We start from the raw sequence: 72089 nt of genomic DNA, 5'->3' as shown, positions 1-72089 counted from the left end.
GTTTGTCTCTGCCACTGACCCACAAGTCCTTGGTATTGGCGTATGGCTCCTGAGACTTGCAAGTGGGCCCCTCTTCCAGGCTGTGCACCCCGGGTCCTCTGTTGAGGGATGACTGTGCTATGTCACAGGTGAGTGCCATCCCCCCAGGGCAGTTCTGGGCTGCTGGGCTGTGTAGGGAGGCTCCCAGTCTGCTGAAATGATGGCTGAATGGGGCTCTGTTAATTCACACTGCTCCACCTTCCCAACTCTGGGACAATCAGCTGAGGTTGCAGGGAAGGCTAATGTCCACGCCCAGTTTTGTGGTGTGTGCCTGTTATTTGAAGCACTTCCGTCACACTGGGTTGTCTGGGGCAGCTCTGGGCTATGGGGCTGGCGATGGGCAGGAGTGTTTCCTGTCCACCAGGATGATGGCTGTGAGCGGACACCCCCCTTTTCTTGGGAAGTTGTGGTGTTTAGTGAATTTTCTCAGCCACTGGATTATTGCCTTTTGTCTCAGAGCTCTCTTAGTTCTGCTCTTGACTTGACCTGCCCAAATTGCAAGTCTTTGAAGCTTTCTGTATTGGGCTTCTTAGAGTAATTGTTTTAGAAAAAGAAAAAAGGATTAAAAAAAAAAAAAAAACAAAAAAACGGGCCCTCCTCAGAGATCTAATGGGTTATTGAAATGCTAAGAGACAAAGCAACCAGGGCCATTAAGGAAAGGTCCACAGGGCAGAGTGATCAGCTTTTCTTCGGGATTTGCATATGCGCCTCAGGGCCTGAGCTCTGCCCTTCCCCTTTCTATGTTCACCAGAACTCCAAAAATCCTCCGCTTTTATTTTGGAGTTTTTCATGTTGTTTTTTTTTCTATGCCTGTCTCCTCTCTGCTGGGCTGGCTGCTCTCAGATTCTCTGGTGTCTGGTCTCAGTCTATCTATGGTTGGAGTTTGGATCAGTAGAATGAGTTTCCGATAAGAGCTGCCACTGCAGTTCTCCCTTCTCCTTCCCGGAGCTGACAGCCCCTCCTCACACGGGACTGAGCCTGGCAGGGAGGGGCGCGGGTCCCCTGGCCGCAAAAACTTACAGATTTCGCTGATCTCAGCAGTTCCACGTTTTCATGAGTGTTGTATGAAGTATGCCCAAAGTCAGATTGCTCTGTGGTGTCCAGTCCACGCAGTTCCTGGCTTTCTACCTACTTTCCTGTAGGAGTAACCTCATTTCTTCTGGTGCTTAACAGGCTCCAGCAACGTCTCCACCCGCAATTCATTTTATAAGCCTGGCTTAACTCTGATATGAACAAGGACAAGGACAGCACAAGCAAAGAAAGAAACAGCTAATCTCACATAGGAACATAGATATAAGAATCAATCAATCAATCAGCAAATTTATTCTAGATTATTCTCAAAGAATAATATATCGTGACCTATTAAAATTTATCTTAGAATGCAAGAATGGTCTAAATTAAAAAAACAAAATGTAACTAATTTCCTAAATTAACCAATTTGTTTAACAAATGTTTATTGAGCTCCTATTTCATACCAGGCTCTGTTGTGAACCATGGGCATGCAACAGTAAATAGAAACAATTTTTTTTTTTAATTTAAATCAAAGTTGTTTACAAAATGCTATCATAAGAATCATAATTCTGTAACTCTTCCATTGGATAAAACTATAATTATTTAAGTAGGAGCAATTTAAATGAAAGACAATTGAAATGAGACAATTTAAAATTACTTTTGAAGAGAGACAAAAAGTTTCTAGTTCAGTGGCAGATTTGATTCAATGCTGAACCAACCCTGAAGAGAACCTGCTATTTCAGTATGCAGGGATGGTGGAGTGAAATACTTCATGAGAGAGGAAAAGGAGGCAACATTTTGTGGATAGATATTTCTCATTGCTCCTGGAGGATGTGGCAGGCCAGGGGAAAATCCACACATTCTCTCTGGAGGAGGGGGAGGTGGGGGGGGGTCAGGAAAAGGAGGTCCCCTTGGACCCACCAGCAACAAAGGGCCATGAATTGGAGAAAGATGTTGAACAATAAAGTCTGGATACAAAGGGGAGAATCTGAAAAGATCTCCTTTTCAGATGAAGAATGACCCTTTGTTAAGGACTGTAACAGGAACACTCTGCCAGTGAAAATACCCTAGCAATTTCATGGATTTTGATTTATGTGCTAGTGTCTTTATCTTTCTTGCAATGTCAGCAATCAGTTTATCTAGATTTGTCTTCTTTCAGTTCTTTCTCTATAAAATCTGCTTCAACACAGCATATAGAATTTGCTTTTCATCAGTTGCCTTTAGACTTGTTCCTAAAAAGCTGACATCTTTTAAGGATGACTCTAGGCCATCTTAGTTTCTCTATATCTTTTAAATAATAATAATAATAACAAACTTTATTTTTAGGGCAGTTTTAGGTTTACAGAAAAACTGTACAGAGTTTCCATATCACCCATAGTCTCCCCTATTATTAACATGTTGCATCAGTGTGGTACATTTGTTACAACTGATGAACGAACATTAATACATGATAAGTTTTTAGTAAGCTAAAGTAGCCAGATGGGTAGATGGACTCATGTCTTCAGGCAACACTGTGAGCTTCTCTGGGAGAAGCCTGAAACTCAGCTGAATTCAAGGCAGTCTGCAGCCCTTTCATTGGAGCCACTGGTGGCGCTGCCCCCCGAAACCATGATGGAGCTCCCAGAACACACCTCAGCACCCAGCATGTAATCCAACCTGCACTGGCACCTACCTCTACTATTAAAGTTCATCTTGTTAGTTTTAGTCCCACAGCAGCCATGGTGGAAAATAGTTTGGCTTTTCCTCAGAAAGTTAAGTATAAAATTACCATATGAACTGGCAATTCCACCCCAAAGTATTGAAAGCAAGGATTCAAACAGATATTTGTACACTGATGCTCATAGCAGTGTTCACAACAGCCAAAAGTTGGAAGCAACCCATATGTCCATCAACAGATGAATGGATAAACAAAACTTGGAATATCCATACAATGGAATATTTTTCAGTAGTAAAAAGGAATGAAGTTCTGATACATGCAACAACATGGATGAACCTTCAAGACATCGTGTTGAGTGAAATAAGCCAGATACAAGAGAACAGATATTGTATGATTCCACTTATATGAAATAAAATTCAAACAGCATTCTGATGATGAGTTTCAGATTGCGTTCACACAATATGCAACTCCTACTTGGGGCCAGATACCAAGATGTTTGCCTGCCAGGGCACTAAGCAGGGCAGAGACGCAGGGCATAAATGATCTGTGGGGCTAGGGAATGAGCAGCACAATGCTCATGATATGTATTTCAAGTGAAAAAACAAAGTTGCATGGTAATGTATACAATATGCTTTCTTTGTAAAGCACTTATTTCACAAGCACATATTTCAGATACATGTTTATATAATTATATATAATTATCACAAGCACATATTTCAGATACACGTTTATATAATTATAAAAATTCTGTGAGAATACATAGCACACTATCAACCTCAGTATTCTTGTCAGAAAACAGACAAGAGGGGATACTTTTATTTCTAACTTTTTACAGTGTAATATTATATAAATTTGTTACAAGAAGTGTATATTTCTTTGGTGATTAAAAAGTAAACTATATTTTCCACAAGAAGAAAACATTATGACATCCAGGGTGAAGGTCGGAAACCCCCAAAAGGGATATTAAACAGTTAATTCACTGATGTTAATTACTTTTTTTAACATCAAAGTCAAAGAGCAGATTTTATATGTTGCAGTGTTGGTTAGGTTTTCTGTTGCAAGGATCAGAAATCAAATCAAGATGGCTCAAGAAATAAAAGGGGAGTTAAGAAAACAAGGGACCCAAGGATGGCAAGAAATAAAAATTGGCTCTTTTGGTTTGCCTCTTAGCAACTTGTTTCTTTCCTTATTTTTTTTTCAGCAAATATGCTTTCCCTGCTCTTTTGGGTACACAATTAGAAAAATATGGCTGTCCGCAGATTTTAAGTTCCATGTATTTCAGATTTAGCCACTGACTCAGCTTTCTGTAGGTTCAGATTCCAAAATCCCAGGAGAAAGAATCTGATTGGCCCAGTTTGGCTCAGATACCCACCTCTGGTCCAACTGGCTATCATCAGTCAGGTAGGACTATGCAATGCAGTATCAGCACCGAGATGGACTCTTTTGAAGGGGATGAAGAGATGCTGTTAGATCAAGGGTGGGACATATATTCCCAAACTACCTAATGCAGTTGTAAAGAGGGCAGAGAACAATATAAATTGATAAGGTAAAAAATCACTTTTGAATTGAACCATAGCTGAAAAATTAAAAAAGATATTTCTGAGCCATGGAAAGGCAATGATAAAACACTGATATAAAATAAAGTGATAGAAGGAAAAATCAGAGAACATATAATCAGAATACTAAAGTATAAATAGAGAACTATTTAAAAGGCTACAAATAACCAGGTATAACAAATAGTCACTGGCTTGTAAAAACACTAATAATATCTTATATTTGTAGTACATTTTATAGGTCTCAAAGGATTTACACATCCATTTTATAATTCAACCAAGAAAACCCTGTAAAAACAATTGAGGCTCAGAGAGGTCAAGTAATTTTCCCAAAGTCACACAGGAACTGATGACTCAACTCGAGCCTCATGCTTTGACTCCAGGCATAGTGGTCTACCTAATAGAAGCCACCTTGCCTTTTTTAAAAGGTGGTTCAAACACTTTTTTTTTTCAGCAATAGAATGTAAAAGAATAAATAATTTTTAAAGTGCTTAGTTTTTAGGGAAAACATGGATTACATAAAGATATTCTCTCACCCAATTCAAAAGCAAATAGAATTGAAACCCACTATAGGAACAATTTCTTTAAAAAAATAAAAAAAAGCAAATAACTAGAACCATAATGATCACTTTTCAGGCATTGGCAGTTGAAATACCCTTGCTTCACTGTGAAGTTTAATGTGAACTGACTGAGTTCTATTAATAGACTTTAAGCAAAGTTAAAAAAAGAAAACCAATATCCAACATTTGCTTGCCTAAAGAGACACCCAAAAAACTAAACTGTACAAGTAGATACAACACAAGCAGGTGTTGTAAGACTGGTTGCAATGATTGCTGTATGTCTGGGAGCTTGGGGTATAATGACTAAGCCTGGGAAAGTGAGGGACAAAGGTAATAGTTTCCTGGTGTCCAGTGAGATAAGAGAATCTTTATGGCTGCTGAAAGGATGTGGACTCAGCTGCAGTCTTTCTGGCACCAAAGGAAAAGGCATGTGATAAACTAAATAGGCCCTAGTAGGTCCCATGGGGCAAAAGCTTCTGTATTAACGGTGTAATGTATGTTTCACCCACATAAGTCCCAAGTGTTCTGTGCAGGTGTGCACACCTGTGGAGGAGGAAGTGGAACAAGCTTAAACTGACTTCAGTTTTTGTTTCTTCAAGGACTTTTATTCTTAGTATGCAGTGCTCCAATCACAGTAGGGAGACTGGGGCAGTTGAAGAACTCCCAGGGCCAGATTTGCCAAGAAGAATAAGCAAGTAAGATTACCAAAGATAAATATTTTTTCCAGAAAAAGGCAACCATGGGAGACTCTTCCTTTAAGAATAAAAATCTTATTGTAAAGTAGTGATTTTCAAAATTATATTGAATTAAAAACAGGTACATTGGTTAGTGAAATAGAAGGAGATGGAAAAAATGTAAAGAAATAAGTATAGACAAACCAACAGCAACACATCTATAAAAAAGCATATTGCTATTTTATAAAAGTGACTGAAATTATATGTCTGGAAAAGAATTAGTATAACTCCCCCCAAGTACCATAATAAACTCCAAGTGGGTCAAATTAAGTCTATTGTGGATGTTTTCTTTTGCTTTTATTTCTTTCTCAGCATCAACTTCCCTGTCCCTGATACCCTTCTCCCTCCACACCAACACCCACACCCTAATTTCCTAATGTGAAAATTCTTCTCCCTAAAGTAACGTCTAGTTTATTCACCTTGACTCAGATATCTGAGGTAGGGGTGCGGGCTTCTTCTCCCTGAACGTGTGTAGCGTTGGTGGGAAGGTCAAGTTCTGTGACCACCTTTCACTTAGAAGCTGAAGGATCTTCACCCTTCCTCTCCCTACCCAGTAGAGCCTAAGGATGGGCACTTGACCAGCCAACCCAGTGTTTTCTCCCCAAACTTTGATTTCTGAGTACATAATGCAGGAACTAGTGATAACAGAGTCAGTGGCATCCAAGCAGTCTGTTCCAACTACAAAACAACCACTGTCCTTCCACCTTCTTGGTTCTCAAGAGCTTCTTGGTTATTCCCAACTCTCAAGCATGTCCCTCCAGACCCATAGCAACAATTTGCTTATATTTGCCACAGTGGGATTCTTTCTATATCCAGATGAAGATTGCAAACCCAGGGAAATAACTGAGAAGGAAGGGGGTATATGAGATGCTTGGAGTGTCACAGAACATCTTGGGAGTATCTTCACCACAAGGAAAACACCCTGGCGGATGGTCTGATGGTGTGCATTTCTTCCTCTTGCCTCACCCCGTGGAGAGGGTAAATTTCCTTATCCCTCTGATGGCGGGCTTGGCTGTGTGGCTCGATCTGGCAATAGAACGTAAGTGGACATGATGGGCACCACGTTGGAGCTTTAAATATGATTTGCTAGTTTTGCTTCCAAAATATCTTTTTTTTTTTCTTTATCTACTCTACTCCATCCTTACCAATACAATCCAAAACCCTGTCCTATCGCCCCTCACACGTACTTCAATAGCCTCCTACCTCATCTCCTGGTTTGTAGTTGTGCATTTCTGAAAGCCATCCTTCACACAACTGTCGGTGATGTCAACCCTAACCCTATAAGGCCACAGATCAAAACCCTTCAATGATTCCCAGCCCCCCACATGGCGTTCGAGAGCCATCATGAGTTGGCCCCTCCCTGCCCCTTCAGCCTCATCCCTGTGCAATCCCAGAGCCTCCCACTTCATGTTCAGCAACACCAAACTGCCTGAAGCATCTTGAATACTCCTCCAGCCCATTGCCCATTCTGTTCCCTCAGCCTGCCATCCCCTCCCTCCTAATTTTTGTCCAGATAACTTCTGCTCATCTCCCAAGGTTCTGCTCACCCTCGTGCTTCCAGGAAGTCTTCCCCAGTTCTTCCTAGGCATGCCCTTCTCCTGTGTTTCCTTGGTCCCTGCACACACCTCTGGCACTTCTCACACTGAACTCAAATGATTTGTTCTGTAGCTATCTCTTCCAGTAGATTGCAGTCTCCTGAAGGGCAGCATTTTTATCCCCAGAATCTAGCATGATGCCCAGCACACAGTAGGCATTCAATACATGTTTGAGGAGTTGAAATAAATCAACTAATTAAACATTAATATAAGAAAACTTTGAGTTGTCTTAAAGAACTTGAAAACTTTGAGTTGCCCCCCAAAAAAGCAGCTGCAGTATAATGACGGCATTATAAATTGGTTCTTCTGGAAAGCAATATAGCAACATGTAACAAAAACTATGAAAATATTCATTCTCCTTAGCCTGGTATTTTCCCTCTTGTGATTATTCCCCAAAGAAATAATCCAGAAGGGGAACATGTACCCAGATGTTCTCAGTAACTCTAGTTATAATAGTGAAAAAAACTGGAAGCAATCCAAGTGTCTAATAGGGAAATGACTAAGCAAACAATGGGATTATTACAAAGCTGTTAAAAGTGACAGAGCAGGGACTATGTCAACCTGAAGAAGTGCGTATCTGCAGGAACGTTAAGTGGAAAAAAGAATGGAGACTAGCGTTTAAACACTAGTGTTTAAGGATGTGTGTGTACATTTACGAAGATCAGAGGCCAATTTGGAGAACTGAAAATGGTTCAAGTTCAGTGTTCACAGGGCTCTTTTTTTTTTTCTGTGCAGTTCCATGACTTTATGACAATAATAGCTGAGGTTTCATGCAACATTGACATCCTAAAAGTCCTCTGCAGAATAAGTGCTCTAAGGTATCTAGCAAGCTGTATATTGCAAGAGATGATTCAATGCTAAATTTTCATAAAATAATTATGAAAATAATGACATTTCTTCATGCTAACAAAAGACTTTAGTTTAATTCAACAAACAACTATGAAAGCTCACTATGTGCTAAAGCACTTACACTCTGGTGACATTTCCAAAAAATATGGCTGGGCAAAAATCCTCAGATGGATATGCATTATATTTACTTTTTTTTGTTCGGGTGAATGTGCGTATGAGGATCCTTTACAAAGGAAGGTCAGGAAGTCCTTGGGCATAAATCTCACATTCACAAATTATCTCAATTTCATACTTTTAACATTGTCTCCAAAAGAGGTTCTCTATATAAGTAGCTATATAGATAAAGATGCACTGATGAGGATGAAAAGGGGATGTGCGTACCATTACCAGTGAATTAATATTTTTGTTATTTCTGGGATTATCTTGTGAAGAGCAAAATATTGACATTACAAGATAGACTACATTGCAATTAAAATGAATAAACCATATTTAAAAAATACCCTGTTTTAAAATTTCTTTGTTTTTAATTCACTGATAACTACCCCCACCCCCACCCCACACCCCACCCCCCAAAATGTGGGTGGCCCAGGCCTCTCTAGATCTCTGGGAGGCCCTGAGCATAATTACTGATTTATCTTTAAAACATGATAGTTTCAAGTAGGGCCTGAGACTAATGGGTTGTTAATAACTGAAGTGTATAAGCACCTAACTAATAAATTACTGTCTACCACTACTACTGTTTCTTCAGCAGGCAGAAAATTAGGAGCAGTGGTTCATAGCTCTGGCTGCAGGTCTCAACTACCTGCATTTGCCCAGACCCCACTCCAGATATCCTAAATTAGACTCTCCAGGGTTGGGGTGTGCAGATTCTTTTGTTAAAAGGGGCCTCTTCCTCTCCTGTTTCCTGCATTGTATTTACATATGCTACTAGGATTCAAAATTTGAGCTTCTGTTGGTGCTATAGTTTATTCACATCGGGGGAGTTTGTACCCCGAAGGCTGGTCTGAGGACCAGCCACCATTGGCAATGCAGCTTTACTGGGGTGAGGTGTTTACAAGTGCCCAAGCAACAATTTAGAAAGGAAATTTGAGGGGAACTGCCCATATAGAACTTTTGATCAAAATACCTTCAATTTTTCTTCAAATTTCTTTTTGTGCTTTAATACTTAAAAGTAAACAAATGCTGAGTTGAAAGTGTTAAGTTCAAGGGTCAGTTTTTGTAAATAATGTGGCATTAGCAGGCTTTTATAGGCAGTAAAACTTCACTTAGCGCAAATGTCAACCGACTGGAATTTTTCCTCCGTAAAAAAAGGCGATTATGAAGAAAATGGGTTTAAAACGCAGAAAAACAAAACAAAACAAAACACAATCTAGGATATGGGCTGAGGTGAGTAAACATGTTATCCCCTCTCTTTTACTTTCCACTTCTTCATAGTTCTGTGCTATGGCTACTGATGCTCTGGGGATGGCCCTGAATCCCAGCAAAATTCTTCTTCCATGAAATATTTACTTATGTTCCTCTTAACCTGAATTTAACACAAAAATATCCAGGGAAGTTAGAGGAGCATACAGGAAATGGAAAATCAGGATACGGTCCCTCCTTAACTTCCCCCTATTCACCCTGGCTTACATCTCATTTGGAATGACTATGTCTATGAGGACAGAGAAGATATTCTCCCACTGCTTCAAAAGTGCATGTTGAGAGACAGTACCTTAAAACTTCTAGAAGATAATGTAGGGAAACATTTTCAAGACCTTGTACTAGGAGGTCACTTCCTAGACCTTACACCCAAAAGCACAAGCAACGAAAGAAAAAATAGATAAATGGGAACTCCTCAAACTTAAGATCTTCTGTACCTCAAAGCAATTTGTCAAAAAGGTGAAGAGCCAACTCAATGGGAAAAAATATTTGGAAACCAAGTATCTGACAAAAGACTGATATCTTGCATATATAAAGAAATCCTACAACTCAATGACAATGGTACAGACAGCCCAATTATAAAATGGGCAAGAGATATGAAAAGACAGTTCTCTAAAGAGGAAATATAAATGGCCAAAAAACACATGAAAAAAATGTTCAGCTTTACTAGCTATTACGGAGATGCAAATTAAGACCATAGTGAGATATTATCTCACACCAATTAGATTGGCTGCCATTAAACAAACAGGAAACTACAAATGCTGGAGAAGATGTGGAGAAATTGGAACTCTTATTCATTCTTGGTGGGACTGTATAATGGTTCAGCCACTCTGGAAGACAGTCTGGCAGTTCCGTAGAAAACTAGATATAGAGCTACCCTTCGATTCAGCAATTACACCTCTCGGTATATACCTGGAAGATCTGAAAGCAGTGACATGAACAGATAGCTGCATGCCAATGTTCATAGCAGCATTATTCACAATTGCCAAGAGATGGAAACAACCCAAATGTCCTTCAACAGATGAGTGGATAAACAAAATGTGGTATATACACACGATGGAATACTACGCGGCAGTAAGAAGGAACGATCTCGTGAAACATATGACAACATGGATGAACCTTGAAGACATAATGCTGAGCGAAATAAACCAGGCACAAAAGAAAAATATTATAGTTACTTCTAATGTGAACACTGTGAAAAATGTAAATTAAATGGTTTATATTATAGAATGTAGGGGACCTAGTGATAGACAGCAAATAGTGAAGGGAGAATGATAATCTAATAAGAACAGGTAAGTTATGGAGGGTAAACTTAATGTTCTGGGAATGCTCAAGAACAACTATGGTTTGTTAATTTCTGGGGGTGGTGGTGTATGGTAGGAACAAGTTCGCAGAAATGTAGTCATTTTAGATTATTTGTTTTTCTTATTCCTTTGTTGGGTTAGTCTATTTTCTTGGGTTAGGGTAGGAACATGTTGGAAGCAATGTAGTTATTTGGTTATTTGTTTTTTCTTATTCCTTTGTTTTGGTTTTGTTTGAAATGTTTTCTTTTATTCTTTGTTTTTTAATTTTTTGATGAAGTTAAAAAAAACAATGAATGAGTGTGAAAAAAAGTAAACGAACAATGGGGGAGAGAAGGGGAATGGAATGTTTTGGATGTTCTTTTTTATTCTAATTTTTATTTTATTTTTTTGAGTAATGAAAATGTTCAAAGATTGATTGTGGTGATCAATGCACAACTATGAACAACTGTGCACACTTTGAAGGACTGTACGTTATATGAACATATCTCAATAAAATTGCATTTACAAAAAGTGCAAGTAGATACTGAAGGAATCTTGAATAAAGTTATATTTCTCCTTTGAGGAGCTGTAGGAAGAATATTTAGGAACAGACTGAATTCAGAATAATCAAGGTCAAAAGCAACATGGTTGTGAATAGTGGCAAATGGTGTTGTGTTATGTCTTGGTTTTCTTGAGCTGTTATGATAAATACTGCACAATGGGGTGGCTTAAACAATGGGAATTTATTGCTTCATGGTTTTGAAACTAGAAGAAGTTCAAAAGTGAGGCATTTTCAAGGTGATGCTTTCTTCCTAAAATCTGTATCATTCTGGGACTGGTTGCCTGGGAATTTTTGGGTTCCTTGACTTGAATCCCTGTCTTGTGTCACATGGTGATGTCCTCTCTTTTTATCTTCCTGGCTCTTGGTGACTTCCTGATTCCAGCTCCTCCTGATGGCTTTCTTTGATGATGTCTGAATTTCTTCTGCTTATAAAAGACTCCAGTAATCTGGATTAATTAATTAATTAATCCTCATTCAGATCAGCCACACTGTAACTAAAATAACATCTTTAAGACATCCTATTTAGAATAGGTTCACACCCACAAGAATGTGGATTAAGATTAGGAACATGTTTAAATTGGGATATATAATTCAATCTACTACACGTCAATAAATATGAAATACAGTTATAAAGGTGGGGGATTCAACTGTCTTCCAGAAAGATATGGCTGTGAAGACTTTTCAGATGAATCAGTGAATTGAGATAATAATCAAATTGATTTAAATGAAAAACCAACTTGGCAGTTCTTTATCTGAATGTGAGAGTGTATTTGGGGCTCTATGGTAGGACTGAGTATTTTCCAGATGGAGCTCCAACCACCTGACTATCCTCTACTCAAGAGATATCTATCCTCCATGACCTGGACTGTGGCAAGTCCACACTCATCTATTTTCTCCTCCTGAATTATCACTCTTTGGTCCATGCTTCACTACTGTGCCCTGGAATCTATTCATTTCACTATCACTTGGGCTACAATTGCTACTTCAAATGAAAACCTGGGAAGCTGAATCCTCGCTGTTGAAAGTATATATTTAGCTCCTTCTGCAACATGACCCCAATGATTTTTCTGACGCATTTGACCTGCAGTTTGCCCTTTCTGAGACCTCCAATATCTTCTCCACAGCTGGAGATGCCCCAAACTGCACGCAGCCCTTCCTGTAGGAGTGGCCTTGCATTTTTAAGACCAGATGGTATGGGCTACATGAATGGATCACATGTTTCAACGACTCACAAATTCACTATGCTTCTGAAAATACAGGAGTGGATCATGAGTGGCTAATATCAGATACAAGAGGATTTTTTTTCCCTCTCCTTTTTCTTTTTAAAAATGATTTTATAATGGTGGCCTCTTAAGAAACACTATAATTGGTCAGCCTGGGGTGCGTTTGATGTGCTCCCAGATAACGTCACTAGCTATTCACAGGAGAGGAAAGGCAGGGTATCCCCTCTGGGAGAATGACAACACTTGTTTCAACTTGGGGAAGAGCCTGTGGTTCTTTTCCTGAGTTAGGGGGAAAGCGAACACACAATGTTCATTTCCTAAATACGGGATGTGCTGTGTGGCTAGCAGGTTATTTTCCACCATGTCACATCCTTCTGGATGAGGGCAGCAGAGACCAGGACAGGAAATGGCAAATTCTCAGAATGAGACAAAACTTTCCCAGGGCAGCTATTGGTTCTCTGGAACTATAAAACATGCGCATCCAGAAACGGCCTCAGATTTTTTCTTTTCTGGAGGCAGCCAAGTCAATGGTAAGTGTGGAGCCTTGAGGGATATGTCTGAACAATATCCATTGGGCTCTTGTAATTCTGGGGTTATATCCTTGCTCCATTATATATTTGGAGTGACTTCTCATTTTGCTAAGAGGTGTCTTCACCTGGAAACTTATCTCTGGTGGGTTGGATTATAGAGGCGTGAGAGTGAAATTAGGACATGAAGAGGGAAGACCTGGGTTCTAGGCTGAGCTGTAAAGAATCAGCTGCACCTAGTATGTGTCTTTATTGCTGTTTCTGCATCTGTTATCTCACAGGGTTATTAAAAGAATCAAAAGAGAAAATATTTGTGAAAATGCCTTTGGGATGCATCAAGCATTGTTTTATACATAAGACATTCGTATTGAAATGTTCTACTTCTACGGCTTTGTTGCAACTTTTAAGGTTTTCCTAATAATTGGGAGGACGGTGAATATGAAGGTGAAAATCTTTGGCAAGTAGGAAGAATGTCCTCTTACCCCAGGATGGACAGTTCTTTCTTTGTCAGTTATCTTCAGTTGGCTTCAGTTCAACTTGGTACAAGGCAGACTCGGCAAATTGTTGAACAAAATTTTTGGCCACTTTATTTAAGTCAACTGTCACCACCTTTAAAAATTATTATTAGGATGCTTTAGTAACAAAGCATTATTAAGAAGCTTTAGTAATTACTAAAATTATTTAGTAATTTTAATTAAGTGCCCATGAAAGAGTGAGATTTCTGAAGAGCTGATGAGTGCCAGTTATCTATTAAAGGAATAAATGAGGCAAACCACGTCTTAGGCTTAATTTTAAAATAAAGCCTGGAGAATAACAAGCAGAAGAATTATTTCTGGCAAGCATCTAACTTAGAAAGATGAATTTCTTACATTTGTAAACAACATGATTTTTGTGGTTGTATTGACATCTTTTCCACTTACAGTGAGTCACAGAGAGAGTGCAAAGAAAAATTGTTGCAAAACTTCATATAATAAAAGAACTTTGTAAACTGAACATCCACTTATAAAGTGTTATCTTTTAAATACAGCAAAGGCCTCAGTATTGGAGGAACCTTCCAACACCACCACCCTCTCCTCACTGAGTCTGTATCTAATTTAAGCGAGTTAACAAGTCCATCTTGAGCATTCCCTGGGAGAAAAGCAGAAGGTAGCATTATTCCTATTTGCATACGCGGATATACGGTCCTGAGAATTTGTGTGACTTGTCCAAGGTTACAGCACTGGTCTTTGAGAATTTGACACATGACCCACTGGAAACTGATCCGTTTTCCCCTGATTAACAGGGCTGTTATTTTTTAACTTTTGGGGGCTCCCCTCTTGAGAATGGGAAGCGCGAACAGGAGAAGCCCGCAGGCTCGGAGACACTCCGGCTAAATGTGTGTCTTGTCCCCGCAGGACATGGAGAGGCCGGCGGCCCGGGAGCCGCAGGGTGCAGACGCGCTGCGCCGCTTCCAGGGGCTGCTGCTGGACCGCCGCGGCCGGCTGCACGGCCACATGCTGCGCCTGCGCGAGGTTGCCCGGAGGCTCGAGCGGCTCCGCAGGCGCTCCCTGGTGGCCAATGTGGCCGGCAGCTCGCTGAGTGCTGCGGGCGCCGTCGCCGCCATCGTGGGGCTCTCGCTCAGTCCCGTCACCCTGGGGGCGTCGCTTCTGGCGTCGGCCGTGGGGCTCGGGGTGGCCACCGCCGGAGGGGCCATCACCATCACGTCCGACCTTTCCCTGGTCTTCTGCAACTCCCGGGAGCTGAGGAGGGTGCAGGAGATCGCGGCCTCCTGCCAGGACCAGATGCGCGAGATGCTGAGCTGCCTCGAGTCCTTCTGCAGCTGGCAGGGCCGCGGGGACCGCCAGCTGCTGCAGTGCGGGAGGAACGCCTCCATGGCCCTGTACAACTCTGTCTACTTCATCGTCTTCTTCGGTTCACGTGGCTTCCTCATCCCCAGACGGGCTGAGGGGGCCACCAAGGTTAGCCAGGCGGTGCTGAAGGCCAAGATACAGAAACTGGCCGAGAGCCTGGAGTCCTGCACGGGCGCTCTGGACGAACTCAGTGAGCAGCTGGAGTTCAGAGTACAGCTCTGCGCGAAGTCCAGCCGTGGCCACGACCTCAGGATTTCTGCTGACCAGCCTGGAGGGCTGTTTTTCTGAGAACATTCTTTCCTTCTATTGACTACAGGCCAGAAACCATCCCAATGGGATGCTCCAGATTTGTAGCACCCTCAGGGAAACACCAAGTTGGGCTGGGAACTGAGTGCAAAGGATGAGAAAAACTGTTCTGTAAGTGGGTCAGTCCTCAGGGCCATATTTTCCCATCACTGTGACATCCTGCCTGGAATTGAGTGCTAGGGACTTTTGGCTTTCCTGATCCTAGTGGGGTATGTGAGTTGAAAACTTTTTTCCTTTGTCAGACCGTTTGGTTTTCACAAAGCTAAGCCAAGGTTGCTGGGTACTCCTGCTTCAAGTTGTTGAAGGGGTCCCTGGCCCAGCCCTTCTGGTTTGAGTTGAGGCTGGAGAGAGTCTAGAAACACAGCCACCCTCTGGGTCCTCTCCAAGCCTTACTGGACCGTTCATATTCTCAAGATGCCTGTGAGAGATTAGCTCTAAAATACCTCTTCCAGAATTTCTGAGTACAAAGAACCCCAGAATCCAGAGCAAACCAGACCCCCCTGTGAACTTTGCAGGAGGATTCGGACTCAGAGAGGGCCCTTGAGCTGACAAGTCCTCCTCTCCCCTCTCCCCACTCACTGATCCAGCCTGGGCATGGAGTGGACTTTTTGTGGGTGGCTGTGACTGGACTTTCAAATCCAGACTTGTAGGTATTCTGATAGGGAAAAAACACTCACCTAAGTCCTGCCCACTTGCATGAAGATACCGAGGCCAAGAAAGATGAAGTGACTAACAGTGTCATATACTGACATCATAGTGTAAAGAAAAGAGCAGTGGCTTTTGAGTTATACTGTCCTAGGATTATAACAGGCTGTGCTACCTACTATGTGACTTTGGCCACTTAATCTCACTGAGACTTGATTGATAAAACCTTGCCCTGTTGTGAGGTATTGAATGAGATCAAGTGCCCATCAGTGTCTGGCACACTGAGTGTGGTTCCTGTACTGGCAACACTAGCATCACCCGGGAACTTGTTAGAAAGGCAATTTCTTGGACCCAGCCCACTCCTGATGGAATTAGAAACTCTGGGAGGGGGCCCAACAACCTGTGTTTAAACCACCCCTCCAGGTGATTCTGATGTACCCTAAGGTTTGGGAACCACTGCAACAAATGTTCGTTTCTTCTCCCCTTAAAGAGCCTTTCCAAAATCACATGGTCTCTCCAGGGGTCTCTGGTCTTCAGAGTCATTCACAGAAGGTAAAGGACAGACTATATCAGAAGCAAAAGAAAAACTGTATGTGTGTGCATGTGTGGTGTGTATTGCTTGCTGGTGAGTGCATCCTGAGGGCCATTTCAACACCATGAGAACTGAGGGATGTAACATGTTAAGCCCTTTAGAGGGCAGTGTTGCCCACTTGTGGAAACTGGTACAGAAAGGAATGTGAATTTACCCGAAATTGACCTTTCTCTGTTATCTTCTCAGAAAATTGTCAGACCACGTATTTTCTAATTTATTTTAAGTTTGTTATTTAATTGTTTATTATTTGCATTTAATTTTATTAAAGCACCACATTTATAAAATAATAGGAACAGCAAATTTCTGAATAGAAGACTACTGTAGCTCTCTCCAAAACCTGAGGGTGAATGTCGTTCCCCTTCAGAGGGGAAATTTTTTTCAGTGTTTTAAATGACCCTTTAAAGTAAGTGGGGAAGTTCTGAATAGAGACTCCGTAAGCCAAGCTTAAGTTTGTAAATTGTATTGAATTGTGGGATATGTAAATGATGCAAACATATTTATCCTGAAGGTACTTTGCCAGCAGAGAACACTTGATCTGGAAAGAGAACCCATTTAGTAACGAAACAGAAACAAAAACAAAAAAAACTAGAAGCGTGTGAAAGAAGCCTGGTGAGCTATGAAGTTATGTTCTGTGGGTGACAGACAAAATAACTTGTGTTTTTGTAGTGATATGCTGTATTTTCACTTTGAGATCTGTAAGAGATCTGTAAGCTATCTCTAAGAATATACTTATATTGTCTTTGATTTCCATTCCTACAACTGTAATATTGAAAAATATGTTGAAAAATCTTTGGGACCACACACACAAAAAACTTGGCTGTATTATTTAATTATTTAATATACATAAGTTTATCCAGTCTACCCCACACTTCCCAATGATGGCACTGTGTCTGAAGAAGTATAATTTCAATGCTAGGGGGAAGGGAATTGGTATTTCTGTATTTTAATATTTCCTATAAATTGCAATTGATCTGTACCCTGATTTATTTTGAAGTTGATATTAGTCTCTTTTTAAACTGGTGTCATTTTTTAGACTACCTTGCACAGATACTCGAATTTTAGATCACCAGAATGTACTTCATATTGTCATTTGTGTTTTTATGTCATACAGTTACAATAACTCTCCAATTCCTTCTTTTATTAAGGTTTAAGTTTGACTTCTGTTCTTCCAGTGCCTAAGCTATTCCTTAGAAATAAACTGGGAACTTTTGGAAGTATAGCAAGCTTTTCCTATCATTAGAGCATTTTGAGTGTGTCCAGGTCCTAACTTCTGAAATTCTAATTTCAGCAGCCCAATTTGCATCTAAGGAAGATTGTCTCTTTTGAAACAATACTTTGCACATAATAGGAGCTTTATGAATGCATTTGAATTATTTAATTGAATGCTTAGTTATGTTAACAGGAATTTGTTGCTAATGAAAGATCCTATGTGTCTCTGAGCTTGGTGCCTCCACCAGGATTTGTCAAATTCGGTTAAATTTATCCTAGAGACCAATATTTATTTCTTTGTGGGAATGTGAGCGAAGCTTTCCCTCAAGGGTTTCATTCTACAAACTAACAGGTTGAAAATGGTATGTTGTAATAGGGAGAAGGGAAAGGGGTATTTAGATTACAAGCATACTTCAGAAAAATGTTGGAGTTTGAAAAATAAATGTTTGTACCAAGTGTTCAAGTGCCTCTCAGTTTCTTGGGTTTGAAATCATTTGGATTGTTTTCTTTCACAATAAAGGAGACTCATTTGGCTCCACATTTCAAGGATTCAGTAAAGCTCTGTACTGCTCCATTAGAAACTAATTGTTAGCAAATATTCTCACCTAAATGCTTTGATACTCTTGCCCATAGGCATCTGTCATTTCCAATATACTAAATGTGAAATTCAAAAGTGTTTACCAGGAATGTCCTTGTTCATAGGAAAGTACACAGAAGTACTATGTGTTTAAGGAGTGTGACGTAGTTAACCTGCCATCAAATATTCAGGAATTAGATGGATAAATACATGATGGGTGGGTGGGTGGGTGGATGGAAGGATGGATGGATGGATGGATGGATGGATGGAGTGATACGGCAAAGGAAGCGGAATGTTGAAATTCGTGGATGTGGGTATCTGGGGGCTGGAGGTTTGGAGTTTGCTGGAGTTCTCTGCATGGGACTTTGTATTGTTTTTGTAATGTCTTATAAATTTGAAATTATTTCAAAATAAAAAGTTTAAAAAGTAAAAAAAAAAAAAAAAGTGTTTACCAGGAGAAAAAAGAGAAAGAGGAGTGGTCTAGAAGCCACTCTAGATTAGGCATGTCAAATAAGTCAACTTGATATATTTCTCATTGAATACCTTGGTGTGAAATTGAAGTAGAGGGAATTGAGACATTGAGATCAAAACACCATGCACTGGGGATATGGTTAAATGTAGCAATTTTTGAACTCCATATTTCACAAACAGGTTTTTCTCCCACTGTAGCAAAATTAGTCCTTCCTATTATTGAAATAAATTGCCCATACCCCAAACTTGTTTAAAATCTATTTTTATTAGAGAAGATGCAGGTTTATAGAAAAAATCGTGCAGAAAATAGAGTTCCCATATAACCCTATTATTAACATCTTGCATTAGAGTGGTACATTTGTTAAGATTGGTAAAAGAATATTATTGTAATTCTATGATTAACTATAGTCTATGGTTTACAATAGGGCTCACTGTGTTATACAGTCCTGTGGTTTAAAATATTTTTTTTTTATTTTAGCAACATATAACAACCTATTATTTCCCCTTTTAATCACATTCAAATATATATGATTTGTTGGTGTGAACTACATTCACAATGTTGTGTTACCATTGCTACTATCCATTACAAAAACATTTCCATCATCCTAAACAGAAATTCTGTACTAATTAAGCATTAACTCCTCATTCCCTACCACCCTTGCCCCTATTAACCTATGTTGTAGTTTCTGACTCTGAATTTGCTCATTCTGATTATTTCATATCAGTGAAATCACACAATATTTATCCTCTGTGCCTGGCTTATTTCACTCAACATGATGTCTTCAAGGTTCATCCATGTTGTCACATGTATCAGAACTTCATTCCTTTTTACGGCTTAAAAATATTCCACCATGTTTATGTACCACTTTTTGTTTCTCCCTTCATCAATTGAGGGATGCTTGCGTTGCTTCCAACTTGTGGCAAATGTGAATAATGCTGCCATAAACATTGGTGTGCAAATATCAGTTTGAGTCCCTGATTTCAATTCTTTTGGATATATACCTAGAAATGGATTTGCTGGATCATATGGTAATTCTATACTTAACTTTCTGAGGAACCACCAAACTGTCTTCCACAGAAGCTGTGCCATTTTACATCCACATCAACAATAAAGGAATGTTCCTATTTCTCCACATCCTCTTCAAAATCCTGTTGTTTTTTAAAATAAAAATGTGTTTTTATTAGAGAATTTGTGGGTTTAGAAAACAATCATGCATAAAATTCAGGATTCCCATCCACCATCCACCACCAATACCTTGCATTGGTGTGGAACATTTGTTACAATTGATGACAGTACTTTTTTGTAATTGTACTATTTTTTTTAACGGTAGTTACTTTTGTTACAATTGATGAAAGATTGTTAAAATCATACTGATATCCATCATCCATAATTTACATTAGGTGTGTTTTTCTCCCATATATTACCCTATTATTAACATCTTGTATTAGTGTCATACATTATAATTCATGAAAGAACCTTTTTATACTTGTGTTATTAACTATAGTCCATCGCACACAATAGGGTTCAGTGTGTTGTACAGTTCTATGTTTTAACTTTTAATTTTTAGTCTAGTAATATATACATCACAGAGTTTTCCCTTTTAACCACATTCACCTCTGCAGTTCAGTGCTGTTGATTACACATGCAATAATGTTCTACCATCACCATAATCCATTTCTAAACCCTTACCATCAACCTAAATAGAAATTCTGTACAAGTTAAGCATCAACTTCCCATTCTCTAACCCCAGTCTATCTCCTAGTAACCTATATTCTAGACTCTAACTCCATGAGTCTGCTTATTGTAGTTCATATCACTGAGATCATACAATATTTATCCTTCTGTTTCTGGCTTATTTCATTCAACATAATGTCCTCAACGTTTATTCATGTTGCTGCATGTAACAGGACTTCATTCCCTTTTGTAACTGAATAATATTCCATTGTATGTATATAACACATTTTGTTTATTCAGTCATTGGTTGATGGACACTTTTGTTGCTCCCATCTTTTGGCAATTGGGCATAATGCTGTTATGAACATCGATATGCAAATACCTCTTTGAGTTCCCATTTTCAGTTCTGTATATGTCTGTTAGTTCCTTTCCCATATTATTCAAGTTCTCTATTTCCTTACTGATCCTCTGTCTACATGTTCTATCTATTGATAAGAGTAGTGTATTGAAGTCTCCAACTATTATCATAGAGGCATCTATTTCTCCCTTCAGTTTTGCCAGTGTTTGCCTCATGTATTTTGGAGTGCCATGGTTAGTTGCTTGGATATTTATGATTGTTTTTCTTTTTGGTGGATTGCCCCTTAATATATAGTGTCCTTCTTTATCTCCTTATCTCTTATAACAGCTTGGCTTTTAAAGTCTATTTTGCCTGATATTAGTATAGCTACCCCAGCTCTTTTTTTTTTTTTTTTTGGCTACTATTTGCATGGAGTATCTTTTCCAAGCTTTCACTTTCAATTTATTTGTGTCTTTGGGTCTAAGGTGAGTCTCTTATAAACAAGAGGTCTAGATCATGCTTTCTTTTAAAATCCATTCTACCAATCTCTTTCTTTTGATTGGGGAGTTTAATCCATTAACATTCAGTGTTATTATTATAAAGGCATTACTTAATGCAGCCACTTTATCCTTTGGTTTTTATGTCATATCTTTTTTCGTTTGTCCCTCTTTTTTTTTTTTTTTTTTTTCTTTTTACCCTTTTAGTTAACCTTACTGATAAACTTCATTTATTCACACAACTTCAAGCCTCTCTCTCCTGCCTTTTACTTTCAACCTGCAGAACTCCCTTTAGTGTTTCTTGTAGGGTAGCTCTTTTGACAAACTCTCTCAGTTTCTGTTTATCTGTAAATATTTTAAACTCTCCCTCATTTTGAAGGACAGTTTTGCTGGATAAAGAATTTGGGCTGGCATTTTTTCTCTTTCAGTACCTTAAGTGTATTGTACCACTGCCTTCTCACCTCATGGTTTGAGAGGAGAAATTGGCACTTAGTCTTACTGAGGATCCCTTGTATGTGATAAATCACTTTTTCTTGCTGCTTTCAGAATTCTCTCTTTAGCTTTGGCATTTGGCATTCTGATTAGTATGTGTCTCTGGGGAGATCTATTAGGATTTATTCTGTTTGGAGTATTGTGCTTCTAGGACATGTATATTTGTCTTTCATAAGAGTTGGGAAATTTTTGGCCACTATTTCCTCAAATATTCTTTCTGCCCTTTTTCCCTTCTCATCTCCTTCTTGGACACCCATGATGCGTATATTTGTGCGCTTTGTGCTGTCACTCAGATCCCTGAGGTACTACTCAATTTTTTCTATTCTTTTCTCTGTCTGTAAGATTTTGATTGTCCAGTCTTCTAGCTTGCCAATTATTTCTTCTGCCTGTTCAAATCTGCTGTTGTATACCTCTAGTGTATTTTAAGTCTCTTCTATTGTGCATTTCATCATCTTAATTTCTGTTATTTTTGTATTTATACTTCCAAATTCTTCTTTAGGTTCACAAAATATCTTCTTAATACCCTTTATCTCTTTAGCCATATTTTCCTTCATCACCTTGAATTGATTTAGGAGATTTGTTTGAACTTCTTTGATAAGGTGTTCCAAATTCTATGTCTCATATGAAGTTTTAATTTGTTCCCTTGACTGGTTGACTGGGCCATATCTTCCTGTTTCTTAGTATGGCTTGTAATTTTTTGCTGTTGTCTAGGCATATGATTATCTCATGAATTTATTCTGAAGGTCAGTTTCTCTCTCTTGCCTAGGCTTTTATTTTTGATTGGCTTTGTGTTAAGGCTCTTCTTGATGCCAAATCTGCCTTATTCTAGACCTTTAGATAGCCTGTGTTTAACTGATCAGAGTTTTTCAGCTGTTCTTCATTTGATTCTTGCCTTGTATGTGGTACAATTTTTGAGTTTGCATTTTTTGTGCAATTGTTTCACCCCCAAGGGAAAACTTCCTTTCCTCTGTTCCTTCTCCAGGAATCTTGATCTGTTCTGTTTGTTTTTGTGCAGAATGTTCTCCTGGCTCCTATGATTTGTTTAAATTCTCTTCCTCAGTCAGTGCCCCATTTTCCTTGCACTTCTCAGTTCTGGGAACCTCCTGTCTTATGGCAGTTCAGTTTCACCCCTCCCTTTTTTTTCTTTCCCTGAGGGTTTTCTGCCTCTGGTTTCTTCCCTGTTAGGATATCCCACACCAGAGAGCCTGATGGGGTCAATCCAGAAAGGTGGGCCACACCAGAAAAAGTCTGTTTTGCATTTAGGTGGTCCAGCCAACAGAAATTGGATTGAGTGAGTGCATCACTTTCCACCCGCAGCTCCTCCCTGTTCCCTGCCCTGGGGGCCCTTATGCATGTGGCACTCCCAAGCAGCTTGTATTCCACCCTGGGTCTCTGCAGACTTGGGCCCTGGTGCTTGGATATGTGTGGGTTTCTAGGATTCTTCTGCAAGTGGCTCTAAAGTCTGTGACTGTGCTGGGAGGGAGGGATTCCAGTCTCTTTGTCTCAGAGGGACTCTCAACCTGGGCAGGATCAAATGAGGGGAGGGAGTGAGACTGGTCTTATGGAATGACAATTTCCTACCTGGTATACTTCTTTTTCTTTGCTTCAGCATTTGTGGAGTCCTTCTCCAGTCTCTACTGTCCTCCATAGTTTTAAGCAAGTGGGATTTGTCCTTTTATTTGCTGCATCTCTGGGGAGGTTTTTTCAGGGAATGTCTAACATTTCTATGTTGATTTTGTCATCTCCATCCTGTTTTTTTTTAATAGTAGCCATTCTAGTTAGTGTGAAATGTATCTCATTGTAGTTTTCGTTTGCATTTCCCTATTGGCTAATGGTGTTGGGCAACTTTTTAAGTACAAATTGGCCATTAGTATATCTTCTTTGGAGAAATGTCTACTCAAGTCTTTTGTCAAATTTTAAAACTGGAATGTTTGTCTTTTTTTGTTGCTGTTGAATATTAAACCCTTATTGGATATGTGGTTTCCAAATATTTTCTCCCATTTTGTAATTTTTTTTTTTTTTTACATTCATGACGAAGTCTTTGATGCACAGAAGTTTTTTAATTTTGATGAAGTCCCATTTATCTGTTTTTTGTTTGTTTATGCTTTTGGTGCAAAGTTTAAGAAGCCATTGCCTAACACAAGGTACTGAAGAGGCTTCCATACGTTTCTTCTAGGAGTTTAGGTTCTCATATTTAGGTCTTTGATCTATTTTGAGTTCATTTTTGTATATGGATTGAGGTAGTGGTCCACCTTCATTCTTTTGCATATGGATATTCAATTTCCCCAAACGTTTTGATCTTTTGGTATTTAATTACCTAATCCCATATTTGCCTGTGTTTATTTTAGTAAGTCTGAAGAAAAGGCAAATATTTAATAATTTTCATTTAGAATATTCAGTACCAAACTATATGAATCAATTTTTAAAAAGTAATAAACTCATGTATGGGAATTCCTTTATTTTCTAGACTTCAGACTTCCAGGAGTCTCAATGCCTTTGAACATAATTACAACCTTCGAAGTCACTGAAAGGAAACTTCAAATCAGCCAAATTAGCTCTCACAAAATTCCAATACTAGAGAGGTAGAAAGGAGGGTGAGGGGCAGCATCTATATCAGGAAGGCAAAGCTTTCCCAGAAATTCCAAGGGACTTCATCTTGCAAGTTGCTGATCTTCACCATGGAAGGCAGTCTGAAGAAAGGTAGAATTTTTAGCTAAGAATATTGCTGCCCCAATATACCTAAGCATGTGTCTGTAAGGAAGAAAGGGAGGGTGGACATTGGGTAGGGGGTCCAACCATCCAAACAAAAAGCCTGTTGTGGTTGCTGCCCTCAGTCTGGAACCACTACCCTGTAGGTTTTGCCATCTGAGTGGCAGCCTCTGAGTCTCTATCTTGGAAACTTTCCTGAGTCCGGATGTTGCGGTGTTAGTGACTGTGCAGCAAAGGCAAAAAAAAGGCTGTGTTTTCGGGACCCTGACTGTTTGCAAAGGCCAACCACAAGCTGGAATTTTATCTTTGCTGAAGCATATGGCATGCTTGCTGTAACAAGTGTCCTTTTGGTCAATTGCAATAAATCTCTCCCTGTTGAATTGACATGAGGTTGGGGTGCTACTTTTTGCCCCTGGCAAGCTCGTAAGAGGGAAAGCAAACCCTGCAGAGGTCTGGAATAGAACAAATAGTGAATCCTAAAATCTGGAAACAATCCCTTAGCAACTAGGGACTTATTAGGAGAGGAGAAATCATGCTGATGCAGCAAGACCCTTTCAGGGGCCAGGAGTGAACATAAAGGTCCCTCAGCACCTGGATCCTGACTGGAATTAACACTGGGTTGTACAGAGAGGGACTTTCAAATGCTGCTTTGCCTGCACAGGTAAAGCTTGTTTATATGAAGCCACATCTGCAGAAAATGATGTTTAATCCAGTTTTGTATTTTAAATGTAACCTTAGGGGTGGGAGTCAGGCAGGTCTGTAACCTGATTTGCCCCAGAGCATTGCCAATGAGTCACAGCCAAGGCCTTGGCCTCCCCAACACACAGGGGCAGCCATACCATGGCTCATTCCAGCATCTCTGCACATGTGGCTGCCAAATTTACCAAAATAGTTGCAATTGGGAGTTTTTTCCTTCAGGCCAAAGATTTCTCTTTCTGGACTCTCTCGTTAACATGAGGACATTTGCTTCTGCCCTCACTTTGTCATTAAAACTGCACCCTCAAAATGCCCTTAAAGACAAAATCCAAAACTTTTCTTGGGGCTTAAATAAAATGGCATGTAGATATTAAAAACAGAAAATAAATGTGGAATTTTTAATAATAACAATAATAGCTAACATTTACTGAGAACTTACTAGTTACAGTTCTAAGTATTTGACTTATATGATCTCATTTACCTTGTAAAAGACTTACACTATAATTTCCCCTGTATTATTGGATAAAGAAAGTAATTGAGAGGTTGCACAGCTAGCAAGAGGTGCCTGGGATTTGCAACATGGCAACCTGGCTCTAGAATAAAGTTTTAGTTACTCTGTTGGTTAGTGTATTACTGACATAAAATAATGGCTTATGATAGTGATTACATTAATAATAACAAACTGATGGATATATTCATTCATCCATCCAGAAAACATGTATTAAGTACTAACCTTGTACCATGTACTGATTTGTGAGCAAGACAAACAGGGTCTCTCAGGGACTAACTAGTTAGGATAACCTTGTGCCAGTAGGTTAATAAAAAAGAAATTAAAATGTAGTTTTGCAAGTGGCTAGTATTTGTGAAAAACAATGTGAATGTGATTTGAAAGTTATCAAGCTTCAATTTTGATCATAAAAGCTCATGCACAGATTGTTTTGTGATGCTGCCCCAGATATCCCAAACATGGCAAGATTCTTGTGAGCAAGACACCTAGAATGGAAGACCATAATTAATAAGAAGACTTTGTTAACTTCTGATGTGCTGGGACAAAAAGTGTCATCAGAGAGAGCAGACATGAATAGTAGCTTAGCAGGCCTTTCCAGATCCTGTACAAAAACCTCTAAAATAAAACTTCTAAGGCTCATTGCATTGAAACTATCACTGAACCTATTTGGGAATTTTCTTCCAGTCAGGTGTGTGTGCTCCAATACTTAGTGGCTATGGACTAATAATGCTGAGGCTTATGGAAGTAGGTAGGTGTGAATAGCAGTAAGACTTTTGGTATCATAAAATAATAATGCCTTGTCTGTTGATTTGTTTTTAACATTGTTCCCTGAGATTTTTGGCATAGAAAACACGATTGTTTGATGTTCATTGTTTCTAATTTCTCTATAGCATTTGACATTGCTGGCTATCCAAACCCTGAAGCACTCTTCTCTCTTTAATTCTGTGACACCAGCCTTTCCTTTTTTTTTTTTATTAATTCATTTTATTGAGATATATTCACATACCACGCAGTCATACAAAACAAATCGTACATTCGATTGTTCACAGTACCATTACATAGTTGTACATTCATCACCAAAATCAATCCCTGACACCTTCATTACCACACACACAAAAATAACAAGAATAATAATTAAAGTGAAAAAGAGCAATTAAAGTAAAAAAGAACACTGGGCGCCTTTGCTGTTTGTTTGTTTGTTTCCTTCCCCTGTTTTTCTACTCATCCATCCATAAACCAGACAAAGGGGAGTGTGGTCCATATGGCTTTCCCAATCCCATTGTCACCCCTCATAAGCTACATTTTTATACAATCGTCTTCAAGATTCATGGGTTCTGGGTTGTAGTTTGAGAGTTTCAGGTATCCACCACCAGCTACCCCAATTCATTAGAACCTAAAAAGGGTTGTCTAAATTGTGCGTAAGAGTGCCCACCAGAGTGACCTCTCAGCTCCTTTTGGAATCTCTCTGCCACTGAAGCTTATTTCATTTCCTTTCACATCCCCCTTTTGGTCAAGAAGATGTTCTCTGTCCCACGATGCCAGGTCTACATTCCTCCCCGGGAGTCATATTCCACGTTGCCAGGGAGATTCACTCCCCTGGGTGTCTGATCCCACGTAGGGGCAGGAGTGATTTCCCCTGCCAAGTTGGCTTAGCTAGAGAGAGACAGCCTTTCTTTATAAATGTCAGGTGTTTCCTGAGCCTGAGACCTAGGCTTCTATGTTCCCTCCCACCATGTGTAGTCCTTCACTGAGCACGTCTATTCTGTGTTTCACCTATCCTGGATTGGATGCTCGTATGTATGAAACCAGCTCCAAAGGACTTTCTTGGGTCAATTTGAATATGGTGGGTATTTGGTGAAATGAAAAGATAAAAAAAAAAAAAAAAAAGGTGGAGATCGATGACCTAACAAAGCAGGTTTCAGGAAGAATGTAGAGAAGGAAGTTCTAACTGAGTTCCTTCCATCCATTCGCCTTGTTGAAGTGCTATGCCTTGACTTCTAAGGGCAATCTGTTTGTGTCTCTGAGACAGGCTTAACACATAGTACTTTTTATTAAAGATATTTGTGCTTACCCCAAGGTTCTTAAGGACCCCATATGTCAGAAACAATTCTCTGTCTCCTGCCACATGAGATTCTCCATAAGCATTTGTTGAATGAATGATCATATGAACAAGCACTGCTTATCATTGTGAATATATTGTTATTACTTCTCAGCACATCTAAAACTAAACTCATCCTCCTTCTCCTTTGCAAAACTGGCTCAGTTTCACAACTCTTCTACCTCTTTCAAAGAAAATATATCAGTATTGTGGTTGCCTATGTTGAAACCTCACAGTCATCTCCAATTCTTTCCCTTACTTATTTCTCTGATATACCTTTGCCAAGGTATTTGTTTTTCACTTGCTGCTTTCAGTATTCTCTCTTTATCTTTGGCATTGGAAAATCTGATTAGTATGTGTCTTGGAGAAGGTCTATTAGGATTTATTCTGTTTGGAGTACATTATGCTTCTCAGACATATATATTTATATTTTTCATAAGAGCTGGGAAGTTTTTGGCCATTGTTTCCTCAAATGCGATACATCTAAGAGGAAAGGACAAGGAGGTAGTTGAATGTAGGAGTCTAGAGCTCGGTTGGGGAAAGAGTTAAAAGGGAGCTATAATTTTGAGAGTCCTTAGTAAAGAGATGGTATTTAAGGTCATGAAACTGGTTAAGACTTCGGGAATGAGTGGAAATAGAGACTATGGAGAAGAGGGTCAAGGACTCAACCCATTTAGAGTGGGAGTGGGTGGCAATGAGAAGGAACTAGCTAGGAAAACTGAGAAGGATTGGACAGCAAAGTACAAATCCCCGGAGTCTGTGGTGTCCTGTAAGCCAAGTGAAAAGACTTTTTCAAGGAGGAGGGAGCCAAATGTTGCTGAAGGATCAAGTCAGATGAAGAATGAGAATTGACCATCATTGGGTTTAGCAACCTAGAGGTCACTCGGATCTTAACAAGGGAAGTTTCAGTGGAAATGGGGGAAGGGGCAAAAGCCTAATTGACATGGGTTCAAGAGACAGGAATTGGAGGTAGCATGTATAGATGACTCTTGACTTTTTCTGTAAAAAGGAACAGAGAAATGGAATAATAGCTGGAGGGGGATATGGGATCCTAAGATACAGGTTTGAAGATGGTGAGAAATAATGACATGATTGTATGTTTGGGAATGACCCAGTAGAAAGGGAAAAATTGCTGGTGCAGGAGAGAAAATGATGATTTAGAGAAGTATGCTTCAGTGAGAGGGGGTGGATTTAGTTCAAGTGCACAAGTGAAGGGGTTGGCCTTGCCTTTAGTAGAAGCATTGACAGCACATCATCAAGAACAAGAGGGGGAAGGTGGTTAGGTGATAGGATTGGTGATGGAAACTTGTGAAAGTTCCCTGCATTTTTCAATAGGAAGCAAGGTCATCTGCTAAGAGTGATGAGGAAAGGGTGGGGGGGGTTGGGATGTTTGAGAGGAGTTGTTTAGGAGAATGGGAGAGCAAATGGTGTAGGGAAATGCACTAGGATCACCAGGCTGCACAAAGGACCACACAGAGACGTATTTCCTTTTGCTGTGAAGTAAGGGGCAGTTGTTAAATGTTTTTTAATTAAATCATATATAATGTAGGAAACCTAGTTTCTTTTCCTTAGCAGCTCTATTAGTTAATGATTTTTTGATGCAAACAACAGTACGGATTCCAGCTAGTTAAGTGGGAACATTTATTAAAGTTTATTTGGAAGCTCGCAGGATCTCCAAGAAGGTGAAGTTAGGCTTGGACTACACCCAATTCATGCTGTGAGATCAGCACTTCAGCAGAAACTCCCCTGCTGCCCGTCAGTAGGGGCCCATGTCATTTACTGTTTGTCCAACCCAGAACCTTTGTCACTGCTGCCCCTTAGAGCTGGACACATCTCCCAACTCCAGGGTCCACTTTCTCTAGTTGCTTTCTTCTGAGCTAATCTCTTACATATTTGTGTTTATTTGGTAGAGCTCAAGTCACATGTCTGCACCCTAGATGCAAGGGAGGGTGGGAGAGTGAGCTTTTGGTTTCTGCTATAGGGAGATGGACTTGTAAGGAGGGAAGTTTGCCAGTCATCAGAAAGCTGTTCAAAAGATGTTGGTCTATCACCAAGGATGAGAAATGCTCAGGACAGCAGTTAATAATGTGTATGTTATGTAGTAGGTATTTATGTATTACAAACTTTTAAACATCAACCTCATTATACTTAAATTCACATGCTTCTATTTTAAAATGTGACTGAAAGCTGTTTTATATTACACGTATTATTTCATCGTGACATCGCTATCTGGATTGCCAAAGAATTTAATAAACACCTCCATTTCTAATAATATGTTTTTAAAAAAATTGTGTTTGCATTTAAATACACTTGTATGAAGGGAACATGAAACAACCAGGAAAACAGGAAATGAGTCAAAGCTGCCTTTTCCTTTATTACCACCCCATAGTATGAACTGGCCTTGAAACTCTAGCCTTTGTGGTTTTCTACGTAAGGATTACAACATAACATTCGAATTTCCTGCTTGTTGTTGACTTTAGGTTAAACCCATTCCTTACATTTACACATTAGAATATTATTTGTCCTATTCATTGTAATTCTCTGTTGGAGGTACCTGATTTTTGGGGGTACTGGACAAAAAAAAAAACTCTTGTCCTAAAGTCCCAGGATCATTGTGGACCAAGGAGTTCTGGTTCACATTCTGGTAATGTTCAAGGTGCCAAATGGCAGATTTGGTGAAGTTATTCTTCCTGCCACACTCCCACCCCATGCTGAGCTGCTTTTACCGTGGCCTAAAGGGTGGTGCCCACCACAGGAGAGGCCCTTGCTAACTTACTACACTCCAAGTCTGGTTTCTCCTTTTTTTTTTTCTTCAGGCTCAGAAACTCCCTGTGATCAGTACAATTAGTAAACAAACTCTGGGGGAGTTTGTTTACTAATTATGCAAAGCACACTCATAGAAGATTAAACTACAAACCAGTCTCATTCATTCATTGGACAACTATTTACTGAATGAGATTATCTGCATTCAGGATTGCAGTGGAAAGACATAGAGCTTGGTGGGAAAACAAATAATATTATAGTTCATTTTGGACTATAGTGGTAGTGAGAGAAAGCAAAGAGAAGTAGAGGGATTCAAGATAAAATATGGCAGCAGAGTCTAGAGGACTTTCTGGTGGATTATATGTAGAGGCTGGAGGAAATGAAGTGAGATGAAGAAGTGTGTGTGGGGGGTATTGAGAAATCCAGATATTAATGTTTTAATGTTCATTGGGAGACTTCAAACCAATTATCCACAGAAGAGACAACCTTTGCAGTAGGTAGTTACTCAGGAGACAAAATAAATTGACTTAAGCTAATTGAATATTTTTAAAGCATGTTACTGATGATTCCATTTCCCTTTACCATATTAGGGATAGCATAGTGGCAAAATAGTGTGCTAAGAGTGAGGGCTCTGGAGCCCGATTGCCTGGATTTTCATTAATAGCAATTACCTTCTGAATGGGATCTTACCCTCCATCCCCAGGCTTGCCCCTATCTGAGTGTTTTCTAGCTATATAAATGGTTCTACTACCTTTCCACTTGTTCAAGCCATAAATCTAGGGGTCATTGACACCTCCCTGACCTTCATCCTCCATGTTGAACCAATCACGAGGATTTATCTAACTTTTACATATCTCTTCATGGTGTCCGTTTCTCTCCAACTCCACTGCCACTACTTTGGTCCAAAAAACCATCATCTTTTGCTTGAAAGGCTGCTAACTGATCTCCCTATATTCCACTCTTCCACCCAATCCTTTCTCCAGGCAGCAGAGTGATCTCTTCAAATACAAATCTGGTCTTGCTAACCTCTGCAGAAATCTCATTAATGGCTTCCTATTGCTCTTACAATAAAATCTCACACCCCCATGGCTTTAGCGTGGCCAGTAAGGCCCCAGACAGTCTGTTCTCTACCTACACCTCCAGCTCCATCATAAATCATGATTTTTATAACCTCTATAAGCTTCAGTTGATTTTTTCCTACTGCAGGGCCTAAGCTGGAAGTTTCTTTCTGTGTGTAAACCATTTTCCACTCCCCACACACCTAATAAGTGCTACTCAACTTTCAGGTCTCAGCTTAAAAGCCACTTCCACTGGGAAAATGTCCATGATTCATAGGGAAGTTTAGTTCATCCCATGATTCATTGCTCTAGCACCTTGCTTTTCTCCTTTGTAGCATCCATCTCACTTTTTATGTCAGTCCTGCTTGATTGTGAGGAAGATTTATGTACATATATAGTATGTTTGTATGTATGTATGTTTGTATGCATTTATTTATTATTTTTTATAGGCTCCCTCTCCCACTAGGATTTTGGTTTCATGAAGACAGGGCCTATTTTTGTCTAGCTCATGGATGGATTCCTAATGTCTGGCCAGACTTGACACAGTGTTTGCGAATATTTGTTGAATAAACAAAGAAGTAAAAACAGATTTGCTGTATTAAAAAAAAAACAAAAACAACTTCTCAAATTAAAAAAAAAAAGAAAAGAAAAGAAATCAACAGATCATCAGGACTAGCTTTTTTCCCTAGTGTAAATTGGTTAGATATCTAAATATTTTGTGCTTCACTCTCTTTTTTTCTAGATTCCATATAGATCTTTCTGTTCTCTCTCTGTCCTAATCATTGCATCAGCTATGTCCTTTCTTCAGTTGAACATATATATTCATAATAGGTTACAACTCATAAGTCTAAAGATAATTTCCCCACTGATTAAATTTTGCATTAGTTTCTTCTTAATGAGTAAAGAGCACTTTGTTGTAAGTGAGCTTTCTCCAAATTAGACCACAGGTATGCTACTTCTGGAAGGATGCCATGCAGAAACAGATATATAACTGATTCTTACTGGAATCCTCCACAGACTCTCATTCCTGGATTTGAGGGCTCATTTCACTTTTGGCCAGGAGCCACTAGCATCCCACCCACCATGCTCCCACCCTCCAGCAGCCCAGGGTTAGTGACCTGCTGAAGGCTTCACCCATATTCCCCCTTCCTTTCCCTTCCCCATGAGACACGGTAGACACAGTGCTTCATGCCCAGGAGACTTTTACAGGCCCCATAAAAAGGTTTTAATTTCTTTTAAAATCAAAAGAAAAAATTGAACTTTCAAATCAAATGAAATGTTTCGATAGATAATACTAATATATTTGTCTTTATACCAACACAGTCATAAAATAAAATATATATATATGTATGTATATATATATATATGTATATATATACATATATATATATATGTGTGTATATATATATATATATATGTGTATATATATATATACTTTTATGGAGGAGAGGGCCCACAAAAGCCAAAGTTTGCCTCAGGCCCATGAAAACCTTTCAGGATAAGATGGCTCCAGTTATTTATACCCTCCCTCTGGAGCTAGCAAATTATTTCAGGTTTGCTTTCCTCCCCTCATCATTTTGCGTGTTTATTTGGATTTCCTTTTCAACCTTCCTTATTGTTCTGAAAGTACAGGATATGGCATGGCTTGGTCACTAGAATGGACCCCTATTATTTCTACCACCAGAAAATAAATATCCAAACTGCTCCAAACCTGGCAGGAGTCATCAAAAACAGTCAACCCTCTCAGTTACTGCAGGCTTTCCTCTTTAGAGCCCAGCTGCGGTCACTTTGTTGGTCTGACCTGAATCCTGTCATCACGGTGGGTGCCGGCTGAAGACCCCGACCTTGCGGGCATGTCTGGGCCAAGGGCGTCACCGGAAACCACATCCTCTTTGCGTCCACTGATGCCTTGGGGACACTGGCACCAGAGGAAGTTTTAAAAATAGCCAATGTCTGAACTATATCAAGAACAAACAGAAATGACTTTTGTGTGGCTAAAATGGACAAGAGTTCTATATTAAAATAGCACTTTGGTGGTTTAAATCAGTTTTCCCAAATCTGTTTCCTTTGAAAGCAGCATCAGAGATTTTATCTCATTGGAATTAAAATATTTCCCCCTAGAAAGCTTATGTATGCACGTTTTAAATCTGTAGTATGCATTAACAAAAACTTGGGGTAACTTTAGACCCTATATTATATAAGATTGTATAGTTTTTCCAGTTGTTTGTACCTGGGTTCCCCTTTCAAGATGGTCATCTCCACTGCTCCCCACTCCCCAGTCATGTTTCTCACCATCGCTCAGCACCTTTCCCTTCCCACTCCACTCTCCTGAATGAAATCAAGGAATGAGTCAAAGCAAAGTGTTTTAGTTTCCCGGCTGCTATACTATACGGTGGGAATTTATTGACTCAAAGTTTTGAGGCTAGGAGAGGTCTAAAATCGAGGCATCAGTAAGATACTGTTTTCCCCCTGCAGACTGTGGTGTTCTGCCAGTGATCCTTGGTCCTTGGCTTTTCTCTCCCATGGCAGTGCACATGGTGATGTCCTTGCTTTTTCCTCTAGTTCCATCTACTTTTGGTTTCTTGCTCTTCCCGTGGCTTCTCTCTCTGTTGTGTTCTCCATAAGGCCTCCAGTAATAGGATTAAGAGCCATCCTGATTCAGTTGGGTCACACCTTAGCTGACGTAACCTCATCCAAAAGCCCTGTTTACAACAGGATCACACCCAGAAGAATGGGTTAAGATTAAGAACATGTTTTTCTGGGTACATAACTCCAAGCCATCATAAGAAGCAAACACTTCAGCTGCTTCTCCCTTTGTTTTCACAGAAATATCTGTGTGGCAGAGGACTTTGGAGTGTGATTGTGCAGAAGAAAACTGCTTGTTATATAAAATGATGTTCTCCTCAGTAAAAGCACTGGTCTGGGCCTTGAGAGGCTTGGGTTCCAGTCTTGTCTCTTGTTACCTTGCTAGTGTGACCTTGGACATGTCTCTTTACCCTCTGGGACTCAAGTTCCTCATTTACCACACAAGGAGGATAGAACACACGTTCCCCAACAGGTCTAAAGGACAGAAGACAGGAAGAGGAAAAGCCAGAGTTAATTTGGTAGACTGTCTTTGGGATCAATCAACTTCCCCTTATCCCCAGTGTATTATTCATTTTGGAAATGATCGAGAGTGGCCTAATTCCCCATTCCAGGAAAATGGAAAGGGTAACCGTGAGGGAGAGCTAAACAGAGAGCTGGAGTGCCTTAGAGTGCCTTAGCACAAGCGTGTGCCTCTGAGTACCTGGTAGAACCAATTTCAGGGGGACCTATTTTATACAGTGTGTGTCTTCTTTCTTTTCTTTTAACTCCTTTATATCAGTGAAAAAAGACCTGTTGCAGGGGTGTAATTCAAAGATAGAAAAATTTCACTCCCTAAAGAAACAACCAGTAAAGTCCTTTCTGGTCTGCCAGTGTTCCTGAAATCCCAACACTTTGCTGAGTTTTAATTCATCCAGTCGGCATTAATTGAGCATTTATTCTGTTCAGACACTGTGCTAAGAACTGGGGACATGAATATCGTCTCTCACTTCCTCCATGGTCTCCCTTTACCACTCTTTCCTCTCTACAATCCATCTCCATATAGCATGATCTTTTAAATATGTAGATCATAATACTTCATGCTCAAAACCCTGCAGTGACTTCCTTTTGTATTTATGATAACAGCCAAACCTCATAAGGTGAATTTCAGGCCCTGCAGGGCTTGACTTGAGTCTGCTTCTCTGACCTCACCCTACCCTTCTCATTGTTGAAGACATCAAAATGATTCCTAAATCAGGACCTTATTCTTGTCACATTGGTGGGGAGGACCTTAGGCACACTGAGTTGAATTCATCATATTTCTCAGAACAAGTCTCCTTGTTATCATCACAAGTCTCCTTGTTTGCTTTGTTTATTTATTCCTCTCTCCCATTCTTCTCCCTCCACAGACAAACATTCTAAATGCTTAATGTGTATCTTTCTATTTGTATGTGTTTTTGCAGAATGTCATCTCGTGGGCACATGATATAAATGTACATGATACATTTAATTCTATTGTATACTTTTTTTTTCACTCAGTCCTAGCTTTTGAAATCTAACCATATTGCTATGGGCATGTTTGTACACACTATATACACATTTTACCTCCTGTTTTCCTGGTGATTGAGACTGGATAGCCTCCAATTCCCCACTTCAGGCACAAAGCTGCAATGAACAGCCTGTACAACCTGTGAGAACCTGTATGCTGTGCCGCAGGAGTGCACTTGCTGGGCACAGAGCATGCAATATTCTTAATTTGCAGAGGTAGTGGCAGACTGCTTTGCAGAACAGCTTCACTGGCTGTACTCCTTCAGGTTATTTATACTTGTATCCTTTCAGTCTGGAACAATTGTTCCCAGGGCTCTTGAAGGGGCTTTCTCCAGTTTATCAGTGAGGTCTTAGCCCAGTTATGACTGCCCTGAAAGGCCTTCCCCAATCTCATAGTTATCCCCACAGCCCACCCTTCCCAGGTTACTCTCCATCATTTTTATTTCTGTTTGTTACATGATAGCACTTTTCACAATTTGAAATGATCTGTGATTACTTTATATTATCTGTCTCATCCACGAGGGTGGGACACATTGTCCTGTTCACTAGGCATCTAGCATAGCCCTAGAATATGGTAGACTCGCACAAGTATTATTAAATAAATGAATGAAACAATAATTTTAATAAATAGTATTGTGATAGTAATCCATTCAAAAGTCTACGGTTAAAAAAGAGAGGAACACAACGGCTGAGAGAGGGAGGGAAGGCGTTTTGAAAGGGACCTAAAGGGCGCTGGTCAACAACAAGAGCCCACCTGCACTCAATTCCACAAGCCACTCGCTTATATCCATCCCTAACTATTTTCACTACATTTCCGCAAGGCCCCTCCAGCCACACCTGCCAGTGCGAACTCCAGTAAACCTGCAGGCGGCGCGCGAACATGCCGGAACCAAAACTACATTTCCCAGCACCTCGCGCGCCGCCGACCCACTTCCGGAGCCTGCGGACAAGATGGCAGCGTCCGAGGAGCACGATTCTCCGACGGAAGCTCTCCAGCCGGTGGTGGAGGAGGAGGAAACTAAAACATTCAAAGATTTGGTGAGAATGGATGATGACGGCTTGCTTTTGTACAACTGGCGCCAGGCTCAGTCAGGGCCCGGTTGTCTTAGATCCCGGCAGTGGTGTAGAAAAGCAGCTGGTGGCCTAGCTTAGGTTTTCCCCAGAATTTCAGAGGCTCGGATTGCGGACGCCTTCCTTCAGAGCGGGAAGTAGAAGAGCGGCCGGACCCTGAGAGCCCCCTTTTGCCCTTTTCTGCATTTTAGTGTGGTGATGTTTGTGTTTTCTCCAGGAAGTTATATTTGTGGCGAATCGGCCTTTTTGTAGCTTGGGTTTTGGAGTCAGATTAACTAGCTTTGAATTCTGATACAGCCACGTTACAAGTAACGTTACGTCTCTGCCTTGATTTCCGCCTCTGTAAATTGGGTATAAGTGTTTAACTTACATAATTTTTGTGAAAACTAAATGAAATAATACATATAAAGCCCTTGGCTTTGTCCCTGGTAAGCAGAAAGTGATTGGTAAGTCTTGAGCCGCTGTGTCATAGTATTCTACTCATAGTTAAATAGCATGCTTTGAGGAGGCGCACAATAAATACCTTTTGAATCAATGTGAAAAGGATGTACATGTCATCACCAAGGTAGCCCTAACAAAGTCATTTAAATAGGAAGGAGGGAGTGTGTTGTTTCTTGCTAAGATGTATTTTTTTTTCCTAAGGGTGTGACAGATGTGTTGTGTGAGGCCTGTGATCAGTTGGGATGGACAAAACCCACGAAGATCCAGATTGAAGCTATTCCCTTGGCCTTACAAGGTAGGTTGATATTAACTATGTGGCCTAGTACAGAATCAGTGGGAAGTTATGCTCAATTAAATACTTAATACCTCTGAGAGCTATTGCTTGCATAGTTCTAATGAAATAAAAATATGGTCACTAAAGATACAAACTGTGTGGCTGATTGGCTTTTGTAAAAGTCGGTCATACTCCAGTTTCACTCAGTTTGCTTACTTTCTATCTGAAGGGATCTGTCTGCCACTTATGTCCATTTTAAGGAAGCACAGGGTTTAAATGTACTAACAAGAAACTTGTTAGAAATTATGAGTGCACGTTTACATAAGGGTACGTGGAACATATATTAGTGTCTAGAGGAGTTGAGAGTTTTCTGTTTGCAGCATGTTTATCAAGTTTGCAGGATAGTTAAAGTGCTGATTGATGAATAGTGGTACTAAAACTTAACAAAATGAGCTTTAATAGTAGAGATAAAGTCCTGGTCTTAGACTCCCAAACTGTCAACTTTACTGTATTAGTGTGGGTAGTAAAAGAGAAGACTCAGCAGTGTTTGTTAACTGAAATTCCTTAAGATCCTTGGAGACAGTGAATGTAATCTTAGCTTCAGTATTCTCTAAGAGGAAGGTGATATTTTGGGGGCCCTTATCATTTTGAGAATCAAATGAAAGTAAAAGATTCCCTAGGAAAAAATCCACAAATATGTCTACACATAAAGTTTTGCATATAATTTCGGAGTTGCCAACTGCCCCTGAATTCCTCTCTGAGTCCCAGGTTAAGAACTCCAGGGCTAGCTCTTCAGAGAGAATAGTGCTTTGCATTGGTTAGGATACACCTAGAATACAATGCTTAGGTCTGGGGACCACAGTTTTCAGGAACCAACTGAGGGCCAATGGATGTGGTATAGGATCAAGAATAGTCACTAATAGTTAAAGGAACTGAGTGCATTAGGTTTGGAGAAGAGAGAGTGAGAGGGTAGATTATGATAATTGACTTTAATGACTGGTTGTGTGGAAAAGTAATTAGATTTGTTCTGGGTAATTGTTTGCTTCTTCCATAAATAGTTACTGGGTATTTAATGTAAACATAAGGTATTGGGGGTTAAGGTCTGCCCTCTCTAAGAACTTACAGTCTCATAAGGAGATCATTATAAATTTATTATAAGGTGAAAAGGGATGTAAGAAAATTACAGTCAAAGTGCTGAGAGAGTAGGAGAGATTACTTCTAATTGGAGTAGACTGGAGAAGATTTACTTCATTTTATTTTTTTTGGCCAGGAATGTTGGGAAGACATTTGAGCTGAATCTTGAAGACTGAATAGGATTTAGACATTCAAGTATGATGGAAGGGGAGATCCTACTAGGGATAGGGAACAGCATGAAAAAAAGCCAAGGAATATGGAAAACATGGAGCATTTATGGAGACCTGCAAGTACTTAACATAGAATGTTGAAAAAGTTTATTAAGATGAGGGACTTAGGCTGAGTAAAGGAATTTTGTTTCTGCCATAGGCAGAAACAAAATTGGAATATTTTTTAGCAGAGGAATGAAGTCTTTAGAGTTGTACTCTTGGAAGATTAGTCTGATAGCTGTGTAAGATCATTTAGAGATGAAAAACTGGAGACAGGGAGGCCAATTTAAGAGGTCATTGCCATTTATTTTGGTAATGAGTAATGGGAAGGGTGGTGGTGGTCACAATGAAAAAGGGAAAAGAATAGAAAAAGAGTCAACATGATTTTGCAACCAGTTAGGTAAATGGAAAGCTAAAGGTGAGGAAATCTAAGATTAGTGCAAGTTTTCTAGCTTTTGTGTTTAGGATGTATTACTGGTGCACCACTGATATAAAAAGGGAACACAGGAGGAAAAGTAATTTCAAGAAGATGAGTATAATTGAATATAGTTGATTTCAGCTATCAGTGGGATTGAGTTGGAATCTAGGGATTGGAACTTGATTGAGAGGTCAGAACTGGACATAGAAATACAGACACCATATCCAAAGATTGAGTATAGCTGAAGGTGTGGAAATGGGTAAAGTTACCAAATGAGGGAAGAGGCCAAGAGCTGACAGAGAAGAGAAACAGGAGGCCCATTGGAGGGTTGGAAATCGTGTGAGTACCTGGGAAGGAAGAGGTAATGAACACTTTCAGAAGTTTAGGAGGTTAAGGACCATATGAAGGCCATTGGAGGGAAAGAAGTATCAGCTGTGCCAGAGTTGCTTTCAGATAGCAAATGAAGAATTGGTGCCTTTTGACTTTTCTCTGTTTGCCCTACAGAAGTGGCGAAAGGAATCAAAATTAGGTTGTGGTAGTAATTCTAAAATTAGTCCAGTGTTTTTAGTCAAAAGTGTATTTGGTGCAGAGAAAAATAGGAGTCAATGAAGATTACTGGCAACTGAGTAACATGATTGAAATGATCACCAAGAAAAATGTCTTTTATTTTGGAGCGGGGGGCACGTTGGCTCATTCAAGAATGGTTTACCAATGCTTCACTTGAGCCTATAGATTCTAGAGCTAAGCACATAATTCAGATAACTGTTTTTTTTTGTTTTCTTCTATTAAGTTAACTTTTTAAAATTGAGTACTAATGATGGTTTCAGTTTCTATGAAGTTACTACCCCTGGGCATGTCGATTGTTCTTAAACCTGTAACAATCCTGAAATGTAGGAAGGCTTATTTTATTTGTGAGAGGAGTGAGGCTCAGAGGGTTAAGGAACATGGCCAGAGACATGCAACTAATTATTGTCGGACATATGATTGCGGTATAGATTCTTTGGCTCAAAAAAAACTGTTCTTGACCCCTATACCAGAGAGGGTTGAGAGCACATTCTTTTTGTTGGTTTTAAAATTTGACTTCTTTGCCATCTGTTTCTTGTATTAACTTTATTTCCATTCTAGAGATTACTCACAATCCTTTAGGAATTTCAGGCAGCTTATTGAATGGTTGCATATACCAAGTACTTGTATTAGATGTTGGCAGTGTGGCAAGTGAATGTCAAAATTTAATTTGCTCTCGTGGAGCTCATGCATTCTAGTGGATTTGACACAGATAGGAACACTAGAAAGGCTTATGGGATTTGAGAGTAAGAAATGGGGTTGCTCTGTGGGGATCATAAACGAACTGAAAGCACAGCAAACCTGAGCTGTTGGCAGTGGACATTGTGCACTGCCACATGAATTGAGTTCCTTAAGCTTCTTTTATTTTCCTAAATCTTTCATATGTACTCCTTTCTTTTGAAAAATTTTAAATTTCCCTTGACAAAAAAAGGATAGATCCTTGCTTTTTTTTTTTTTAGGGTTCTGTGTAACTTTTTTTAAAATAAGATTTATTCACACATGATACAATCATCCAAAATGTACAATCAATTGATCACGTTACCATCGTATAGTTGTTCATTGATCACCCCGATCTATTTTTTTAACATTTTCCTTGTACCAGAAAAAGTGATAGTAAGAATAAAAAAAAATAATGAAAAAAAGAACACCCAAATCATCCCTTCCTATTTTTCCTTTAGTTTTTTGTCCCCATTTTCCTACTCATCCATCCATACACTGGATAAAAGGAGTGCGATCCGCAAGGTTTTCCAGATCACCCTGTCACTCCTTGTAAGCTACATTGTCATACAATTGTCTTTAAGAATCAAGGCCACTGGGTTGGGGTTTGATAGTTTCAGGTATTTACTGCTAGCTATTCCAATTCATTAGAACCTAAAAAGGGTTATCTATATTGTGCGTAAGAGTGCCCCCCAGAGTGACCTCTCGGCTCCTTTTGCAATCTCTCAGCCACTAAAACTTATTTCATTTCATTTCACATCCCCCTTCTGGTCAAGAAGATGTTCTCCATCCCACGATTCCGGGTCTACATTCCTCCCTGGGAGTCATATTTCATGTTGCCAGGGAGATTTACTCCCCTGGGTGTCAGATCCCACATAGGGGGAGGGCAGTGATTTCACCTGCCAAGTTGGCTTAGCTAGAGAGAGAGGCCCACATCTGAGCAACAAAGAGGCATTCGGGAGGAGACTCTTAGGCACAATTATAAGCAGGCCTAGCCTCTCCTTTGCAGTAACACTCTTCCCAAGGGAAAGACCCGTGATAGAGGTCTCAGCCCATGAAACCACCAGTCCCCAGTGTTTGTGAGCACTTCTCAAGCTTTTTTTTTTTTTTTTTAATTCTTGAAGTCATGATGTGGTACACAGGGAAGGCAGATTTCCCAAGGAGGTGGGGAATAAAAGGCTTTGGAAATCATTGGCTCACATTGATCTTTATTTTATTTCTTTAATCGGTAGATGCTGTTGCAATTCATTGTCATCTACCCTGCAACCAAGGGGAACATTAACATTGTTATAGGTAGAAATTTTATCCTTGGGTTGATATTTTTCCTATAACCTTTATAAAATCAGCCCATTGTGTGGTCTGACTTCCAGTTCAAGTCTGTGCAGATGCTTTTGTATGGAAAACACTGATGTTAATGGACAGAATCTAAAGGGTAGAATTCACTAGAATATACTATTGTATACTATACTATTAGCATGGCAAATTTTAGTTTCAGTGATTACTAAAAGATAGATATTGAAAGTCCTATCCTACTTGATCAGTGACATTGAGCACAACTCATCACTTGCCTTACTTGAAGCTCTCTTAACTTGCAAGACAGTACTTTCTTCTGCTTTTCTAGCAGCTCTTTCTCAGTTTTTTTTCTGCTGCTTTTCCCTTTGCCTTACAATGTTGATTCTCTCCTCTCTTGAAGTTACTCTAAAACACTTCCTGAGTTATCTCATTCAATCCTGAAGCTTTTAACAATATCTACATTGAGGATTCTCAGCTAGTGTGCATCACAATCACCTGAGGAACTTTTTTAAAAAAAAAATATTTCTAGGCTACTATATCTGTACTTTTTGCCCCCACTTTTCTCATGCGCTCCAAACAAGTGTGTCCAACTGGTTTTTAGATATTTCTCTCTGAGCTTAAACCAGAGTCATTATTTTCCTCACTAGAATATTTTTTCTATAGCCCCTATCTCAATGGCTTTTGGGTCTCCCACACTAGAAACCTGTGTGTTAACCCACATTACTTTCTAAATCTCCCTTGTTTCTATCCTCACTTCCATGCCCCCATTATAACTTCCCTGACTTATATCCAGTATCCTAACTGAGCTCTTGTTTTCCCCATTCTGGTCATTTAGGTAATTTTAGACTGCAAGGAACCGAGTCATGATCAGGTTACCTCAGGAAAAAGAGGTTTCTCACAGGGTTGTCTTCCAGGTAAGGAAACCTTTCAGCAGTTATACACTTATGGACAGTGTGAGCAACAGTGGAGGTTGTTACCATTGGACATTGTTCCCGTGCACAGCCTCTGTGGCCTCAGCCAGCCTGTAGGTGGAGGACTCTGCTTGGCAGTTAATTTTCAAGTCTTACCAGTATGGCTAGAGTGGTGATAATAAACCATGGTGAGCTATTCTTAAGGAATTACTTATGGCATTCTTCCCTCAGAAGGAGCAGTGTAAGTGGCATGCACTGTTAAGCTCCTTGACTCTCTCTTATGCCTTCAAGCCTAGAGTTTTATCTTCTTACAGAATATTATTGAGTATGATATTCCCGGCTTAAATCCTCTCTCACAGAAAAAAAGATCATTACTTTTTAGTGTGGCTTATGAGTTTCCTTCCTAGTCTTATTCTTTTCTCTCTTCCCCCTTGCGCTTCTTTGTTCTAGCCACTTTGCACTTCTCACTTCTCCTAAGCATGCTATGTTGTTTAAAGCTGCCACCCTTCTTCCTCATACAGGAATGCCCTTCCTTCCCTTCTTTCTTATGTCTAGATTTACCTTACTCATCACCTCTGTTAGCCTTTCCTGACTTCTGGCAGTAAGTTACTCCTTCCTTTGTGCTTCCATGATATTTTGTAGGGGATTATATAAAAGCCCTTCTCACATTATAATGTATTTGTCTATCTCACCACTTTTTTTTTTTTTTTTTTTCCACCACTTTTTTTTAAAAACATATATTCTTTATTAGTGAAGTTGTACGTTTACAGAAAAATCATGCATAAAATACAGACTCCCCAAGTACACTCCCCAGACACACTAATTTCCCTATTTTTAAATTTTATTTTATTAAATTCAGTTTTATTGAAATACATTCGCACACCATACAATCATCCATGGTATACAATCCACTGTCCACAGTATGATAACATAGTTATGCGTTCATCACCACAGTCTATCTCTGAACATTTTCCTTACATCAGAAAGAACCAGAACAAGAATAAAAAATAAAAGTGAAAAAAGAACACCCAAATCATCCCCCCATCTCACCCCATTTGTCCTTTAGTTTTTCTCCCCATTTTTCTACTCATCCATACACTAGATAAAGGGGGTGTGATCCACAAGGTCTTCACAATCACCCCTTGTAATCTATGTTATTATATAATTGTCTTCAGGAGTTCAGACTGCTGGGTTGGAGTTTGGTAGTTTCAGGTATTTACTTCTAGCTATTCCAATGCATTAAAGCCTAAGAGGTGTTATTTATATAGTGCATAAGAATGTCCACCAGAGTGACCTCTTGACTCCATTTGAAATGTCTCAGCCACTGAAACTATTTCGTCTCATTTTGCATCCCCCTTTTGGTCAAGAAGATGCTCTCAGTCCCATGATGCCGGGTCCACATTCATCCCCGGGAGTCATATTCTGCATTGCCAGGGAGATTTACACCCCTGGGAGTCGGGTCCCACGTAGAGGGGAGGGCAGTGAGTTCATCTGTCGAGATGGCTCAGTTAGAGAGAGAGAGGGCCACATCTGAGCAACAAAGAGGTACTCGGGGAGACTCTTAGGCACAACTACATGCAAGTTTAGACTCTCCTTTGCGGTAACGAGCTTCATAAGGGCAAGTCCCATGCTCGAGGGCTCAGCACATCAAACCGCCAGTCCCAATGTTTGTGACAACATCAACACCAGTCCAGGTGAAGATGTCCAACACATCCGCACCTTCCCCCAGATCCTCGGGGCTGGGGAGGGGGAAGCTGTAAATATATTTTTTATTATCTGCCCAAATTAATCTGGGATGTGTCACTATTTCACTCCAGCCTATACTAACCTACCATATCTCACTTCCTATTCAAAGTTCCATGCAATTGTGGTGGTTGAACAAATTGACTATAGAGTTGTACCGTTTAGAAAATTTAGATCCTGTACCAAATAGGTATCTCTTCCCTTGGTCTCATATGGAAGTTGAAGTTTTAAAACACAATCAGTTTCAGCCTTTACCCTTTGGCCTGGTTTGCCCTGGTCTTAACCAGACCTGCTTCATTCATATCACTAATTGAAGTCTGGGCTCTTTTTCAGCTTTTTTTTTTTTTTTTTTTTTTGACAGTGGCTGTATGCACTAACACTGACATTCATATCTGCTGAGCTCTAGCTCTGAGTTTCAGGTGTCTCAGAGATATGCATTGTTCCAGAGACCAGTCAGGTTATATGCTAGGGGATCAGCAGCTCAAAGTTTAGAGATAGGCATTACAATTCAGGGATAGAGTTAACTGCGCTAAGAGCTTACAATCTAGGGACTATTGCTATTATTATGTCCATGTTAGGCTATGTTCTAAGATTCAATTCTGAGTTTACACATTGTAGTTAGTCCATACTGGTGAGACATCATCCCTCTCACCATGTTTTCTCCAACACTTTTACTCCTATATATATATATTTTCCTACAATTTTATAGAGTTATATTCACATACTATACATTTATCCACAGTGTACAATCACTTGTTCATGGTATCATCATAAAGTTGTACATTTATCACCACAATCAGCACTTGAACATGTTGATTACTACAAGAAAAATTGTGTTTTTTTTTTAGCAATAAGAAAAAAATGGTAAAAAGAAAAATAACATGTCATACAATACAATATACTAGTAAGGACAGCAAATAACACCACTACCAAGAATCCCATATTCCTCCCCTATATCCGCCTCTCATATACGTTTAGCATTGGCATATTGCCTTTGTTACATTTAATGGAGGTATATTACAATGTTACTGTTGACCATAGACTCCAGTTTGCTTTATGTTTTTTCCTGAATACCATCCCCTTAATTTCCCTATTTTTAACACCTTGAGTTAATATTGTATTTTACTTATAGCTGAAGAAGCAATATTATTATAATTGTACTGTTGACTATAGTCCATGGTTTACATTAGGGTTCACTGTGTTTGACAGTCCCTATGTTGTTTTTTGAAAAAAATATTATTCTAATAACATAGATATGACCTAAAATTTCTCCTTTTAACCAAATTGAAATATGATTTAGTGCTGTTAATTACATTCACAATGTTGTGTTGCCATTACCTCCCATCCGTTTCCAAAACTTTTCCATCAACTCAGATAGAAACTCTGTACCCTAACTCCGTATTCCCTCCCCCACCCCTGTCCCTTAACCTATATTCTAGTTTCTGACTCTATAAAATAGCTTATTCTAATTATTTCATATCACTGAAATCTGTGTCTGGCTTATTTCACTCAACATGATGTCGTCAGGGTTCATCCATGTTGTCACATTACCAGGACTTCATTCCTTTTTACATCTGAATAATATTCCATTGTATGTAAATATCATTTATTTATCTAGTCATCTCTTGATGGACATTTGGGTTGCTTCTATCTTTTGGCAATTGTAAATAATGCCGCTATGAACATTGGTGTGCAAATATCTTTTTGAGCCCCTCCTTTCAATTCTTTTGGATATATACCTTGAAGTGGAATTGCCGGGTAATATGGTAATTCTATACTTAACTTCTGAGGAACCAACAAACTGTTTTCCACAGGAGCTGCATTATTTTACATTCCCATCAACAATGAATGAATGTTCCTATTTCTTCACATCCTCTCCAATACTTGTTATTTTCCATTGTGTAATAGTAGGCATTCTCGTGGGTATGGAGTTGTATCTCGTTGTGGTTTTGATTTGCATTTCCCTAATAACTAATGATGTTGAGTATCTTTTCATGTACTTTTTTTTAAAAATGCAATTCTATTGAGATATATTCACACAGCATAGAAACCTTCCAAAGTATACAATCACTCGTTCACAGTATCATTACTCCAGAAAAGAAGTAAAAAAAAAAGAAAACCCTAATCCTCCCATGCTCCTTATTTCTCTGCATTATTGACCCATAGCATTGGTGTTGTACATTAGTTACTGTTGATGAAAGAGTATTAAAATATTACTGTTAACTATAGTCCATAGTTTGCAATAGGTACATTTTTTTCCTTGTATTAACTCCTTATAATAGTGTAGTGCATCTGTTTTAGTCCATGAAAGAACTGTTTTATGTTTGTACAAGTAGTTACAGACATTGTCCACCACAGGATTTCACTGTATTATGCACTCCCATGTTTTAACCTCCAGCTTTTCCTTCTGGTGACATACATGACTAAACTTCCCCTTTCCACCACCCTCACACACCATTCAGCCCTGTTAATTATTCTCACAATGTGCTACCATCACCTCTGTCCATTTCCAAGTGTTCTAGTTCACCCTAGTTAAACGTTCTGTACATATTAAGCAGCCACTCCCCATTCTTTAGCCTCATTCTATATCCTGGTAACCTATGTTCTATATTTCATCTCCATGACTTTGCATATTATAGTTAGTTCATATCAGTGAGATCATAAAATGTTTGTCCTTTTGTGTCTGACTTGTTTCACTTAACATAATGTCCTCAAGATTCATCCATGTTGTCTCATGCTTCAGGACTTTATTCCTTCTTATTGCTAAATTACATTCCATTGTATATATATACCACATTTTGTTTATCCATTCATCTGTTGATGGATACTTGGGTTTTTTCCATCTTTTGCCAATTGTGAATAATGCTGCTATGAACATTGTTGTGCAAGTGTCTATTCACGTCCCTGCTTTCAGATCTTCCGAGTATATCTCGAGTAGTGGGATTGCTGGGTCATAAGGCAACTCTATACTTAGCTTCCTCAGGAACCGCCAAACTGTCCTGCACAGTGTCTGTACCATTTTACATTCTCACCAGCAGTGAAAAAGTGTTCCAGTTTCTCCACATCCTCTCCAACATTTGTAGTTGCCTTTTGTTTAATAGCAGCCATTCTAGTGGGTTCACGTGAGATAATATCTTGTGGTTTTGATTTGCATTTCCCTAATAGCTAGTGAAGTTGAGCATCTTTTCACATGCCTCTTAGCCATCTGTTTTTCCTCTTTGGAGAAATGTCTATTTATATCCTTTGCCCATTTTTTAAATTGTCTTTTTATTGTTGACTTGTAGGATTTGTTTATATATACTGGATATGTGGTTTCTAGATATTTTCTCCCATTGAGGCCGTTGCCTTTTCACCCTTTTGACAAAATCCTTTGAAGCACTGAAGTTTTCAATTTTGAGGAGTTCCCATTTATCTATTCTTTTTTCGTTGCTTGTACTTTGAATGTAAAGTCTAAGAAACTACCACCTTTCACAAGATCTTGAAGATGTTTCCCTACATCTAGGGAATTTTATGGTACTGTCTCTTATATTTAGGTCTTTGATCCATTTTGAGTTAATTTTTCTATAGGGTGTGAGATAGGTGTCCTCTTTCAGTTGTTGGTTATGGATATCTAGTTCTCCCAACACTATTTATTGAAGAGGCTTCTGTTCCAGTTGAGTATGGCTTGGGAGCCTTATCAGATATCAGTCAGGAAGCATGATACTTCCCACTTCATTCTTCTTTTTCAAGATGTTTTCGGCAATTTGAGGCCCCTTACCTTTCCAAATAAAATTGATAATTAGCTTCTTCATTTCTCCAAAGTAGTCTTGGAATTTTGATTGGTATTGCATTAAATCTGTAGGGTAGAATTCACATATTAATGACATTTAGCCTTCCAATCCATGAATGTGGAACGTTTTTCATTTATTCAGGTCTTCTATTATTTCTTTTAGCAATGTTTTGTAATTTTCTGTATAGAAGTCTTTCATGTCCTTGGTTAGGTTATTCTTTTAGGTGCTATTGTAAATGGAATTTAGCAATGTTTTGTAATTTTCTGTATAGAAGTCTTTAATGTCCTTGGTTAGGTTATTCTTTTAGGTGCTATTGTAAATGGAATTTTTTCTTGATTGCCTCCTTGGATAGCTCATTACCAGTGTATAGAAACATCATTTTTTTTTCATTCATTTTATGGAGATTCACATACCATGCAGTCATACAAAGTGTACATTCAGTTGTTCACAGTAACATTATATAGTTGTGCATTCATCACCAAAATCAATTTTTGAACATTTTCATTACCACACACACACAAATAGTAAGAATAAAAATTAAAGTGAAAAAGAACAATTAAAGTAAAAAGGAACACTGGGTGTTTTTTTGTGTTTTTTTTTTTGCCCCCATTTTTCTACTCATTCATCCATACACTGGACAAAGGGGAGTTGTGGTCCATATGGCTTTCCCAATCACATTGTCACCCCTCATAAGCTACATTTTTATACAATCGTCTTCAAGATTCATGGGTTCTGGGTTGTAGTTTGATAGTTTCAGGTATTTACTGCTAGGTATTCCAATTCATTAGAACCTAAAAAGGGTTGTCTATATCGTGTGTAAGAGTGCCCACCAGAGTGACGTCAGCTCCTTTTAGAATCTCTCAGCCACTGAAACTTATTTCATTTCCTTTCACATCCCCCTGTTGGTCAAGAAGATGTTCTCCGTCCCACGATGCTGGGTCTAGATTCCTCCCCAGGAGTTGTGTTCCTCATTGCCAGGGAGATTCACTGCCCTGGGGAAACACCATTGATTTTTTACATATTATTTTGTATCCCACCACTTTGCTGAACTCACTTATTAACTCAAGTAGCTTTGCTGTCATTCTTTCTAGATTTTCCAAATGCAGGATCATGTAATCTGTATCTCCAGTTTTATTTCTTCCCAATTTGGATTCCTTTTAATTCTTTTTCTTGCCTAATTGCTCTAGCTAAAAATTCTAGCACAACGTTGGATAGCAGTGGTGATAGTGGGCATCCTTGTCTTGTTCCTGATCTTAGCGAGAAAGCTTTCAGTCTCTCACCGTTGAGTATGATGTTAGCTGTGGATTTTTCATATATGCCCTTTATCATGTTGAGGATGTTTACTTCAATTCCTACCTTTGAAGTGTTTTTATCATGAATGGATGCTGAATTTTGTCACGTGCCTTTGCTTTGTGAGTTGAGATGATCATGTGGTTTTTCCCTTTTAATTTGTTAACATGGTTTATTCCATTAATTGATTTTCTTGTGTTGAACCAGCCTTGCATATCCGGGATAAAACCCACTTGGTCATGGTATATAATTCTTTTAACGTGCCGTTGGATTCTGTTGGCAAGTATTTTGTTGAGGATTTTTACATCTCTGTTCATTAGAGAGATTGGTCTGAAGTTTTCTTTTCTTGTAGTATCTTTATCTGGCTTTGATACTAGGGTAATGTTGGCTTCATAGAATGAGTTAGGTAGTGTTCCTTCAATTTTTTGGAAGAATTTTGAGCAGGAATGGTATTAATTCTTTTGGAATGCTGGGTAAAACTTGCCTGTGAAGTCTTCTGGTCCTGAGCTTTTCTTTGTTGGTAGGTTTTTGATGACTGATTTGATCTCTTTACTTATGATTGGTTTGTTGAGGTCTTCTGTTCTTTTCGAGGCAGTGTAGGTTGTTCATTTGTTCATAGGAAGTTGTTCATTTCATCTAAGTTCTCTAGCTTGTTGGCATACAGTTGTTCATAGTAACCGCTTATGATCTTTCTTATTTCTTTGGGATCTGTGGTAATGCCCCCCTTCTTGTTTCTGATTTTATTTATTTGCAGCTTCTTTCTTTTTGTCTTTATCAGTATAGCTAAGGGTTTGTTGATTTTATTGATCTTCTCGAAGAACCAACTTCTGGTTTTATTGATTCTATTTTTTAATTCTCATTTCATTAATTTCTGCTCTGATCTTTGTTATTTCTTTCCGTCTACTTGCTTTGGGTTTAGTTTGCTGTTCTTTCTCCAGTTTCTTCAGTTTTCAGTTAGGGCATTGGTTTTAGCGCTTTCCTTTTTTTTAATATAGGTGTTCAGGGCTATAAATTTCCCTCTAAGTACTGCTTTCACTGCCTCCCATAAGTTTTGATACATTGTGTTCTCGTTTTTCATTCGTCTCGATATTTACTGATTTCTTATTGTTTAAGAGTGTGTTGTTTATCTTCCATATATTTGTGTATATTCCAGTTCTCCATTTGTTACTGATTTCCAGCTTCATTCCATTGTGATCAGAGAAAGTACTTTGTATAATTTCAATCTTTTAAAATTTATTAAGACATGTTTTGTGCACCAGCATATGGTCTATCCTTGAGAATGTTCCATGGGCACTTGAGAAGAATGTGTTTCCTGCTGTTTTGGGATGCAGGGTTCTGTATATGTCTGTTAGGTCTAGTTCATTTATCGTATTATTTAGGTTCTCTCTTTCTTTATTGATCATTTGTTTAGTTGTTCTATGTATTGGAGGGAGTGGTGTGTTGAAGTCTCCCACTATTATGGTAGAGTTGTCTATTACTCCCTTCAGTTTTGCCAGTGTTTGCTTCATGTACTTTGGGGTACCTTGATTAGGAGCATAGATATTTATGATTGTTATTTCTTCTTGTTGAGTTGCCCCTTTTATTACGGTGTAGTGTCCTTCTTTATCTCTTATAACATTTTTGCATTTAATGTCTATTTTGTCTGATATTAGTATAGCTACCTCTGTTTTCTTTTGGTTACTACTTGTGTGAAATATCTTTTTCCCTCTTTTTATTTTCAACCTTTTGCATCTTTGGGTCTAATATGAGGCTCTTGTAACAGCATATAGAGGGATCATATATTTTAATCCATTCTGTCAATTTGTGTCTTTTGATTGGGGAGTTTAATCCATTAACCTTCAAAGTAACTGCTGTAAAGGCAGTTCTTGATTCAACCGTCTTATCCGTTGGTTTTAATTTGTCAGATCTGTTTTTTTTTTCTCTCTCTCTCTCTCTCCTTTTATCCTTTAAGTTACCCTTACTAATATTCTTCAGTTCTGTACCCTTCTCCAGACCTCACTGTCCTCTTTTCTTTTCATCCAGAAGGACTCCCTTTAGTAGTTCTCTTATGGCCAGTCTCTTAGTAACTTAACTCTCTCAGCTTCTGTTTATCTGTGAATATTTTAAATTCTTCCTTATTTATGAAGGATAGCTTTGCTTGATAGAGCATTCTTGGCTGGCAATTTTTCTCTTTCAGCCACCATTCTTATTGGTGTGAAATAACTCGTTGTGGTTTTGATTTGTGTTTCCCTAGTAGCTAATGAAAATGAGTATCTATTTAAGTGCTTTTTAGCCATTTGTATTTCCTCTTTGGAAAAATGTTCAAATCTGTTCCGGCTTGCTAATGCTGCCAGAATGCAAAATACCAGAAATGAATTGGCTTTTATAAAGGGGGTTTATTTGGTTACAAAGTTACAGTCTTAAGGCCGTACAGTGTCCAAGGTAAGGCATCAAAATCATGGGAGATAGGTCATTGGCATCCAGAAAACCTCTTAGCTGGGAAGGCATTTGGCAGGTGTCTGCTTGCTCCCAGGTTCCATTTCAAAATGGCATTTTCCAAAGTGTTGCTCTTGGGGCGTTTTGTTCTCTCTTAGCTGCAGCTCCTTTTCAAGATGTCACTCTCAGCCGCTCTGAGGTCCTTCTGTCTGTGAACTCCTTTATACGTGGCCCATGAGGGCTTTGCCAGTCCAGAGGCCAAAGAAGACACTGGGCATTGTCTGATGCATGAACTTTTATTCAGGGCTTACCAACAGGGTGAGAAGTCATGAAGAGCTCATGACGGCTTTCTAAGGCTGGGCGGGCACCGCATTCGCAGGGGAGTTGACCGCGCAATTAAAAAAAGACGGCAAGCCAGTTATAAGAGTTTGAGACAGAGACATTTCTAAGGGTGCAAGCGTGGGAAAAGAGTTTTGACGGGGGTGGGGGGTGGGGGGTGGTGATCAATAGATAACCACAACATTTGGGAGCCAGGAAGCAGGTAGACTAGATTAACATTTGACAGCCGGAGGTTTGAGGTACATTTACATCCTGCTCTTTTGTGAGACCAAGAGTTTCTCACCTTCTGCTTACTTCCCATTTCACGTTTTAAAGTTATATTTTAAGGTTAATTTACCCTTTTCCTCTTTACTGCCTTACAAAGATTATAGGTTAAATATTAGCTGCCTACGTCACGCAGACTGCTGTGCACCGAGATCTGCAGACCTGTTTTGCTCAGGCCATGGGCTGCCATAATACGACTCCAGTGATTCAATTAACACCCACCCTGAATGGACGGGGCAGCACCTCCGTGGAAATTGTCCAATCAAACGTTTCACTCGCAGTTGATTGAGTCACAGTTCCATGGAAACAATAAAAGAATTCCAGTCTAATCAACACTGATACATTTGCCCCCACAAGATTGCATCAAAGAACATGGCGTTTTGGGGGACGTAATACATCCAAACTGGCACAATATCTTTTGCCCATTTTATAATTGGGTTGTTTGTCCTTTTATTGTTGAGTTGTAGGACTTCTTTTATATACTGGATATCAAACCCTTATCAGATATATGGTTCCCAAATATTCTCTCCCATTGAGTTGTTTCCTCTTCACCTTTTTGACAAAGTCCTTTGAAGCATAGAAGTGTTCAGTCTTGAGGAGTTCCCGTTCATCTATTTTTTCTTTCGTTGCTTGTGCTTTGGGTATAATGAGGTCTAAGAAGCTACCTCCTATCACTAGGTCTTGAAGATGTTTCCCTATATTTTCTTCTATGATTTTTGGTGAGACATTTTATAGTCTGTGTCCCTTGTGGGAGGTGAGGGATCCAAGCTGCTGCCTCTGGGACCTTCCTGAGCTGGGTGGGACAAGTGTGGGAAGGGGAGAGGACCGGCTGGTCCGGTACGAATGTTTCCTACCTGATATTTTTCTCTTTCTTCGATTTAGTGTTTGTGGGATCCTTCTTCATTCTATACCTTCCTTCAGAGTTCTGAACAGGTGACAGTTGTCCTTTTTTTTTTTTTCCTCAATCTCTAGGGAGAGGTTTTCAGTAGCTGTTTACATCACCATGTTTATGACATCACTTACTACTGGGTTTTGAGCTTACCTAGGATAGAGACCATATCTTTTCTGTTTATTCAGTCTTCATTCACCAAATATTTATTCTGTGCCCAGCATTATGTCATAGTAGACAATGTGAAAATAGTTCAAAGAAAATTTTTTTGAATTTAGATGTTTTCTTTTTCTTCTAGGTCGTGATATCATTGGGCTGGCAGAAACTGGCTCTGGAAAAACGGGGGCCTTTGCTTTGCCCATTCTAAATGCTCTGCTGGAGACACCCCAGCGTTTGTTTGCCCTGGTTCTCACCCCGACTCGTGAGTTGGCCTTTCAGATCTCTGAGCAATTTGAAGCCCTGGGGTCCTCTATTGGAGTACAAAGTGGTAAGTGTCTGAGAGGAAAGGAATCTTAAGAGTTGAGAATGTGTGTAAAAGGTGCTTGAAAGAAAGTATTCTTAGCATAAGTTCATTGAAGTAAAGAGCTGATTTGGTATCCTAGTTTTGGGAGAAGTTTTAATTCTAAGGGAGAGGCAAATTTAAGTAAAAACCTAGCACTGACTTTAAAAGATGTTTAATGGATTATGGAAGAAAAATTAAGGATCTCTTTTCTATGTTCTTTTTATTTCTGTAGCTGTAATTGTAGGTGGAATTGATTCAATGTCCCAATCTCTGGCCCTGGCAAAAAAACCACATATAGTAATAGGTGAGTATTGACTAAGGTAAAAGATTCTGGCAGTAATGAATTGGAGAAAATCTGCCAAAGTTGGTTGTAAATTATTTGTGTGTAAAGACTTTGAGGGAAGGATTTTTGTAACCTTGTTTAATTTTTAAATTTTCTTTCTTTTTTGTATGGGGTAACTTTCTTAAACATTGTCCTTTTTCCTCACCCTTTCTTGTAGCGACTCCTGGTAGATTGATTGACCACTTGGAAAATACAAAAGGTTTCAACTTAAGAGCTCTGAAATACTTGGTCATGGATGAAGCAGATCGAATATTGAATATGGATTTTGAGACAGAGGTGAGTTTTCATTTTCTTTCCTCTTAGAGCATCTCAAGTGCCCTAACTTCGGTTTCAAACTTCGGTTCATTGTACACCTGCTTTTTATAGTGCACTGCATTAATTTTAATTTGAGATCCCTGCAGCTCTTTTTTTTAATTCATTTTATTGAGATATATTCACATACCATGCAGTCATACAAAACAAATCGTACATTCGATTGTTCACAGTACCATTACATAGTTGTGCATTTATCCCCCAAATCAATCCCTGACACCTTCATTACCACACACACAAAATTAACAAGAATAATAATTAAAGTGAAAAAGGGCAATTAAAGTAAAAAAAGAACACTGGGTGCCTTTGTTTGTTTGTTTTTTTCCTTCCCCCTTTTTTCTACTCTTCCATCCATAAACTAGACAAAAGGGAGTATGGTCCGTATAGCTTTCCCAATCACATTGTCATCCCTCATAAGCTACATTTTTATACAGCTGTCTTCAAGATTCATGGGTTCTGGGTTGTAGTTTGATAGTTTCAGGTATCTACCGCCAGCTACCTCAATTCATTAGAACCTAAAAAGGGTTGTCTATATTGTGCGTAAGAGTGCCCACCAGAGTGACCTCTCGACTCCTTTTGGAATCTCTCTGCCACTGAAGCTTATTTCATTTCCTTTCACTTCCTCCTTTTGGTCAAGTAGATGTTCTCCATCCCACGATGCCGGGTCTACATTCCTCCCCGGGAGTCATATTCCATGTTGCCAGGGAGATTCACTCCCCTGGGTGTCAGATCCCACGTAGAGGGGAGGGCAGTGATTTCACCTGCCAAGTTGGCTTAGCTAGAGAGAGAGGGCCACATCTGAGCAACAAAGAGGCATTTGGGAGGAGGCTCTTAGGCACAATTATAGGGAGGCCTAGCCTCTCCTTTGCAGCAACAGTCTTCCTAAGGGCAAGTCCTGTGGTAGAGGGCTCAACCCATAAAACTACCAGTCCCCTATGTCTGTGCCCTGCTGCCTTTTTTGCTCTTGGTGCTCGTTACATTGTCAGTGCTTCACAGAATGGTCTGACAAGACTTCTACACTACATGAGAAATATCAAAATCAGATTTTCTTTTCCTTAATTTGATTTAGGCCTCTTCTACGCACTTTGAAATATCTTTATTTTCTTTGATGACTCATTCATCATAGCCATTTAGTTCATTTACATCATTTAGTTGATTAATACTAATTCTTGACTTTTCTTTTGTAAAGACTCTAATCTAATCCAAACTGTTCTTTTCTCTGAATGGCATTATTTTTTTGAGAGTGTCTGGTATGATATAAAATAGTAAATATTCCGCAAAGTTTATCAGAGTTGTTGAATTGAGCTTTTGAGTTCCCAAGTCCCCACAATGAAGTGTTTAACATTTGTTTTTCTCTAATTCCTTTGTGCAAGAGGAGTTGCAGATGTCAATATATAAACGTTATATTGGTATCCTTTTCTCCTCTTTGTACTTTAGGTTGACAAGATCCTGAAAGTGATTCCCCGGGATCGGAAAACATTTCTCTTCTCTGCTACCATGACCAAGAAGGTGACCTTTGCTACGACTTCTGTTTTCTTTTTTATAAGAATTGATAAGTAACAGCAATAACAATAATACATAAAAATGGGAAGCACTTAGGAATCAGTGTACTATTCTAGGTATTCTTTCTTTAGGTGCAAAAGCTTCAGCGAGCAGCTCTGAAGAATCCTGTGAAATGTGCTGTTTCTTCAAAATACCAGACAGTTGAGAAATTACAGCAATATTATCTTTTTATTCCCTCTAAATTCAAGGTAAAGTATTTACTTTGATCATTCCTGCCTCTCCCTCCCCTTCCTCCAAGGCATCTAAAAATGTGTCAACTTTTGATTAGCTAAGAGCTGTGGTGCAGACTGGAGTCTGTTCTGTTTGTTTTAGAGTCCATGTTGTGCTTATGTTTATCACTAAGACAAACATTCTGGGAATTCACAACATACTAAACCACCATAATGAAGTCATTATGTAATGATCTAATTCCTCCCCAATACATCCCTGAGGCAGTCTTTCCTTTATCTGATTATTATGTGGCTTACAGTTTTCTTTTAAGAAAGGGACCCTAGTTTTGTACTTTGATTTAAAGCTTTTCCTGATGGCTGAGTACGTATCTCTTTGTACCTGGCTTCGGGCTGTATGTGGAATGCATGTTTCACAGAGATAATAATGCCAATAAAGAAATGCAAAGCTGGCAGCTGGGGATCAGGATAATTGAGAACCAACTATAGGCTTAGTCTTTTACTTAGTTTATATGCTGAGGTCACCAACCCTTTTTTCTAGTTTCAATTACATTTATTGTTTTGGGTTTGTAACTTAGGATACCTACCTGGTTTATATTCTAAATGAATTGGCTGGAAACTCCTTTATGATATTCTGCAGCACCTGTAACAATACTCAGAGAACAGCTTTGCTACTCCGAAATCTTGGATTCACTGCCATCCCCCTTCATGGACAGATGAGCCAGGTGAGGATTCTTCGGCATCATTAACCATGAACTCGTGGTATGAGAAAGATAACACTTATCACAGTAGATTTGCACAGCAAGGACACATGGCATTAATACCTGTTTCTATAATTATTCTAATTTTAAGGGCTTCAAAGTGTTGCTCTGGGTAAATGGAAACTTATTTCCTCCTTTCAGAGTACCAAGAGGCTCAGGTTAGAATATTCTGTAGATAATTGACTGGTTTGGGAGCTAGTGAGTTGATTTATTCAGCTCTGGTGTTAATAGTGATTCTCTGTCTCTAAAGACTTTTTATAAATTATATTCCAGTAATCTTTTTATCATGTGTTTAACAGTCCCTGTTTCAGGTTACTATTTTCTAGTCTTAGACTTAAATATTTTTTGTTGCTTCCATGTTTTTTTTGGACCGGTGAAGCCCTATTCTAGACTTAAAGGGGGAAAAATCCCTTTGAAAATTTCTTTCTCTTGCCTCTTATATGTAATGTGTCTGTGATGTGTCTATTTGGTGTGGCACAGTCTTGGATTCCAACATTTCTTAGTTTTCCAAGATTAAAATTCTTCTCATTTCTTCTTTTCATCATATCAGAGCAAGCGTCTAGGATCCCTCAATAAGTTCAAGGCAAAGGCTCGTTCTATTCTTCTTGCAACTGATGTTGCAAGCCGAGGTTTGGACATTCCTCATGTGGATGTAGTTATCAACTTTGACATTCCTACCCATTCCAAGGTGAGTCCTGTTGCTGACTTGACTTTCTAGCCAAAAAACATTTCTTTCTTTCTTTCTTTTTTTTAATTCAGTTTTACTGAGATATATTCACATACCATACAGTCATCCATGGTATCCAATCAGCTGTTCACAGTACCATCATATAGTTGTGCATTCATTACCCCAATCTATTTTTGAACATTTTCCTTACACCAGAAAGAATAAAAATAAGAACAAAAAATAAAAGTAGAAAAGAACACCCAGATCACCCCCCCATCCCACCCTAATTTTCATTTAGTTTTTGTCCCCATTTTTCTACTCATCCATCAATACTCTGGGTAATGGGAGTGTGATCCACAAGGTTTTCACCATCACACTGTTACCCCTTGTAAGCTATATTGTTATACAATCGTCTTCAGGAGTCAAGGCTACTGGGTTGGAGTTTGATAGTTTCAGGTATTTACTTCTAGCTATTCCAATACATTAAAACCTAAAAAGGGATATCTGTATAGTGCACAAGAATGCCCACCAGGTTGACCTCTCGACTCCATTTGAAATCTTTCAGCCATTGAAACATTATTTTGCAAAACATATTTCTTAATGGACTGTTTTCTGTCTTTCCTTAGTTACAACCTAGTTTCTTTGCATCTGCTTAAGTTAAATATCCAAAAAATAGAACTGCTGTTGATTTATTAATTCTCATGATTTTGCACACGCCTGTTTTATGCAACGTTAATGTGAATGAAGGTAGGCAAGGAGAATTAGAAGCTCACAGTCAGAAGGGATAGGTGTAACCTACGTTGGTCTCTGTCAGTCCCATTTCTTTAGAAATGACAGCATATGGTTCTTAGTGAATCTTAAGTTTTCTTGAACATTTGGGAGCTGGATAAGTCTTTGTTGTGGGGGCTGTTCTGTGCATTGTAGGGTGTTTAGCAGCATTACCCACTAATGGCAATATCATTCTATATCCTTCCAGTCGAGACAACTGGAAATATCACCAGGCATTGCCACATATCCCCTTCCCCTGGAGAGACAAAATCACACACCCCCTCCCCCCCGTTTGAAAACAATTGGTGTATCTCTTGGTTTTTTATTTAACTGCTGTAGACAAGGTGCTGTGTAATTTGATTTTACAATAATGTGTGAACTTGGGCATGTATTTCTATTGCTGTTGTCTAGATGAAAAGCAAGGTTCAAAGAAGTTATGTGACTTGCAGACAGTTGTATAACTGGTAGGTGGTAAAATCAGAGCTGTAACCCAGATCTGACTTTAGATCTGGTGGCCATTTATCTGTGTATCGTGTTGCCTAGAAACATGTAGCTATCCTTGTAGATTTGTTTTTCTACAAAAGAAAGGAAATTGGGTCAGTTGTGTGCAGTGAGGAGGATAAAAAGTTGTAATAGGTTTATCTCAACAAGTTGCCCACTTTCCCCTGTGTTCCACTATTAGTCCATTTTGTCTCCAAAGTTTGAGGTAAGACTTATATACATAGTTTATTACTTATTTTCTGTATAACTCCAATTGATTTACCTTTTTTGTTTTAGGATTACATTCATCGAGTAGGTAGAACAGCTCGAGCTGGGCGCTCTGGAAAGGCTATTACCTTTGTCACACAGTAAGTAAATCAACTCTAGAGGCAGAACAATGTTGAGACAAAAGCAGAACTTTGGAGTCAGACTGATTTGGAACTTGGCTCTACCATTGATTATAGCAGTCACTTAACCTCCCAGATCTGATTTTCATCATTTATGAATGGAAATACTAGGAAATAATACCAACCTATCTAACAGGGTTTTGGTGAAGACTGAGATACTACGTAAATGAGTTAGGATTGTGTCTGGCATGTAGAAGCATAAAAAAATGGTAGCTATTCTTTCTTTCAGGTGCTAAAGCCAGAGAGTAATTACCTGTCAAGTATTAGAATAACTATTTCTGATGTTTTAGAAAATAAATTTTTATATACTCAAGATTTTCTGTGAGTAAAGAATGCATTGGGTAAGAAATGAAGTGCTGATACATGCTACTACATGGATGGCCCTTGAAGACACCATATTGAATGAACTAAGCCAGAGAAAAAAAGATAAATGTTATATGATTTCTCTTATACAAAATACTTAGAATAAACAAATTCATAGAGATGCAAAGCAGAATAAAGGCTACCAAGGTGGGGGAGGGGGGAGATGGGGACTTATTGCTTAATGGGTATTGAATTTTGGTTGGGGATGATGAAACTATTCTGGAAATAGATAGTGGTGAAAGTTACACAATATTGTCGGTGTACTTAATGTCACAGAATTGTCCACTTTAAAATGGTTAAAGTGATTATGATGTATATTTTACCAAAAAAAAAAAAAAGAATGATGGATGATTTTCTAGTTGGTCATTCACAAAAGACCAACTGTATTTAACCGGTATTTAGGAAGGGAATAATAGGTTCAATATTAAATATAAAACTGTGGCTGCTATGGCATCTTATCATATAATATCATATAATTTGGGAATGGAGACACATTTGCATTGTCAGCCAACTAAAGCCACGTCAATTTTCTTTCCTCAGATACGATGTGGAACTCTTTCAGCGCATAGAACACTTAATAGGGAAGAAACTGCCTGTCTTTCCAACACAGGATGAAGAGGTTATGATGCTGACAGAACGTGTAACTGAAGCCCAAAGATTTGCCCGAATGGTATGCAACTTTCTTTCTTACAAGTGTCTATGCAAATGATACTAAGCTGCAGGAGCCTGGATATTATTGTATTCCAAATTTAAGATGAGGAAAAGGAGGCATAGAAATGTTAGGTAATTTGCTTTAGCCCATTATAGGTAGATGGTTGAACCAGAGTTAGGACTCATACCATCTGAGCAGTTTACTTAACCTCTCAGTATCAGATCTTCTCCTGTAAATTTGGAATAATGAATACTTGCCTTGAATATGAGTACCAGATAAGCTAATATAGACTGTATAGTTACTAGTAATAGTAGTAATGGTAATAAAAGTAATAGTAGTAGTTGTGGTGAGAAGAGTGTAAAGGAAAATCCTCAGAAGTGCTGTCTGCTACCTGGAGTTCTAGTTTTAGGGATGGAAAAATTTTTGCCTATGGAGTACTTTTCAAGTAGCTGAGGTGTGGATTTATTATTGTTTTTCTTCCCACATGGAATTCTTCATTTGGTATTTTTGCTTATAAAAATACTACATGTGCATTGGGAAAAAATTTCAGAAAATACAGAAAGGATTAAAGTAGTAAATGAAAATAGCCTATAAACTACTCCCCAGAGAGAATTATTGCTAACATTTGACTAATTTTATTTCTTTAACCATAATTAGATTATAATAATTTTTCTATTTTAACAAATAAGATACATGTGATCATTTCTTAATAGCTACAACAAAGTATTCCGTCTTGTATATGTAACGTGATTTACATTGGTAGCTGTTTGTTTTCCAATTTCTTGCTATTTTATCCAGTACTGTGTTGAAAATCCTAGTATGTATAGCTTTGAATACTTGTAGAATTCTTGGGCTAAGGAGTATGTGGTTAAAATTGAATTTATACAGAATGCCAAATTGCTCACTACCACCCCCTTCCAAAAATGGAGCAGTTTGCATAGCCAATGACAATATATGTGAATTTCCCACATCTTAGCCAATACTAGATATTACCATTCTCTTCACTCTTTGCCAATCTGTCAGGTGACAATGATAATTTATTGTTTAAGTTTCCTGTCTTTGACTACTAATGAGGTTAACATCTATTTATATTTGAAATTGAATCCTGTTCCTTTGCTAATGGCAGGTAATAGGGTGCTACTCAGTGTTTGTCTTAAGGAGGGGAAACTAAACTGTTTCATCCACAATAAAAGTAATTCATTTTCAATCCTTGCCTTTCTATTTTCTTGTAGGAGTTAAGGGAGCATGGAGAAAAGAAGAAACGTGTCAGAGAGGATGCTGGGGACAATGATGATACAGAAGGTGCTATTGGTGTCAGGAACAAGGTGGTTGGAGGAAAAATGAAAAAACGGAAAGGCCGTTAATCACTTTAGTAAAGACTTGAGTTTTACTTTCTGTTCTATAAAGGAGGATTGAAGGGAAAAAAAAATGAAACCTTCTCCAACAGAGTTTCTCAGACTGAAATCTGTCAGAATTATGTCCAGAATCTGCTCAGCTAATTCAGTACTAATTTCCTATTCTGTGTGTTGGAGTGTCATTACTGCAGGATGTCTTTTCACTGGCTGATGTTCAGACTGTTAATGCTCTTCAACCTTGATTCCTTGCTCATGATGTGAGTAGGACATATTCTTCTTTCACTTCACATAGACATTTTGCCTTTTTTTAGCTGCAAGTCGAGGACTAGGTTGATGAAGCACATAACCTATAATTGTAAAGGAAAGAATCTTCTGTACTTATGAGATAGTGATATTTAAGCCATTGCAACTTGTGCTTTATTTGAACTAACATGGAATAATAAATTGAAATATTATTTTTATCAGATTCAAACTCCCTGAGGACCTTGGTGTTAACGGACTTTATAGATGTAAAAAAGTTCTTGCTAATAGGTAATAAACTACAGTGGCAGTTACATGGCAGATTCATTGATTGTACTTACTTTACGATAAACATTATTTATAACTTTAAGCAATCAAGAAGCAAGATGGTGGATGACTTTGAAAGGGAAGTCCTACTTAAAAGGAGGGAGGTTATTTTTTTTTCCTTGGGGATGGAGCAAAGTCCATCAGAAAGAATCAAAGGTCTTTCTTATAGATTTCTACATTAGATCCCTAGATTCACTTCCCCATGCCTGGGGATGAGCATGTGGTTAGGAAGACTGGTTTCTTATGTAGACTCATCTTCCGATGATGAGAATAAAATTAGAATGCATCAGAAATATAGGGTAATTCCAAGATCTAATTTCATCCATTTGTTACCAGTGCCCATTGACCACTGTCTTCTTTCTTTTGTCCCCAGTTATTGGGTGATTGAATATAGGAGGTAGAGAGCCGGACAGTCAGTCAGCAGCTCTGGGGGAGGAAACTGGGAGTGGCACTGTAGGGGTTGAGTGGGGAAGGGGAAGGCAGAATGGAAGCAGCTTTGAGCTTCCCAGTCTTCTGTTCTGAGGACTTTTACATGTAGAAATTAACCTAATGATTTTTGTTGAATATAACACTTCTATTTAGAAGAGAGTGTGCCTGGAATGGCAGAACCAAGGTGAAGAGATTGAAAAGAATTACTGGGATGGTTTAAGATTGAGAATGATTTTTGGCAGAAGAAAAACTTTACGTATACGTCATAATAGAAAATGCATGCTCCAAAGGTCATGTTTCTTAGAGGCACAGTATCTGGTGGGAAATGAAAAGTAGATGTCAGTCAAATTCTCTGTGGTAGTTAGATGCGGACAGTTCTTTGCAGGATCTTCCTAAATAAAAGGGGTAAGGTGCTTTCTACTACAGATAAATCCTAGAAGGGGTTGCCAGGGATAAGGTATTTGTAATTAATTGAAATCTAACACATGGCTTATTTTACTGTTTAATTTGCTTTGATTCTCCTTGCTGCTCATTATGGTGCATTTGAGTGTGGGACAATTTAGAGGAGCCAGGAGATAATAAAACAAAGGAAGGGAGAAGAGGGTAGAAGAAAAGGAGTGGCTAATAGATGAGTAGGGCCATATTTTTCTGTGATTATTTGTTATGAGTTGTGCCTACTACTGGAGGCTAATTCTTCATTAATGTACTTTTCTGGTGGGACTCTCCAGGATGGTTTGAGATAGCATCTCTGAGCCAGTGGGTGAAAGCAAATGGATGTTTGCTGTTTCAACTCAGTGGAAGACGTAAACAAGCTGAAATTGAATCGGGATATGGGTGGGGTTAAGGAGGCTAAATTAGAATTATCCTGAAGGATATCTGAACTTTCTAAAACAGGCAGAGGTCTTTAGCCTGAGGTCTGTGGACACCTGAGGTAAATGCATATTTCTGGGGGGACTCTAAAAAGGTTAAGAACTTTTGCTCTAAGAGGATATGTGATCCATTAGCAATGAGACCAAGTCTGTGGGTTTGCATTTTTCATCAGAGCCGTTCCCATGCTCCCTTGTCCTCTCAGGCATGGTTGTGATGTCTTGTTACTGAAACCCTTACTGAGGACGCTGCTATGTTCTTTGGGGTTTAAGATTGTGTTGTGAAATAGAAGTGATGCATAGCGTTGATTATCAAAGAAAGTGGAAAATGGACATGAGAGAGGTCTTCAGAAATAGGATGGTTAGAAGTATAGAGGAAGTTTAAAATGGCATTCTCTTAAATGAAATGTAAATTGGCTTTGCAACCAAGGTTCCAAAGGCTTTTGATTTAGGAGTGGGGAAGGAGTTTCTGACCATCTCCTATTTCCTCCTTGATATATTTCCTTAGCTCTGCTTTCCTAATATAAAAAACTGAGCTTCAGAATAAATACTCTCCCTCCTGTCACACACACAATTGCAAACAAACCTAACTTTTATGACTTAATAAGGGGACTATTGCAGTAGTCCCATAATGCCGGCCTAGAGAATTTTTTTCCCTTGTTTCTCATCTGAACCATATATAAAGCTAATTTATATAGTATTCATTGAATCCAGTTGAAATAAAAGTGGCTTCATGATACTAACTAGCCTGGTTTTTAGTTCCTCAGATTCTGTACAGAGCTGAAAGTGAGAATGAAGAAAACACTTCTCTACCTTCAGAAGGCATCCTAGGATCCCAGTGATAGGGTTTCAGTCAGGTAGGCTGTTCCAGGCTTGAAGCAGACGGAGAATTCCCGAGATCCTTGAATAAATTTAAGGCCTTCTTTGGGGATTCTGGTTTCTGGGGGTGGGATTCTAGGCTGAACTATATCATGATTATTTTTGCTCAATCTCAAAAATTTGGTGAATATCCAGAACTTGGTTGGCTCTTTAAAGACATCTGGCATACAGCCAGTGTACTTTCCAGGTAGCTTCCTGCCTGTAGATGTATTCCAGACCTAAATCAGAGACTTTTATCTACCCCAGGTCACTCAAAGCCCTGGAAAAAGGGACCATAAAGAACACAGGCCGTGGTATTCTGTACAGAAAATGGAGGGATCCAAGTTGTCAAAAAACAAGTAACAAAATAATATCCAGAAAGTGTGTCCCTAAGACTTGAATACAAAATTAGAGAATATACAAGAAGTACTAGTCCACATAGTTCTTATGGTGAAATCTAGCCTCAGAGCAGATAATAAATGAGGGTATGAGTCACCCCACTTTAGCTGGAATGACAAGAGACCAAGACCCTGGCACTAGAGATTCAAGGGTTACCCACACCCACATTTCTTTTCATGCCTCACCTGTCCCAGGTATGTACTAACACTACAGCTAAAAATAGCTGCAGAAACTTGAACTCTGGAAAATAGCACTGAACAGTCTTACCTAGGGTAAAGAGCTGGCTTTTGCCAAATGGAAGAGAGACAGGAAGCAGGTGGGCTCATGTAGACTGTGTAATCCTAGGATGTGGGCCCTGGTGTCTATATTCTTGATGCTTTTGTCTGCTTATAGCCATCTTCCATTTGATACCTACTAAATAAGAAGGACTTCTCCTGCCACTGTCACCCCTCACTAACCTGCCGCTGCCATCTAGGGCTGGAATGAGTGGGAACAGGGATTGCAGCAGTGTCAGGGAAAGCGTTAGTTATGATACCTGTTCACTCTGCTGCTACGTGGCCTTTGAGTTACTGAACCTCTCTGAGCCTCTAATTTTCTCATTTTCAATACCAAAATAAGAGAATCTATCATATCTGCTTCACAGAGTCTTGAACCTGTGTCAGGCACGAGGAGACAGTGTTGAACAAAAAAATCAGACATTTTCTTAGTTGAATTTAGTTTCAGCACTTTTAGCATTGTATTGTGATTGTACTTGGTTTAGAGGAAGGTCTGAGGTTTATTCATGGATGTAGCTTGATCACCTTGCAGGATCCAACACATAGTGAATGTTCACTGTCTGTAATTTTCTGAGACCTACTATGTGTTAGGAACTTTACATATGTTGTTTCTAGTTCCGTAAACAATCCTGAAAAGTGGCTTTTATAGCTGTTATGAACTATGGAGAGCAAGATTGCCAAATCAGCCCCTTAGTTGCTATGAGACCTTGGTAAATTATTCATCCTTTTTCTGCTTTAATATCCTTATCTGAAGAAACACAGATAATAAAAGTACCTACCTTATAGGGTTGTAGGTCTAAATGAAGTATGCTGTGGCTCATCATAGTGATCAATAAGTGCTAGCCATTATAGTTACCCCTATAGTTACTGTTATTACACATGAGGAATAGTTGAGTAGCTTGCTCAGGTCATATAGCTATTAAGGGGCTAGTTAAAAATTGGAAGCTTAATTTGATTGAATCACCATTTGCTCCCCACCCCTTGGAAAAATGTGAACTTTTAGACTCCTATTTGCAAATTGAGAACAGACAGATGAGATAATGTAACCTGTTCATTTTCACCACCAGATGGCAGAAGTAAGAAACAATCCCTCCTGGATGGGAAGGGGTTTTCTAGTTCCAAGCAGAATGATTAATAGGAAGCAGTGACTGAGACAGTGACAGATTAAAAGGCTCTTTGGTAATGTTCAGCCCACAGTGACTTAAGGGGTGGGGGTCAGGGTGAGTATGAAAACTACCTCCAGGTATGTGGAGGACGTCAGCCTCTAGGAAGAGTTCCTAGGTTGGCCCAGGCGATGGGGGCTAGGAGAACTGAAATAAACTAAAGTTCAGACGTAATAAGAAGAAAAACTTGAATTCCACTATTATCTCTGCTTCATAGTCTCAGTCTGCATTCCCTCCTTTTCCTCTTAGAAGCAGTTTTGCTCTTTTCTGGAGTTTACCCTTCCCTCTTGGGATTCTGATTAAGCCTCTTGCCCACTGTTTTGTAACCTCTCCTAACCCCTCCCCAGTCTGTAGCCTAAGAACACTGATGTTTCCCCCTCTGCATACCCCAACACAGATTGTGTTTAAGAATGTAAGTTGCTCTGAACCATTAATCCCCTTCCACTGTATTCCTCTCTCTGTTTATCCATCTAGTAAGCTTCTGTCTAGCCCTTATTCCTCCTTGCTTTCCTCCTCCATCAAATACCCTGGTGCTGGTTAGCTGGTGAGTCACTTTCATTCATTTCTGTCCCAAAGATGTGGGTCAAAAAGGTTGTAGCAGCCATGGGTTTTGGTAGTCAGACATTCTGGACAACTGCATTCCCACTGACTTGTATGCTGGCTCTTTTTCCCAAACATTCCTTTGGGAGAGAAGTCCACTGGTAACTCCTGTTCACACGTGACATCTAAGAAACTCTCTTAACCTAAGCTATTAAATTCAGTGCCAGCTTAAACCAACATCCCTGTTGTGTTTTCTGGGTGGGGAAGTAAGTGGGGACTATCAGAAGGTTTCTTATTTGACAATTTCTATAGAGCTTTTGTACATTTGCAAAGGATTTTTGTTGTTGGTTTTTTAAACAAATGATTCTTTACAGTAAGGCTGTGTGCTAGTTATTTGCTAGGTGCTTGACATGTATTATCTCATTTACCTGGAGGAATTGAGAAATGTTTATTTCTTGAGGAAACTGAGGAACAGAAAAGCTTTTTTGTGATATTTCAAAAATCACAACCTGGTTATTGCTTATTCTGTGTCTTCCATGATTCCCTAAATTCATCTGAAAGTGTTCAGGAATTTTGAAGGATGAGCTTATGCTGACAAAAATCATCATATTTAATTTGTGGCTCCTGTTGCCATTTCACTGATGTTGGCAGAATGCAGAGGGCTGGGGGTGGGGAGGAAGTGGGAAAGATGCCCTTCTCTCCAGAGTTTGGTATTTTCGCAAAGAAATAAATACCCAAAACATCCCATACCCCCATCCTTCCCTACTATTCATTTACTTTTTGTCTTCATTTTTCCACTCATCTGTCCATAAAGTCGATAAAGGGAGTATGAGCCACAAGGTTTTCACAATCACATGGTCACACAGTGTAAACTATATAGTTATACAATCGTCTTCAAGAATAAAGGCTACTGGGTTGCAGTTCAACAGTTTCAGGTATTTCCTTCTAGTTATTCTAATACACTAAAAACTAAAAAGGGATATCTATATAATGCATACAAATAACCTTCAGAATGACCTCTCGACTTTATTTGAAATCTCTCAGCTACTGAAACTTTGTTTCATTTCTCTTCCCCCTTTTTGTCCAAGAAGGCTTTCTCAGTCCCATGCTGCCAGGGAGATTTACACCACTGGAGGTCATGTCCCACATTGTGGGGAGGGCAGTGAGATTACCTGCAAAGTTGGCTGAGAGAGAGAGGCCACATCTGAGCAACAAGAGGTTCTCTGGGGGTTACTCTTAGGCACAATTTAGCCTCTTATTTGCAGTAACAAACTTCATAAGGGCAAGCCCCAAGATTGAGGGCTCGGCTTTCTAAATTGGTAGTCCCCAATGCTTGTGAGAGTATCATTAATTCCCCAGGTGAGGAAGTTTACTATTTCCACATTTTCCCCCAGTCCCTCAAGGGGGCTTTGCAAATAAACTTTCATTCTCTGCCCAAATTACTGTGGGATGTATTGGGCTTCACATTAACCTATACAAAGCAACCGGATTACACTCCCTATTCAAAGTTCCATGTAATTAAGTTGTTTGAATAAACTGACCATACAAATTAAATTATTTAGTGTGTTACAAAAAAAGGATAGATTTTGCACCTAATAAATATTTCTTTGGTCTCACACAGAAGTTGAAATTTTAAAACACAGTCACACAGTGTGAACTATATAGTCATACAGTTGTCTTCAAGAATAAAGGCTACTGGGTTGCAGTTCAACAGTTTCTAAATATTGTCCTTTACCCTTTTGTCTGATTTACCTTAGTCCTAATGAAGGCCATTTCGTTCATATCTCTAAATGAAGTCTGATTTCTTTTTTCAGACTCTTGAACATTTGCTGTATGGGGTAATGCCGACATTCATAGCTGCTGGTCCGACTTGAGTCTCAGGTGTCAATACAGATACCCAAATTTCCAGGGACCAACCAGGTTATACACAAAGAGTTCAGCATCTCAGAATTTAGAAATAGCCGTTTAGGAATAGATGTAACTGCTGTAAGAGCTTACAATCGAGGAACCTTTACAATAAGGCTTCTGATAACCTATGCTCTCAAATTCAATTCTGAGTTTGCACATTATAGTGAGTCCATATTAGTGAGGCATTATAATGTTTTTCTTTTCATTTCTGATTTATTTCACTCAACATACTGTCCTCAATATCCAGTCAACTCACAACTTCATTCCTTGTGGCAGCTCAATATTCCATTGTTTGTATACACCACAGTTCGCCATCCCATTCATCAGTGGATGTACCCCTTAGGCCACCTCCATCCACTATGAATTGTGAATACTGCCACCATAAACCATACTGTGCAAGTGTCCATTCATGTCCCTCTTTTCAGTTCTTCAAAGTGTATACCCAATAACAGGGTTGCAGGACCTTATGGCAACATGTTTGGCTTCCTGTGGAACCACCACCCTGCCTTCCAGATGGGCTGCACCATTCTACTTCTCCACCAATGGTGATTAGGTACATCCCTTTCTCCACATTTTCTCCAGCATTTGTATCCCTCTGTTATTTTTTACAGTTGTATTCACACACCATACATTCCCTTGTAAGTAAACAGTGGTTCCCTGTATAATCACATGGTTATGCATTCACCACCATGAGAACATTTCCATTACTTCCACAAAGAAAGAGGAAGAGGTGAAAAAAGAAAAAGAAAAAATGACCAAAAAAACAAAACAAAAATAAAATTAAAGTACAATAAAAAGCTCAGACAACAACACCTACGCCAAGAATCCCATACCCTTCCCTTCTGTCCACCTCTTAGAGACGTTTAGTTTGGTATATTGTCTTTGTTACAATTGATGGAAGCATATTACATGTTACTGTTAACTATAGACTCTAGCTTGCATTGATTTTATTTTTTCCCCAATACCAGTGCATTTTCAACACCTTGCAAAGATGACATTCATTTGTTTTCCCTCATGCAAAAAATTCTTATACCGCCCCAGTCTTTATTTTCTATCTTTCCTTCTGGTGTCCTTCATGCCCCTAACCTTCCTCTTTCAGCCGTTACTCACAGTCATCTTTGTTCAGTGTACTTACAGTATTGTGCTACCATCACCCAGTATTGTGCTATCCATTTCTGGATCTATCCAATCAATCCTGTTGAACATTCTGTACTCCTTCAGCATCAAATGCCTGATCTTTACCCTCTTTCTATCTTTTGGTATCTTCAGTTCTACACTCTTCTCCAAACCTCTCTCTCCTGTCTTTATCTGTCTGTTGCACTCCCTTTAGTATTTTTTGTAGAGTAGGTCTCCTGTTCATGAACTCTATCAGTGTCTGTTTATCTGTAAATATTTTAAGCTCTCCTTCATTTTTGAAGGACGGTTTTGCTGGATATAGGATTCTTGGTTGGCAATTTTTCTCTTTCAATATCTACAATAATATCATACCACTGCCTTCTTGCCTCCATGGTTTCTACTGAGAAATCTGCACTTAGTCTTATTGAGCTTCCCTTGCGTGCCAGTTTGAATGTATTGTGTCCCCCAAATGCCATTATCTTTGATGTAATCTTGTATGGGCAGACGTTATCAGTTTTGGTTAGATTTCTTTGATTGTTTCTTTGGAGATGTGTCCCACCCAACTGTAGGTGATAACTCTGATGAGATAATTTCCAAGGAGGCGTGGCCCCACTCATTTAGGGTGGGCCTTGATCAGTGGAACCATATAAATGAGCTGATGGGTAGAGGCAACTCAGTGAAGCTGTGAGTGATGTTTTGAAAAGGAGCTACAGCCAAGAGGGACGCTTTGAAGAAAGCACAGGGGCTGCAGATGAGAGACATTTTGAAGATGGCCGTTGGAAACAGACTATTGCTCTGGAGAAGCTAAGAGAGGACAAATACCCCAAGTGCAACTAAGAGTGACATTTTAGAGGAACTGTAGCCTAGAGAGGAACGTCCTGGGAGAAAGCTATTTTGAAACCAGAACTTTAGAGCAGACGCCAGCCACGTGCCTTCCCAGCTAATAGAGGTTTTCTGGACACCATTGGCCATCCTCCAGTGAAGGTACCCAATTGCTGATGTGTTACCTTGGACACTTTATGGCCTTAAGACTGTGACTGTGTAACCAAATAAACCCCCTTATATAAAAGCCAGTCCATCTCTGGTGTTTTGCATTCTGGCAGCATTAGCAAACTAGAACACCTTGTATGTGATGGATTGCTTTTCCCTTGCTGCTTTCAAAATTCTTTCTTTGTGACATTTGACAACGTGATTAGTAAGTGCCTTGGAGTAGGTCTATTTGTATCAATTCTGCTTGGGGTATGCTGTACTTCTTGGACATGTAATTTTATGTCTTTCATATGAGTTGGGAAATCTTCATTGATTATTTCCTCTGTTATTCTTTCTGCATCATTTCCCTTCTCTTTTCCTTCTGGGATACCAATAACATGTATATTCATGCATTTCATGTTGTAATTCAGTTCCCTGAGCCCCTGATCATATTTTTCCATTCTTTTCCTTATCTGTTCTTTTGTGTGTAGGATTTCAGATGTCTTGTCCTCTAGTTCAGTAATACCCCAGTCTGATGTAGTATGTCTCCATTGTATTTTTCATCTCTTTTATTGTGCCTTTCATTCCCATATGTTCTGCCATTTGTTTTTTCAAGCTTACAAGTTCTTCCTTATGGCCACCCAGTGTCTTCTTTGTATCCTTCATCTCTTTTGTCACATTTTCTTTCAACTCGTTGATTTAATTTAGAAGATTTGTTTGAGCATCTTTAATTAGTTGTTTCACCTCTTCAATCTCACTTGAGGTGTTAGTTTGTTCCTTTGGGCTGTATCTTTGTGGGTTTTTTTTTTGTTTTTTTTTTTTGCTGTCTTGGCATCTGATTTTCTTGATTAGTTTATTCTGGAGATTGTTTTCTCTCTTTTGCCTTGGGCTGTCTTGTCGGTTTTCTTTGATCTCTGTATTTCTTTGTTTCTCTTGCTGGCCATTTGTCAGATTGGCTCTGCTCCCCAGTCTTCCCCTAAAATTAAGTACCCACCGAGGCCTGCCACAGAGATGGGAAGTAGGAAGTGGGCACCCCATCAGGTTCACTGTGTGTGGTAATATAGATCTGCTGGCTTCCAGTGGTGCTGTTTTCTACCTGTCAGCAAGACCTAGGTTTGTTTTAGAGCCTTGCTTTGACAGTTGGGTTGTCCGTATTTCTCAGCCAAAACTGGGCTGGGGTTTCTGTTCAGGATGTGTAGACCAGCTCCTGTGGGCCCAATAAACGATCTCAAACATCTTTTTAAAAAGATTTCTATTCCCTTGCACTTTCCAGACTGTCCGGCAGATGGCACTGTTCAGCAGCTTAATTGTC

The 72089-nt window shown here is 39.1% G+C and overlaps 2 protein-coding genes across 3 annotated transcripts; both read left to right on the top strand.

Moving 5' to 3' along the window:
- The first annotated feature begins 13003 nt into the window (after nt 1-13003).
- Nucleotides 13004-18154, top strand: APOLD1 (apolipoprotein L domain containing 1). The gene is made up of 2 exons (XM_037847588.1): nt 13004-13015; nt 14407-18154. Exons 1-2 carry the CDS (start codon nt 13013-13015, stop codon nt 15148-15150), a joined length of 747 nt encoding a protein of 248 aa, XP_037703516.1. The 5' UTR covers nt 13004-13012; the 3' UTR covers nt 15151-18154.
- An 18384-nt stretch (nt 18155-36538) lies between these two features.
- On the top strand, nt 36539-62248 carry DDX47 (DEAD-box helicase 47). Of its 2 annotated transcripts, XM_037847790.1 has the most exons (13): nt 36539-36643; nt 37319-37412; nt 42562-42640; nt 53646-53834; nt 54082-54153; nt 54350-54468; nt 55942-56013; nt 56139-56255; nt 56813-56959; nt 57546-57683; nt 59208-59278; nt 60221-60350; nt 61565-62248. In XM_037847790.1, exons 2-13 carry the CDS (start codon nt 37329-37331, stop codon nt 61694-61696), a joined length of 1350 nt encoding a protein of 449 aa, XP_037703718.1. In that variant the 5' UTR covers nt 36539-36643; nt 37319-37328; the 3' UTR covers nt 61697-62248. The 2 variants fall into 2 exon arrangements, with proteins under 2 accessions (XP_037703718.1, XP_037703717.1); XM_037847789.1 differs by lacking the exon at nt 42562-42640 and having other exon boundaries at nt 36545-36643.
- Nucleotides 62249-72089: the final 9841 nt, after the last annotated feature.

The sequence above is a fragment of the Choloepus didactylus genome, chromosome 8, assembly GCF_015220235.1.
Source record: "Choloepus didactylus isolate mChoDid1 chromosome 8, mChoDid1.pri, whole genome shotgun sequence".
NCBI classification, from domain to species: Eukaryota; Metazoa; Chordata; class Mammalia; order Pilosa; family Megalonychidae; genus Choloepus; species Choloepus didactylus.
The sequence above is the reverse complement of the archived record's forward strand: the minus strand, read 5'-3'. Positions and strand labels throughout refer to the sequence as shown.

Bases quoted from the DNA above. Each gene is read 5' to 3' on its own strand.
- DDX47 (XM_037847789.1), top strand. From the start codon at position 36,557: ATGGCAGCGTCCGAGGAGCACGATTCTCCGACGGAAGCTCTCCAGCCG. The intron at 37,413-53,645 runs GTAGGTTGATAT...TTTTTCTTCTAG, and splicing joins TATTCCCTTGGCCTTACAAG to GTCGTGATATCATTGGGCTG. The intron at 60,351-61,564 runs GTATGCAACTTT...ATTTTCTTGTAG, and splicing joins CCCAAAGATTTGCCCGAATG to GAGTTAAGGGAGCATGGAGA.